Raw genomic sequence first — 72,089 nt, 5'->3', positions numbered from 1 at the left:
GAGGCACGCAACATACTACCTATTCATCAAGCAGGTTTCAGACCACGCTTCTCAATTAATGACCAATTGCTTCGCCTTAGCACTATAATCACAAACCAGTATAACAAAGCATTCCCATCATGCCTTATACTCATGGATTTAGAAAAGGCTTTTGATAAGGTTTGGCATTATGGACTAATTAAAAAACTTCAGTCACTCAACCTTCCCATGTGCTATTTGAGGCTCATTCATTCTTTCCTTACACATCGTATTGCTTACGTCACTGTTGGTAATGTGCTATCTTGGCCTATATTTCCATTTACTGGAGTTCCTCAGGGATCAGCTCTTAGCCCCTTACTTTATATACTTTATGCTTCCGACATACCTCCAACTCCACACAATGTATTTACTTTTCAATATGCAGACGATACGGCTTTCCTCGCTCTTGGCAAAACTGTACATCAACTTAATACTGCTCTTCAAACTACACTCAATAATTTCATCACCTGGTGTAAGAAGTGGCATCTAACTATCAACGAAGAAAAAACACAAGCAATAGTGTTCTTGCCACCTAAAAGACGTTCCAGAATTCACAGGAACCCAACTCTTTTCAGAGTCACTGTAGATGGATATCTTATACACCCAACATCGACTGTTACCTACTTAGGCGTGGTCTTCGATTCCAAGCTCACTTGGAACGCCCACTTGAAGAGGCTAACAGATAAGGCTAAAAATAGATTGAATCTCTTACGCCGACTCACTGGAACAACTTGGGGCCTGAAAGCGGATGTCTTGCTTCACACCTATAAGGCGTTCCTCCGCCCCGTTCTCACTTTTGGACATACGGCCTGGTGCAATGCTTCTGCTTGTTATTACGAAAAGCTCTGCATACTGGAGAGACACGTGATTCGTCTAGCCTATCGCCTAAAACTACCATATCCCACATGGCTCACCTATGAATACATCTCCTTTCCGAAAATTACGGAACATCTTGCAGAACTACGTATTAGATACGTCAACTCTCGCATACACACAGGTCATCCGCTCTTTTTAGACATCCTTCACTCCGACGCTCTCACCGACTCCACCTTTAGGTACAAACTTTCACCATTAAATATATTTATATCTCTATATATCAACAACACGCACCTGACACCGGACGAACGAGAAATTTACGACATATATTTCATTGACGATCACATTCCTCATCTTTTTCCATTATTGCACAGAGATCCTCACCATTAACAAGGGCTTCCCCCTGTGTTCATCAGTCCCGAGTCGCCCCGGGACAGAAGATATAACCCTGCATCTGTCTGATTAACACATTAATGTTTGTGACGTTCTCGCACTTCATCTCATTTCTCATCTTCATTACTTTACAATTACTCTGGCCACATGTTGCACCTATTCCTTATTTTTGATTCTCTTGCACTATATCATAAGTATGTTTTTTGCACTATATCATAATGCACTGTTACAGTTAATCTAGTTCTATATAATATGTTTATCAGCATAAATAAAAATAAGTGTAAAATGATGATATGAAATTAAATTATGATGAGTTCACAACCCTCATAATAGATGTTCCACTTCAACTGATAATAAAGAATATCCCATAGCCCATCCACTACTTTTTCCTGCGCCTATTTTGTATATCAGAATCACATGCCAAAGAGAGGGCGTAACCCTCTGAGAGGCAGGAGGATAAAATCTATTATCCATAGACCTGAATTCTATAAGAGAGAAATATGTCTCTTCCTCCTTAACTAAAAAAAAAAAATAAAAAAAAAAAAATAAAAAAAAAAAAAAAAAAATATTGATACCATACTTCGCTGGTTTCCAGCTTTCTCATTTGAGGCATTGTTTACAGTGTCAAGTCCTGACTGAGGATATTACGAGCTTGTGGACGCAAGCCCGGCAGTTCTCAGTGGCGGGCGAGAGGGTGAGAGAGACAGAGGGTTTCACTCGAGTGGAGACTGCACTACTGTACACGTTAGTGTGCATATTTTTGGAAGCTTAGCTTCATCATCCATTTCATCATCTCTTCATCTTTCGTTCAACATACTGATCTTCAATCATTGGTTTTCCATCCACCATCTTCATTGGCCACTATGGCCAGCGGACAACACCAGTCTCTTCCTGCGACAGCTCCTACACCATCAGGCCTCCCTGCGGCTGCTCATAAAGTAGAGAAACGAAAGAGCTATAAGGATGCGTTTGAAACACCAGTACTTGTGACACCACGACCAGATGAGAATACCAGGATTACGGACAACGGTAACATAGCATCTACATCTACATCTCCACCTCACAAGAAGCACCATGACGATAACATCAGTATTGCTAGTTCCGACGATAGCTCCCGACTCATGATAGTAGACGGCATCCAGCAACTCTCTCACAAACCTCAACCAGACGTTCATAACTTTCTTCTACAAAACTTTGATCCAAAACTCCGCAACACCAAACTGTTACTTCAACAAATTCTTAAATACCGACCACGCACAGAAATTTTACAAATTGTTCAAACACAAAACGGCTACATCATAAAGTCACCTCTGCCGCATTTTGCTACAACAATACGAGACAAGCACAGTTTCGAAATCTTTGGCAAGACAGCAAAACTTACAAAACTCCACGACCAACGTACCAAACTACCGCCGCCACCCAGACGATCTCCTACACTATCTGTGGTCATTCGCGGAGTGGATCCATCATACAGGGATGACGAAATTGAAGAGGAATTACGTCAAGAAGGGTACGTGTTCAAGAAATGTCTTCGCATCCGTAACAACCAAGGAGCTACTTACATGGTGCGGGTCTTGACCGAATCACAAGACACTATTGACGATCTATTGGAACACGGGGCATACATCTACAAGAAACGACACAGAGTTGAACCATCGAAAACTCCAGCCCCTCTACCAATACGTTGCGACCGTTGCCAGGAGTATACACATCCAACATCAAAATGTACTAATACTTTCAAATGTGGTTACTGTGGTGGTCCCCACCACACCCGAACCTGTCCAAACATGCAACAACCACCTGACTGCCCTACCTGTCACGAACGTCATCCTGCTTATAGTTACAAATGCAAATCGAAACCTGTTCCTCAAGAAGCACAGCCAGAATTAGTTGTTCCTCTCCGCATGCATGATGCACAAAATCAAACTTCTGACACTCATACTACCTCAGATCAACCTATAACAATCAAACAACTCCTAGCTTTCATCACGCTCACGCTTCAAAACATACATCCGTTCGCACGTCCTCTAGTTTTGCAACACGTTCAATTCGCTGCACAATCAGTCTTTCACCTTCAATTTCATGCAACTTACAATGGACCTACGGCCTACTTTCATACTTTTCCATCTCAGCAAGGCCTTTAAATTCCATCCTGTCATGAGCATTATGGGTTTAGTCTTTCTCTTTCTAAATATTCGTTCACTCTTCACTCACAAACTACTTTTCGAACAACTCCTTCTCGAAGAAAAAGCAAATGCTTTCCTACTGAACGAAACTCATCTTACTCCAAAATTGCAATGCAAAATTCCAGGCTACACATTAATCCGCAAAGACAGCACTCTACCAGCACGACGTGCAAATGGTGGCGTTGCTATCGGCTTCTCACCCCATATCCCATATCGCATACATACATGTCCAGCACAGAATCTACCAGAACATCTCATAATCACCCTTTACTACAAATCAGATTACATCACCATAGCAACAATCTATGTACGACCAGGCCACCCAATCCCTCTGGGATTCTTTCAGTATATTTCAAACTCGTTTCAGCGCTATATCATCTTAGCTGACATCAATATTCATAGTCGTTCTATCAGAGACAAAACGAATTTTGTGAACTTCATCACCACTGCTACAACAGGCACATATCACCAACTACCAAAACCGACACGCCCAGAATCAAATACGACCCCTGACGTAGCTATTACTTCAGCTACCTTAACACAGCGCACAACACTTGAAGTCTTAGACCCATTAGGAAGTGATCATGTACCGATCAAGCTATTCATTCAATGTCGCACTCCTCGACCTCTTGATGCAACCCCACCTCATATGATCTTAAGATATGATAAAGCAGACTGGGAGAAATATCGTTTATATCTTTCAACACACCTAGAAGGACTTGATCCACCTACTACCGAAGACGAACTATATCATCTATTGGATACTATTACACGCCATATCAATCACGCTTCAGCACAATATATACCACAATCCCAATATACGCCATATAAGCCTAAACTTCCGCCGCAATATCTTGCCATGGTGCAGCGATCGCGACACTTTTTTCGGGACTACATTCATACAGGAAGTCGAGAGGCTCTTCGCCATCACAGAGCTCTACAACGTACAGTCCAAAACTATGTTAAAGCCTATAAATTACGTCAGTGGGTAAAAACCTGCAACACTCTTGCAGAGACATCCCACCCGTCACGTTACTGGAAACGCCTCAACGCTCTTTCTGGCAAATCAAATAGAACGTCATATCCACTCATTCTTAACGACAAACCTCTTCACTCTGATCTCGATAAAGCAAATGCCTTTGCCACATATCTTCAGGATATCTTCACACCACTTACTCCTGACCGTCCTGTTCATAATCATCCGGTGGATCAATTTGATTTTTCATCTGCTCATCTTCAGCCAAACAGCAACCACCAGCTGAATATTCATAAAACACTAACAGCGGCCATCACTCCTGATGATATTACTTCAGCCATTCGAAGAAAACGTAATACAGCCCCAGGTATAGACGCAATCTCTTATCGCCATATTAAGGAATGTTCATATGCAGTTCTCTACCTTCTCTCACTAATCTATACTTTCATCTTACGTTCTGGATTCATACCATCACAATGGAAGCCGTCTAAAATTCTGATGTTTCTCAAACCTAATAAACCAGCTGACAGTATTTCTTCATATCGACCTATTCAATTAACGCCTGTGTTCAGTAAAATTCTCGAAAAAATCTTAGTTCAACGACTGCATATCCATCTTACTCATTATAATCTTTTACCACGGACGCAAGCTGGATTTCGCCCAAATTTTAGTATCAACGACCAATTACTCCGTCTTCTCAATCACATCACCAACCAATATAATACATCACGACCATCTTGCCTTACCTTATTTGATTTGGAGAAAGCATTTGATAAAGTATGGCACGCAGGACTTATGTACAAACTTTTGAGCTTCCGGCTTCCTCTTGCTTATATTCGATTCATCTATAACTTTCTGCATTGTCGCTTGGCATACGTATCTATTAACGACACATTCTCTCATCCTATATTCCTTTACTCTGGTGTACCACAAGGATCTTCACTCTCCCCTCTGCTTTATCTTCTTTATGTGGCTGACTTACCACCATTACCTCCGAACGTTCATGTTTTTCAATATGCAGACGATACAGCGTTCCTAGCACTTGGTAAAACTGTTCACCAACTTAATATTTCAATGCAGTCCGCTATAGATTCATTTATTAACTGGTGTGAAAAGTGGCGCCTCAAGATAAACGCTCTCAAGACCCAGACTATAGTTTTCTTGCCGCCCAAAAAACGCACAAAGGTCCACCGAAACCCCAATCTACTTCATCTCACAGTCGAAGATACACGTATTCAACTCAGTAAATCTGTCAAATACCTCGGCCTCACCTTAGACACACATCTCACTTGGAAACCACATTTACAGGACGTGATTACAAAAGCTTCAAACCGGCTCAATTTATTAAAACGTCTCACGGGCACTACCTGGGGTCTCAGTTCTACAACTGTGTTAAATACTTACAAGGTCTTTTTGCGTCCAGTTCTGACGTATGCTAATCTAGCTTGGATCGCTGCACCACCATCCTTCTATAACAAATTAAAGATCTTAGAACGCCATGCACTCCGCATTGCTTATAGGATAAAATTGCCAAGTCCAACATGCGAATTGTACGAAAGAATCCCTTTTCCACATATTCTCTTCCATCTCGAATCTCTCCGTCTCAAATATATCGATAAACACCTGCATGAACGCCACCCGCTTCTCATAGACACCATGAACGCCCACATAGACTTTCCTATTTCAACTCCCATTATACATACGCCGTTATCTCTTCTTTTCACGATTTACCATTACACTCTACCTCCAAACCACAGGTACCTCCACTTAGCAGAAGAATTAAAGACCGACGACCCACAGCCTCTCATCTGTCCATCATACGCACTGTAATACCTCTGTCACTAATCTGGGCTTTCCCTTGTCTTTCATCAATGCTTGGAGCAGCCCCCAAGCGAGAAGATTAACCAGCATCAGTCAACTAACATAACCCAGTGTTGTGTTTGTGATTCGCACTTCACCACATCATGCCATCTCATCTTCACCTCATGATTGTGATCTAAAGATCACAATGTTCAACCTACCAATGCTAAAGATCAACAAATAAAATAAAATAAAATAAAATAAAATCCTCTGTATAATAACGATAACACCTTCCTTCATTCCTATACCCCTTTTCTAACCCAGTAAGACAAACATCCCATAGACCAACCACCACAACTCTTATTTCTTCTCATTGTAATGTTACCCAATTCCCCATAGAGGGCGTAACCCTCGAGCGGGTAGCTAGCTCTGGCTAGCAAATAATAAAAAAAAAAAAAATATTGATACCACGAACTGGCCACCTGGAATCTCTAACCAGGTAAAAAAATAGGGTATTCGTTGCTGGCGAAGAAAAATAACCAAGTCACTTAGTGTGTCCATCCCCAATTGTTGATTTTATTCGCGATCTTCGTACATACGGTTGGAATACTTGCCTCTTTGGGGTTTAGGAAACAACCGTCGAATTGTATTTTCATACCTCCACGGAGGTTGACACTTTGATTTGACCTTAACTGTCGACAACCTTGCTATTTTCTAGGCTTACGATTTATTTTGATAATCTCTAGTGGGAGAGATTAAGGGTTTCACTCGAGTGGAGACTGCTTTCGTACACATTAGTGTACATATTTTTGGAAGCTTAGCTTCATCATTCATTCATTTCATCTTTTCATTTCGTCACACCTTTTCACTCATTACCTACACCGTGACTTATGGCGTCCCAACCTGTCATTGGACAACATTCTGGCTTACCACCTATAGCACCGGAACCTTCTTGCTCATCTGGGAAACCGCTTAGACGACGTTGCCATTCTCTGGAAAGGATTTCTAGCAGTCAGGGTTCATCAGCTCGTCAACGTTCTCCTGTTGCATCCACAAAACTACCACCCGCTAAACGTCAACATAAGCTAAGCGATGCCAGCTCTGAGGCATCCATGATCATTGACATTCAGGATGATCGTCAGTTTCCAAACCTGCCTCCTCCTAGTCGACCAGCCATCCATTCTTTCCTGCTTCAGAACTTTGATCCAAAATTTTCAAATCCAAAGCTACTTTTAGTACAGATCACAAAATACATGCCTCGGGCGAACATCACTCAAATAGTCAAGACTAGGAACGGCATGATTATTAAGACGCCTGACCCGGAGTTTCTCCGTACGACACGGAACAAGTGCAGCTTTGAGATTTTTGGCTCCAAATCAACCATGACCAAGCTTAGCGACCAACGCCCGAAACAGCCACCACCACCGAGGAAATCACCAACATTGTCTGTAGTTATACGAGGGGTAGATCCGAGCTATAGTGACGAGGAGGTCTTTGAAGAACTTAAACTGGAAGGGCACAATATCATAAAATGTATCCGAATCAAAAACGATCATGGGTTGACCTACATGGTGCGGGTTCTCACAAACTCTCAACAGACTATCGATGAGTTACTCACCCGTGGCGCCTATATCTATAAACAACGCCATCGTGTTGAACCATCACGCACCTCCGCTCCTTTACCCATTCGCTGTGAACGGTGTCAGGCCTACGGTCAGCACTCCACTTCCCAATGTAAAAATCCATTCAAATGTGGTTATTGTTCCGGCCCTCACCCTACAAGAAGCTGTACAAATTTACAATCACCTCCAACCTGCTCCAATGTCAAGATCATTCTCACCCTACATACAGTTACAAATGCCGATCCAAACCAGCTCCTGAACCAACAAAGCCAGAGACTGTGGCACCATTACGCATACCGGACCAAATCCAACCACCCGCCAATCCAGCTTTACAGCAACCTGTAACTGTCCATCAGCTTCTCACATTTCTTACCTTCTCGCTACAAAATATCCATCCATTCCTTCGAGATCACATCGCCCAACAAATTCAAATCGCGGCTAAGGCAATTTTCCACGCCAATATCTATCCAACATATTCCGGCAATGTCGTCTATTATCACTCAAATGTACTCGAAACGGAGGTTTAACAGCTATCCTGTCATCATTCTCTGCATTATGGCGCTCTCCTTTTTGTTCTTAAACATCCGTTCTTTACCACAGCATAAGCCGCTCTTCGAAGCACTTTTACTCGAAGAAAAAATCCATGCCTTTATCCTTAATGAGACACATCTCACACCCAGATTGTCATGCCGCATACCTCGCTTCCAACTGTTACGCCAAGATGGCACTTTCCCTGCTAGGCGAGCCAACGGGGGAGTAGCGATTGGGTTTTTACCTTCTATTCCATTTCGTAGTCACTCTCCGACTCTGCCTAATCTTCCTGAATACCTTATCACATCATTATATTATCAGGAATTGTATGTGACTGTAGCAACTATATACATCCGTCCTGGGCATGATATTCCGTTCAGCTTCTTTCAGTATATCTCCAATACCTTCCGTACCTACATCATTATGGCAGATGTGAATTTACATAGCCGGACACATACTCAACGGGATCGTTTCCTCAACTACATCACCAGTCATACTACTGGAGTGACTCTGCCACTTCCAAAACCGACTCGTCCCGCGAGTCAGACTACTCCAGATATAGTTATTGTTTCGAACAACATGTCACATCGTAGCTGTGTTAACGTTCTTGATCTCATTGGTAGCGATCATGCTCCAATCAAGCTAGACATTCAGACTCGTGTAACTACCACTTCTCAGTCTTCTTCTCCCCGTACTGTCTATCGTTACGATAAAGCAAATTGGACAGCTTACAGATCGTATCTTCAGGATCATCTTCATCATTTACAGCCACCAGCTACAGAATCAGAACTTTCTGAAACTTTGGATTCTCTAGTTAATGCTATCCATAACGCCACAGACAAACATATCCCTAAGTCAACAGTTTCGACTTTTCGACCCTCTTTACCTCCTCAATACTTACCATTGATCAAACGGTCCCGACAGTTTTATAGAGATTTTGCTGCCACTGGCAACCTTGACTCTCTTCATCATTACAGGCAGTTGCAACGAACGGTGCACAACTATCTTAAGGCTTACAAATTGCGATGCTGGGTCAAAGCTTGCAACAATCTCGGCTCACTTTCACATCCCACTCAGTTTTGGAAAAGATTCCGACAGCTTACAGGTCGAAATACTCGTACACCATATCCTCTTATCGACAATAATACTCCGCTGCACACTGATACAGACAAGGCCAATGCATTTGCAAGATATCTCCAGGACATCTTTACGCCTCTTGCACCTGAAATTCCACATCGTTCTCATCCAGTCGACAAACTCAATCTGGATTCTCCTCATCTACAGCCTAATGTTAATCACACTCTGCCTGAAAACAATCCTCTTACTACACCGATCTCTATATCTGACATCAATTCAGTTGTAGCTCACAGACGTAACACAGCCCCTGGCATGGATTCTATTACATATAGACACATTAAAGAAAGTCCGTACGTAGTATTATATCTACTTTGTCACATCTTTACTTTTATCCTTCGCACTGGCTTTGTACCTGCTGACTGGAAAACTTCGAAAACTCTTATGTTTCTCAAACCACATAAACCTGTTGCTTCTGTTAGCTCATACCGTCCTATTCAACTAACATCGACCTTCAGTAAAATACTGGAACGCATCATTGTCAAACGTCTTCATTCATACCTGGCACATCACCACGTCATTCCACTCGAGCAAGCTGGTTTCAGACCTTCTTTCAGCATTAATGACCAATTGCTCCGCCTCTCAAATTCCATCTATACTCACTTTAACACAGGCAACCCGTCCTGCTTGGTCCTGTTTGATCTCGAGAAGGCTTTCGACAAGGTCTGGCATCCCGCTCTCATCTATAAACTCAAACAGCTCCGCCTGCCTATTGCTTACCTTAGATTCATCTTTAATTTTCTTAGCTGTCGATTGGCTTATGTCTGTATCAACACTAGTTTTTCATTTCCTATTTTTCTTCATTCTGGAGTTCCCCAAGGATCGGCTTTGTCGCCCTTACTATATATTCTATTCGTTTCCGACTTCCCAGCAGTCCCAGATAATGTTAAGCTCTTTCAGTATGCCGATGACACTGCACTTTTTGCGACGGGCAAAACAATTCATCAGCTTAATCTGGCTCTCCAGGATGCTATCAATGTCTTTGTTGATTGGTGCTCCCACTGGAGACTGATAATAAACCCAGCAAAAACTCAATGTATTGTATTTCTTGCCCCGAAGCATCGTTCCCGTGTACACCGCAACCCAACACTCTTACACCTCTCTGTACAAGATGTACCTTTAAAACCTACTCGCAGTGTCAAATATCTAGGAGTAACCTTCGATCATCAACTAACCTGGACACCACATCTGAAAGATATCTCCAAGAAGGCGTACTCTCGCCTCAATCTTCTGAAAGGTCTTGCTGGAACTACCTGGGGACTCCATACTCATACACTTCTTAACACGTACAAAGTTTTCCTCCGCCCGATTTTGACGTACGGATTTACAGCTTGGATATCTGCTCCGACCTCATACTATGAGAAATTATGCATCTTGGAACATCATGCCTTGCGAATTGCTTATCGTATCAAATTACCAAGCCCCACTCAAGATCTCTATCATAGACTTACATTTCCGCATATCTTATATCATTTAGAAACATTACGCACTAAATATATTACCCAGCGCCTGCACAACAATCATCCACTTCTTCAGAAAACTTTTGACGATCATGCCCGAAGTACCTCTCCCGTTGCCGCTTTGTTCCCTCCGCTCTCATTACTATTCACTTTGTACCATTACACTCTACCTCCAGACCACCCAGACGCCGTCTACTACGAGCCATACACTACAGCCGCTCATCTACCTCACATATGGCCATCACATGCACAGTGACACCTTGTGTACTAACAGGGCTCCTCTGTCCTCATTGATGCCTAGCGCAGCCCCTAAAGATAACCAGCATTAGTTCAACTAACAAAACCTATGTGTTGTAGTGAGTTTCGCACTTCATTTCATCATTCCACATCATATCACTTACAGTTATGGTTTTCCCTCACTGCAGTTTATGTATTTACCTTTCCTCATGATTATGGTTAAAGGCCATAATGATTGTGAAAGTTTGAATAATAAAGTTTTCTGTACCTACCCATAGCCAAACCATTGCTTTCTGAATAGCAGAATATACTAAACATCTCTTCCCCTACAGAGGGCGTAACCCTCTTCGGGTAGTAGCTAGCGTAGGCTAGCTGGTAAAAAAAAAATAAATAAAAAAAAAAATATTGATACCTAAACCATTCTCACCAGCTGTGACGTACCATACGTCAAACCAGCTGATTTTTGAAATCCTTTCCACAATCCTGGGACTTGCTCGTCAGATATTCGCTGAGCAACAGCTATCAGACTTATCTCAGCCAAGGGTAGCTCGTTGCGACACGTATAAACTGGGGCATTTCCTCACCTAAGCCACTATCCGAATGGGTGGCTTCTACCTGCTTACCATACCTCATTAGTTGTTTTGTGTGCTCATTATCATGGCTACTGGGCCTCACGCTTCTAATCTTTCCTTGGGCCCCTCCGCTCCGTCTGCATCTGCCGACAAGCGAAGGGAGAGCTCTAAACGCACAACACGTAATGAAGTTCATCCGAATCATCCTCAGTCACCTAAACCAAAACGCCATCACACACTCAGCGAATCATCTACTGCATCTGATTCATCTCATCACATGGACGCTCAAACTTCTTTCACTTCTGTTAAATCAGCCATTTCTACATTTCTTCTTACCAACTATGATCCTCAGTATCTTGATCTCAAGAAGTTGTATCATCGAATTGTCAAATACATACCTCGCACGAACATCGCACAAATCATTTACACCCAGAAAGGCATAATTATTAAAACGCCAGACGACCAATTTGCATCTACCCTCCGCAATACTTATTCCTTTGAAATATTTGGTAAAAACGCTTCTATCTCTAAACTCAACACTCCATCAGCCAAGCAACCACCGCCACCACGCAAACAACCTGCTTTGTCAGTTGTCATCCGAGGCGTTGATCCGTCCTTTACAGATGAAGAAATCAGTCAGGAACTTCAGCTTGATGGACATTCTATCATTAAATGTATCCGTATCAAAAACGCACAAGGAAACACCTACATGGTCCGTGTCTTAACCAATTCTCACGACACCATAGACTCTCTTCTCTCGAATGGCGCCTTCATTTACCGCAAACGTCATCGTGTCGAGCCTTCTCGTTCTCCTGCTCCACTTCCTATGCGGTGTGAAAAGTGCCAAGTATATAACGATCATCCGACCGGCGCATGTCCAAACCAACTCAAATGTGGATTCTGCACTGGCCCTCATAGCACCCGCAATTGTTCTAACCTGAAAGAAACTCCTAAATGTTCCACCTGTAATGAAACTGGACATCCTACTTACAGTTACAAATGCAAGGCTAAACCTACTGCGGATCCATTCAAGCCCGAATTAACGGTACCATTAAAACCGCATATCACTCAATCAGCTTCTGTTCCTCAAGATATCTGTCAACCAATTACAATCACCCAATTCTTGTCTTTTCTTACTGTTACTCTCCAAAACATTCATCCGCTACTTCGCAACCATATTCTTTGCCAAGTCCAACAAACTGCCAAAGCCATACTTAACATCAACTTCACTGCTACTTACTCTGGCCAAACTGTTTACTTTCATTCAGATCCGTTGCAAACAGAAGTTTAAGTCACTCTCCGACAACATCTGGTTTCTTCACATCATTATGGACATTACTTTTCTGTTTTTGAACATTCGTTCTTTACCTCAACATAAAATCTTATTTGAACAGCTCCTCTTTGAAAAACATGTTGCGTGTTTCGTTTTGAACGAGACACATCTTAAGGCCCACACCCACGTACAGCTGCCAAATTATACTATGCTTCGACATGATAACTTGATACCAGCGAGGAGGGCAAGTGGTGGGGTCGCCATAGGATTTTCACCATCTCTTCCTTTTCGCCGCACTACTCTTCCCATAACTCCACCCCCCGAGCATCTAGTTACTACTTTATACTTCAAACAGCTCAACATCACTGTTGCGACCATCTACATCCGTCCTGGACATCCTCTTCCTTATCCGTTCATTCAGTACATTTCAGATAACTATCGTACTTACATCATTCTAGCGGATCTGAATTTTCACAGTCGCACTCCTCGCCAGCAACAGGATTTCCGCAATTACCTTCTAACGCATACTTCAGGACACTTTCTTCCGATACCTAAGCCTACAAGACCTTGTAGTAATACAACACCAGATGTTGTTATCACTTCTCTCAACCTACAGACTCGGTGCACCTTAGATGTCCTGGATCCTCTTGGCAGTGACCATGTGCCAATTCTTCTGACCATTACAAATCCACGTTCTGCTTCTCGCACTACTCCTCCACCCCCACGCTCTTATCTTCTGTTCGACAAAGCAAACTGGAACGGTTACCGCACCTTACTTCAAAACCAATTAGCAAATGTCCCGGATCCCGAAACAGAAGATGACCTTTATATCGCATTAGATACTATTACAGCTTCCATCCACACTGCCTCAGCCCAACATATTCCACATCGGACCGCACATGTTTATAAACCAGCTCTTCCTCCTCAGTATCTTACACTTATCAAACGTTCCCGGGCACATTATCGAGACTTCACTCACACTGGTAACCTTGAGTCCCTTCGTCTCCACCGTCAGTATCAACGCACTGTTCACAACTACCTCGTTGCTTATAAACGTCGTCGTTGGATCACTAGCTGCAATGATCTTTCCACCATCACCCATCCTACCAGGTACTGGAAGCGATTCCACCAACTCACTGGCCGATCATCTCGTACACCGTACCCTCTCTTAGCTGGAGACGAAGCTCTCGCTGACGATACTGCTAAAGCAAATGCTTTTGCCGATTATCTTCAAGGCATTTTCACTCCTCTTGCACCTGTCCCATCAATACGCCGTCATCCAGCAGAAAATCTCAATCTTTCTTCACCCGATCTCCAACCCAATTCCAACCACCATTTACCTGCAAATAATTATCTTACTGCCCCTATTACGGTCGAAGATATCCGCAGTTCAGTCGCCAGAAAACGTCAGTCGGCTCCAGGCGCTGATCGTATCTCTTACCGACATATCAAAGAGGCTCCCTATGTTCTTCTCCATTTACTTTCAGTTATTTACACATTTATTTTGCGTACGGCCTACATTCCGACTCACTGGAAATCATCGATCACTCTAATGTTTCCCAAACCAAACAAACCTCCACATGATGTCTCTTCTTACCGGCCTATTCAGCTCACTCTTGTATTCAGCAAAATTCTGGAACGCATCCTTGTCACACGTCTACATCGTCATCTTTCCGATCATAATCTTCTTCCTCTTCCACAAGCTGGCTTTCGACCTTCTTATAGTATCAATGATCAGCTTCTGCGCCTTACCACCCATATCACAATGCAGTTCAACACATCCAAACCTTCCTGCCTTGTCTTATTCGATTTGGAAAAAGCTTTTGATAAGGTGTGGCATCTTGGTCTTGTGTACAAACTCTTCTCTTACCGCCTTCCTCTGTGTTACATCCGTTTCATCTTCCACTTTCTTTCTTGCCGCCTTAGTTATATATCTATCAACAATCACCTCTCGCACCCTATATTTCTCCATTCTGGTGTTCCTCAAGGTTCCTCACTATCTCCGTTATTATATCTGTTATATGTGGCCGACTTTCCTATTTTGCCTAGAAATATCAGTTTATATCAATTTGCGGATGACACAGCCTTTCTCGCCATAGCCAATACTATCCAAGAGATAAACCGAACTCTGCAGATTGCTATTGACACATTTCTCTCATGGTGCAATCACTGGCGACTGACCCTAAATGCTGCTAAAACACAAACCATTATCTTTCTTCCTCCAAACAAACGCTCTCGCGTGTACCGCAACCCTGCTAACTTTCATGTTCATGTCGACAACGTTCCTCTTCAGCCTCAAAACACCGTCACTTATCTTGGTATAGTTTTTGACAGACATCTTAAATGGACTGCTCATCTCAGGTCCATCTGCGTCAAAGCCTATAATCGCCTCAACCTTTTACGCCGTATCACTGGTACTACCTGGGGATTGAACACACATACCTTATTAACCACCTACAAAGTTTTTCTCCGCCCAGTTCTCACCTTCGGTTTTACAGCCTGGATAGCCGCAGCTCCCTCATTTTATACCAGACTTCAAATTCTTGAACGGCACGCCCTCCGATTAGCTTTCCGTATCCGCCTTCCCAGCCCAACTCATGAACTCTATGATCGCACCCCATTTCCCCACATACTCTATCACCTTGAAACCCTACGCCTCCGCTACATTTCAACTCGCTTTCAAACTCATCATCCCCTCCTACTAGACACGATGCATCACTTTGCTTTACACCCGACCGATGTCCTTCTCCGTCATACCCCTCTTTCGCTCCTATTTACCTTGTACCACTTCTCCTTACCACCTGACAGTCCTGACCATCTTTTCATCACAGACTACATCACTGACACGGCATCACCTTGCATTATTCCATCTTATGCACAGTAGTCCTCTTGTTTAACTGGGCTTCCCCTGTCTCCATCAGATCCGGAGTTGCCCCCGGATCAGAAGATAACACACATCTGTCTTGCTAACAAAACCCGTTGCTGTGACGTCTTGTGCACCTCATTACCATTCATTCCCATCCACCTTCAACTATGATTATGGTTAACGGCCATAATGTCCAACCCTTCTCATACTATATGATATACTAGTCTGATCTGAAAATGCTCCAATATATTTATGATGATGTAAAATAAAATGTTGAAATAAAGTTTAATAAATCTACGAGTACCCATCCACAATTTTCCAATCCCCATCATTCCTTTACTCCACTTCCCGATATAAAGGGCGGTACCCTTTGGGCGGGAGCTAGTCGTCTACGACTAGCAAAAAAAAAAAAAAAGCGTTTTTAATTGCTATTGTAGCATTTTAATAGATAGATTATTTTCGTGTTTAAAAAAAAAAATATTGATACTTCGCTGGTTTCCAGCTTTCCCATTGGAGGCATTGTTTTCTCAGTGTCAAGTCCAGGCTGTGATTATCACGTATTAGTGGACGCAAGTACGGTAAGTCTCAGCAACGGGCGAGAGAGTGGGAGAGATCAAGGGTTTCACTCGAGTGGAGACTGCTTTACCATACACATTAGTGTACATATTTTTGGAAGCTTAGCTTCATCATTCATTCCTTTCTTCATTTCCTCTTTTTCCTTTCGTCATACTGTTTCACTCATTATATTCACCGTGACTTATGGCGTCCCAACCTATCATTGGCCAACATTCTGGCTTGCCGCCTATAGCACCGGAACCTTCTTGCTCCTCCGGGAAACCGATTAGACGGAGATGCCATTGTTTGGAACGCATTTCTACCAGCCAGGGTTCTACTTCTCGTCAACGTTCCCCTATCGCATCCACCAAGCTGCCGCCTGCTAAACGCCAACATAAGTTAAGCGATGCAAGCTCTGAAGCATCAATGATTATCGACCTACAGGATGATCGCCAGTTTCCGAACCTGCCTCCTCCGAATAGACCACCAATTTATTCTTTCTTGCTGCAGAATTTTGATCCTAAATTTTCCAATCCTAAGCTTCTTTTGGTACAGATTACGAAGTATATGCCTCGGGCTAATATTACTCAGATTGTCAGAACACGGAACGGCATGATTATTAAGACGCCGGATCCGGAATTTCTCCGTACGACCAGGAACAAATTCAGTTTTGAGATCTTTGGATCTAAATCAACTATGACCAAGCTCAGTGATCAACACATGAAACAGCCGCCGCCACCGAGAAAAACACCCACACTGTCTGTTGTGATACGAGGGGTAGATCCGAGTTACACTGACGAGGAAGTTTTTGAAGAACTAAAGCTAGAAGGTCATAATGTCATTAAAAGCCTCAGGATCAAAAACGATCATGGTCGGATCTACATGGTGCGGGTACTAACTAACTCTCAACAGACTATCGATGAGTTACTAACTCGTGGCGCATACATATACAAACAACGTCATCGCGTTGAACCATCACGCACCTCTGCTCCTTACCTCTTCGCTGCGAGCGGTGTCAGGTTTATGGCCAGCACTCTACTTCCCAGTGCAAAAACCCGTTTAAATGCGGTTACTGTTCTGGACCACATCCTACACGCAGCTCTACCAATCTCAAACTACCTCCGACCTGCTCCACATGTCAAGATCACTCTCATCCAACATACAGTTATAAATGTCGCTCCAAGCCAGCTCCAGAGCCATCGAAACCGGAGACAGTGGCACCATTACGTATACCAGAACAAATCACCCCCGACGAATCCTGCTTTACAACAACCTGTCACTGTTCATCAGTTACTGACGTTTCTAACTCTCTCGCTACAAAACATCCACCCCTTTCTACGAGATCACATCGCTCAACAAATTCAATCCGCGGCCAAGGCAATTTTCCATGCCAACATCTGTCCAACATATTCAGGCAATAGTGTATATTATCATTCAAATGTCCTTGAAACCGAAGTCTAAACGCTATCCAGTCACAATCCGTATTATTCAGCATTACATTATGGCGCTCTCTTTCTTGTTTCTAAGCATCCGCTCTTTATCACAGCATAAGCCGACTTTTGAAGCGCTTTTACTAGAAGAACACATAAATACCTTCATTCTTAATGAGACTCATCTCACCCATAGACTGCCCTGCCGCATATCTCGCTTCCAACTATTACGCCAAGATAGCACGATGCCAGCTAGACGAGCCAATGGGGGAGTAGCGATTGGATTTTCACCCTCTATTCCGTTTCGAAGCCATTCTCCAGTTCTCCGAAATCTTCCTGAATACCTTATTACATCACTATATTATCAAGCACTGTACGTGACTGTGGCAACAATTTACGTTCGTCCGGGTCACGATATTCCACTCAGCTTCTTTCAATATATCTCCAACAACTTCCGTACTTACATAATCATGGCAGATGTAAATTTACATAGCCGGACAGTTACGCAGCGGGATTCTTTCCTCAATTACATTATCAGTCATACCACCCGAGTGATTTTGCCACTACCCAAACCGACTCGTCCCACGAGTCAGACTACTCCCGATATAGTCATTGTTTCGAGCAACATATCACAACGTAGTTTTGTTAATGTTCTTGATCTCATTGGTAGTGATCATGCTCCAATCAAATTAGTTATTCAGACTCATAGCAATACCACTTCTCAAACGCCGCCGCCCCGTATTACCTACCACTATGATAAAGCAGATTGGAATGCCTACCGATCATACCTCGAGAATCATCTTAATCATCTTCCTTCACCGACCACTGAATCCGACCTATCTCATGCTCTGGATTCTATAGTCACTGTTATGCAAAACGCCACAGAAAAATACATCCCCAAATCAACAGTTTCAAATTTTCGACCCTCTTTACCGCCTCACTACTTACCGCTGATAAAACGATCTCGACAATTTTATAGAGATTATACTGCAACTGGCAACCTTGACTCTCTTCAGCATCACCGACAATTGCAACGAACAGTTCACAACTATCTTAAAGCTTACAAGTTGCGATGCTGGGTCAAAACATGCAATCATCTCGGCTCTCTTTCACATCCTACTCAGTATTGGAAACGTTTCCGGCAACTTACTGGTCTAAATACTCACACAACCTATCCTCTCATCGACAACAATACTCCGCTACATACTGATACAGATAAAGCCAATGCTTTTGCCAGGTATCTCCAGGACATCTTTACACCTCTAGCACCTGAATATCCCCATCGATCTCATCCGGTCGACAAACTCAATCTGGATTCACCTCATCTGCAGGCTAATGTTAATCACACTTTAGCCGAAAACAATCCTCTTACTGCACCGATCTCGATTTCTGACATAACCTCAGTGGTAGCTCATAGACGTAACACAGCCCCTGGCATGGACTCTATTACATATCGACACATTAAAGAAAGTCCGTACGTAGTCTTATATCTCCTTTGTCTCATCTATACCTTTATTCTTAGAACTGGCTTTATCCCTGCTGATTGGAAAACTTCAAAAACCCTAATGTTCCTGAAACCACATAAACCTGTTGCCTCTGTTAGCTCGTACCGCCCTATTCAACTAACGTCAACCTTTAGCAAAATACTGGAACGTATCATTGTTAAACGTCTTCATCCGTACCTGGCACTCCACAACGTCATTCCACTCGAACAAGCTGGTTTCAGACCTTCTTTCAGCATAAATGATCAGTTGCTTCGCCTTTCCAATTCCATCTATAATCACTTTAACACAGGCAATCCATCATGCTTGGTCCTGTTTGACCTCGAAAAGGCATTCGACAAGGTCTGGCATCCCGCTCTCATTTATAAACTCAAACAGCTCCGGTTGCCTATTGCCTGCATCAGATTCATTTTCAATTTTCTCTCTTGTCGACTAGCATACGTCTGTATCAACTCCAGTTTTTCATTTCCCATTTTTCTCCATTCCGGACTTCCCCAAGGATCGGCTTTGTCGCCGTTATTATATATTCTCTTTGTTTCCGACTTTCCACCTGTTCCCGCTACAGTTAAACTCTTCCAGTATGCCGATTACACTGCTTTCTTTGCGACAGGGAAAACCATTCACCAGCTCAACCTCGCTCTACAGAATTCTATCAATGCCTTTGTTGACTGGTGCTCTCACTGGAGACTAAAAATAAATGCTGGCAAAACTCAAGTAATTCTCTTTCTTGCTCCAAAGCATCGATCCCGTGTCCACCGAAATCTAAGACTTCTGCACCTCACAGTGCAAGATGTATTGCTCAACCCTACTCGCAGTGTTAAATATCTTGGAGTCACTTTCGATCAGCACCTAACCTGGACAGCACATCTAAAAGATATCTCCAAGAAGGCTTACTCTCGCCTCAATCTCCTGAAACGTCTTGCTGGAACTACCTGGGGACTCAATGCTCATACAATTCTCAACACATACAAGGTCTTTCTCCGTCCTATTCTCACGTACGGATTTACAGCTTGGATATCTGCTCCGATCCTCTACTATGAGAAATTACGCATCCTGGAACGTCATGCTTTGCGAATCGCTTTCAGTATCAAATTACCAAGTCCTACTCAAGATCTTTATGACAGACTTACGTTTCCACACATCTTGTATCATTTAGAAACACTCCGAAACAAATACATCACCCAGCGCCTGCACAACAATCATCCACTTCTTCAGAAAACTTTTGAAGACCACGCCCGAAGCATCTCCCCTACTGCTGCTCTTTTCCCTCCGCTCTCATTACTCTTTACTCTATACCGTTACACTCTACCTCCAGACCACCCTGACACCGCCTATTATGAACCATAGTCTACAGACGCTCATCTACCTCACGTATGGCCATCATATGCACAGTAATACCTTCTGTACTAACAGGGCTCCTCGTAAGGTAAAGAGAGAGGTAGGCGAGAAGATAACCTGCATTTGTTCAACTAACAGAACCTATGTGTTGTAGTGAGTTTCGCACTTCATTTCATCTTCTCATCTCATATCATTTTACAGTTATGCTTTTCCTTCACTGAAGCTTGTGTATTTCCTTTACCTCATGATTATGGTTAAAGGCCATAATGACCATCACAATTTGAATAATAAAGTTTATGTATCAACCCATATCCCAACCACTGCTTCCTGAACAGCATAATGTATTAAACATCTCTTCCCCTACAGAGGGCGTAACCCTCTTCGGGTAGTAGCTAGCGTCGGCTAGCTGGCAAAAAAAAAACGCTTGTATTCGGAACTGGCCACCTGGAATCTCTAACTAGGTAAAAAAAATAGGGTATCCGTAGCTGGCGGAGAAAAATAATCAAGTCACTTAGTGTGTCCATCCCCAATTGTTATTTTTATTCGCGATCTTCGTACATACGGTTGGATTACTTGCCTCTTTGGGGTTTAGGAAACAACCGTCGAATTGTATTTTCATACCTCCACGGAGGTTGACAACCTTATTTGATCTTAACTGTTGACAACCTTGCTATTCTCTAGGCTTACGATTTATTTTGGTACTCTCCTCTTCGGAGGTAGAGATAACTGAAGGAAGAAAATAGTTGACGACTTTGGCACTTATACCGGCGAACGATTAGTAGTGCTTCCTCTTCGGAGGAAAAGCACCTTGGCAAATTAAAACTTAGAGCACTGCTCTAAGATCATAAAATTTATTGGAAACGCCACTACCCTTCTAGTAAGCTGGCGCCATCCCCCACTCTCACAATAAAGATGGCTTCTCAGAAGACATCCACCAAATATGAGAAAAAATCTCAATCGACCAAGATTCCTGCTACCAGGGGTAAAATAATCCGGGCCACATCCGGGCCGATTTTTATATACGGCATTACAAATACATATACTTTTACAAAGACCTTGTCACGAGCATTGAAGGAGCCCCCTCTAGCTCAGCCCAATAAGGAGCGCATTCGTATTCAAGCAGCAAACAGAGATGATTATAATTCTATCAAAGCCTATTGCGAACAAACAAAAACTGAGTATGCTACCGGCGTGGCAAAAAATGAAAGGCCTATTAAGGTCGTTATCCGAAAACTGCCTTTAGACACCGACTTAGACGATCTGAAGGAAGAACTATTGCGTCTCGGTTACAAACCAATAAACGTCCACCAAATGTCTCGCAAAAGCAAGACAGAAGACAAGAAAATTATGATGCCACTGTTTTTGGTTGCATTGGAACGAACTGCAGCTGTTAAGGAGATATATGCTATTACCAACCTTCTTCATTACAAGGTCCACATCGAACCATACAAGCCTCCCTCAGTGCTGCAATGTTACAGATGTCAACGCTTGGGGCATTCACAAGACACTTGCCAAGCCCACCCGCGCTGTCTCAAATGTGGGCAATTTCATTTCACCCAATCCTGCAGTAAAGCAGACTCCTCCATACCCGCCACTTGCGCCAACTGTCAGGGAGATCACCCCGCAAATTACCGTGGCTGTCCAGTCTTTAAATCCTATTCTGAGGCTCTTAAATTGCCGGCCCAACAGCCGAGGAAACTTCCAGAAAAGACTAAGAAAACTTCCAACAAACCATCAGAAGAAACGACTTCCATGCCCACTGCTGTTAATATCCAACCTATGGCTACGGACAATGAAGACGCAGAAGCTTCCACTTCTCTCCACACCCAATCAGCTTCTGTCGAACAACAGGAGGGCCCGAAAGAAGACCTAGACTTAAAGTCCGTTCTTTCATTTCTCAAGGGTTTAGAATTACGCAAAATAATAACGCATATTAAACGTGGTATTACCCGTTTCCGCCAAGCAGCAGACTCAGCTTCCAAGGCTGCAGCAGTAATAGAAACAATAGCGGAAATGGTTGATGATGGCTGTTTCTAAATCCAGCGTATTGCATCACACACTTGTCCATGCTACATGGAATGCAGATGGTCTCGAGGGGCGGAAACAAATGCTTATTAGATTTCTCAAACACCATAGAGTTGATGTCATGTTTATTCAAGAAACACACTTCACTGCTCGTATCACAACTTGGCGACTACCCAATTACATTGTGTATCGACAGGATAGAGTGGGCAGACAGAAGGGAGGATTATTACTCATAATCAAAAAGGCATTCCCCGTCAGGTCAATTACAATACCACCCTTACTAACTTTGGAGGCACTTGGTGTTGAGCTTATAACTCCAGGCGTTCCATTAATATTGGTCACCGGGTACAGGTCCCCGGCTACATGCTAGAGCCCACAGACTTCGATGTCATTGCTAACTTAGGGCCCAAAGTCATCTTAGCTGGAGATCTTAACGCTAAACATGGAGAATGGAACTCCATTACTCCAAACACTGCTGGAGATACTTTACATCAATATCTACTCACGTCCAACTTCATCATCAGTGCTCCTCCAGACCCAACTCATTATCCAAAATTCGGCGGACAACCCCATGTGCTTGATGTAGCCCTTTGCAAAGACGTCTCCTTTACCGTCCATCCTTATGTCATTGCAGACTTAGATTCTGATCACGATCCAGTTATTTTTCACGTCTCCCACCGCAGCATCGCCCATTCTGCCCCCATCTTCAAGCAAATAGAAACAGACTGGGATGTATTTAAACAAGAAATAAACACCATGATCGATCTACGAAATAGACCTGCCACCATTGCGGACATCGATCAAGCGGTCTCTCACATCACGCTAGCACTTCGTACAGCAGAGGCAGCGAGCTCCACTACCATAATCTCTCCAAGGCAAACCAGTCAATGCGACAGTTTTCATTTACAACTTTATCTTCATCTGAAACGTTGGGCTAGACGTCGATGGCAGCACACACTCCATCCCGCATATAAGACTTTGTGGAATAAACTTTGTATGAAGCTCAAGATGCTCACTATGCGACAGAATCAACAATACTGGGAAGACACTTTTCGAAATGTCACACTCAATGACCGTAAAATTTGGACGTACTCCAAATCATTCCAACGTGCCACAAATGCTTCTAAAGCTAGAGTCATACAAGGACCTCAAGGACTGACTCAAGATCCTCAGTCGCAAGCGGACATTTTCGCTGACTCTCTGGAAGCACAGTTCCAGCCCAATAGAGCACGTCTCGATCCCTATCTGAAACAGCACATCCGAACCACATTATATAGCATAAGTACACAAAACCCTACACGTGGCATCAACCCAGTTACACCTCGGGAAATAGAAAAACACATCAAATGTCTACCGACAAAGACAGCATCTGGGCCTGATGGGATTCGATCTGAGGTTCTCAAAGATCCAACTAGAAAACTACTGGTCTTTTTAACTTACTTATTTAATGCCATCTTTCAGTTATGCTACTTTCCCAAAACCTGGAAGGAAGCTCGTGTCATCACAATCCCCAAACCCGGCAAGAATCCAATGCTCCCGGAAAACTACAGGCCGATAAGTCTTCTATCGCACTTGAGCAAACTCTTCGAACGGGTATTTCTCTGGAGGCTGAAACATCACGTAGATAATAGAGATCTTCTACCTTCCCATCAGTTTGGGTATCGTGCTCAACATAGCACTACAACGCAACTTGTACGAGTAGTGGATCATTTAACAACGGCTTTCAACAGGAAACAACACACCCTTGGAGTATACCTGGGTGTGTCAAAAGCCTTTGATAAAGTATGGTTAGCAGGACTATTATATAAGCTATACACCCAAGGTTTTTCAGATCGTCTTATACATTTACTACGTTCATACCTTACTGAGAGAAAATTTCAAGTGTCTCTTGACGGTGTCAAATCCACGTCTAGATCTATCAAAGCAGGGGTTCCACAGGGCGCTGTACTTTCACCGCTTTTATATAATCTGTACACGGCGGATCTCCCGACTTTACCACATTGCTTTTCCGCAACGTATGCTGACGATACTGCCTTTTTTACGACCAGCAGCTCTCTTGCACAGTGTTACATCTACATGCAACGTCAACTCAACGGCTTTCAGGAATGGGCAAGACGTTGGAGAATTAAAATCAATGCAGACAAAAGCTGTGCTGTCATCCACAGTCGACGACGCATCCGCGCCCCTCGAAATTTAACGTATAAGAATGCACACATTCCTCACACCACACATGCTAAATATCTGGGTGTAACTTTAAATCGTGGGTTAACGTTCGCCTCACACATCAGCGATATAAAGCAACGAGCATTACGGAAAATATCAGCATTGTATCACATATTTCGCTGCAGTTCAATTTCTCATGAGGTCCGCGTGCACATATTGAAGATGATTGTCCTATCAACTCTTTCTTATGCATGCCCTGCCTGGCAACATGCTTCTAACAGTCATCTTCAAACACTTGAAAGTGTGCAAACGAGAGCCGGTCGTATCATCACTGGTCACGATAGATATACACGCAACAACCAAATTCTGGAAGATTTAGATCTGCCTCCTGTTAAGGAAATTCTACGGCACCTCCACCATAAGTTCTGGCATACTTTACCAAGACACATAAATCCAGCTATAGCTACCATTGGAACCAAATGCGCTCTACGTAACGTTCATCGCACGCCACGCCTTTAATATCTTTCCTTAGATCGTAATGACTTCAACATCAGCTACTCTGCGTCAGTTGCAGATGTAGTCTCACAGACATAACAAAACAATAGTAATACCCAACAAGCCACCTGCACATCTGTATATATTCTTTCTGCCAACTTACTCATAGAATCAGGGGCTTCGGCCCGATACTCTTCACAAAAAATCAACATTACCGTGACCGTGACCGTGCTTGTATTCGGAACTGGCCACCTGGAATCTCTAACCAGGTAAAAAAATAGGGTATCCGTAGCTGGCGGAGAAAAATAAACAAGTCATTTAGGTTTTCTATCCCCCTTGGTTGAATTTTATTCGCGAACATCTTGCATACGGTTGGATTACTTACCTCATCGAGGTAAAGGAAACAACCGTCGAATTGTTTTGTGTTTCTACGGAGGCGGACACACTAAATTGATCTTATCTTTAGACGACCTTGCTATTCTTTAGGCTTAACGAATTATTTTGATACTCTCCTCTTCGGAGGCAGAGGTAGTTGAACAAACCAGTTGACGACTCAGGCATCTCTACCGGCTAACGATTACATTTTTTTTGTGCTTCCTCTTCGGAGGAAAAGCCATAATATTATTAAAATACAAACTTAGAGCAGCGCTCTAAGAACATATATTTTCGTAAGTACTCCACTACCCTCCTTAGTGGTAAGCTGGCGCCATCTCCCACTTTCGCTATCAAGATGGCTTCTCAGAAGCCCCCAGTCAAGACAGAGAAGAAGACACAATCATCCAAAAATCCTAGTATCAGGGGCAAAATACTATCAACGTATAAACCGGAAGATTTTCTTCTGCCTTTAGGCAAGAAGAAGCCATCAACCGCTCCTGCGAAGCAAAAAGTGAAAACGACAACTACACTTAACCAGTCAAGTGATTCGCAGCCATCAACGTCCCATAACACTGACGATATGGATTTCACAGTGGTGGGAACACTCAAGCGACGAAGGTCTTCTTTGGAGAACCTCAACAAGGCAGAAAAACTAATTAATAGCACCCAAGAATATCCACCTCTTCCCACCAGTAATAGGTTCGATATTTTGTCACCTGAACAAGCAGATAATACTAGTACCAGCAACAACAATGCACCGACTAACAAGCTCTCCAGTTTCAGGCCGCCTCCGATTTTCATATACGGAATAACGAACACATATACATTTATAAAGACCTTGTCGCGAGCATTGAAGGAGCCTCCCTTAGCTCAGCCCAATAAGGAGCCATCCGAATTCAAGCGGCTACCAAAGATGACTATAACGCTATCAAAGCTTATTGTGAGCAAACGAAAACTGAATATGCCACAGGAGTAGCAAAAAATGAAAGGCCCATAAAGGTAGTTGTCCGAAAACTGCCTATTGACACCGAATTAGATGACCTGAAGGAAGAACTTACACGATTAGGCTTCAAACCAATAAGTGTCCACCAAATGTCTCTCAAAAGCAATACTGATGATAAGAAAATAATGATGCCACTGTTCTTGGTAGCTTCGGAGAGAACTGCAGCTGTTAAAGAAATATATGCAATTAATAACTTGCTGTACTACAAGGTCCAGATCGAACCCTATAAGCCTCCTTCAGTGCTGCAATGTTACAGGTGCCAACGCTTGGGGCATTCTCAAGATACCTGCCAAGCTCACCCGAGGTGTCTCAAATGTGGACAACTGCATTTCACACAGTCTTGCAGTAAACCAGACACATCAACACCCGCCACTTGTGCAAATTGTCAGGTGGATCACCCGGCAAATTACCGTGGTTGCCTGGTATTTAAGTCTTACTCTGAAGCACTAAAATTACCGGCACAGCAGCCCAAGAAACACCCAGAAGCACCCAAGAAAAATTTACAAGAACCAACGACAGAGAAAACCTTCATTCCCACTTCTGTTAATAACCAGCCAATGACTACAGAAAATGATCCTGAAGCTCCCATTTCTTCCAACATCGAGTCAACTTCTGCACTCAATCAAGGGAACTCTAAAGAAGATCTGGACTTAAAGTCCGTTCTTTCCTTCCTCAAGGAGTTACCTTTCCGTAAAATAATAACTCATATTAAACGTGGGATTACACGATTCCGACAAGCAGTCGATTCAGCTTCTAAGGCTGCAGTTGTAATAGAAACTATAGCGGAAATGGTTGACGATGGCTGCTTCTAAATCCAAGGTTCTCCATCACTCCCTTATTATTGCTACGTGGAATGCAGATGGTCTTGAAGGGCAGAAACACCTACTTATTAGATTTCTCATCCAACATAAAGTTGATATTATGTTTGTACAAGAAACGCATTTTACTGGTCGAATCACTAGCTGGCGTTTACCTAACTACATTGTGTACAGACAGGATAGAGTGGGTAGACAGAAAGGAGGATTGTTACTTATCATCAAAAAGTCATTCCCAGTGAGGTTGATTACAATACCACCCCTACTTACTTTGGAGGCCCTTGCTGTTGAGCTAATAACTCCAGGCATTCCACTAATATTGGTCACTGGGTACAGGTCCCCAGCCACGCAACTAGAGCCCACAGACTTTGATATCATAGCTAGCTTAGGACCAAAAGTCATATTGGCTGGAGATCTTAATGCTAAGAAGCGAATGGCACTCAATTAAACCTAACAACGCAGGGGACGCCTTACACCAATATATCCTAACGTCTAATTTCATTATCAGTTCTCCACGAGACCCGACTTATCATCCAAAATTCGGTGGTCAACCCGATGTTCATGATGTTGCTATTTGCAAAGATGTATCCTTTACTGTACATCCCTATGTCATCTCGGATTTAGACTCTGATCATGATCCTGTCATTTTCCACGTTTCACACCGCAGCCTCGCACATACCAGCCCTCTCATCAAAACAACAGAAACTAATTGGGATGTATTTAAACAGGAATTAAACAATATGATCGATCTACGAGATAGACCAGCCACTATTGAGGACATCGAACAAGCAGTTTCTCACGTCACTTTCGCACTTCGTACTGCAGAGGCAGCGAGCACCACCATCAAAATATCTTCAACCCAAACCGGTCAATGCGACAGTTTTCATCTACAACTGTATATCCATCTAAAACGCTGGGCTAGGCGTCGATGGCAGCACACACTACTTCCAGCATATAAGACACTATGGAACAAACTGCGTGCAAAGCTCAAGATACTGACTATGCGACAAAACCAACAATACTGGGAAGACACTTTTCGAAATGTTACAGTAAATGATCGCAAAATCTGGACGTACTCCAAAGCATTCCAACGTACTACAAACGCTTCAAAAACTAGAGTCATACAAGGATCCCAAGGACTGACTCAAGACCCTCAGTCGCAAGCGGAAATTTTCGCCGACTCTTTGGAAAAGCAGTTCCAGCCCAACAGAGCTATTCTCGATCCTTATTTCCAACAGCACATTCGAACCAGCTTATATGCCATAAGTAAACAAAACCTCACAGATGATATCACTTTAGTAACACCTCGAGAAATAGAAAGACACATCTAACGTCTGCCGGCAAGGACAGCATCTGGGCCTGATGGGATTCGAACTGAGATACTGAAACACCCAACAAGGAAATTACTGGTCTTCTTAACTTATTTATTTAATGCCATCCTTCAACTATGCTACTTCCCAAAGACCTGGAAGGAAGCTCGAATCATTACCATACCCAAACCTGGAAAAAATCCGCTGCTCCCGGAAAACTATAGGCCGATCAGTCTTTTGTCACACTTAAGTAAATTATTTGAGCGTGTGTTACTCTGGAGGCTAAGACAGCATGTAGTCAATAACGATCTCATACCATCCCATCAGTTCGGGTTTCGTGCACAACATAGTACTACTACGCAACTCGTACGCGTAGTAGATCACTTAACAGTGGCTTTCAACAGAAAACAACACACCCTTGGAGTATATCTGGATGTCTCCAAAGCATTTGATAAAGTCTGGTTAGCAGGGCTATTATATAAACTATACACCCAGGGTCTTCCAGATCGTCTTCTGCATTTACTTCGTTCTTACCTCATTGGCAGAGAATTTCATGTGTCTGTTGACGGTGTCAAATCCTCCTCTAGGACTATCAAAGCAGGTGTTCCACAGGGCGCTGTACTTTCACCTCTTTTATATACTCTGTATACAGTAGATCTTCCGACCCTACCACATTGCTTTCTCGCAACGTATGCCGATGATACTGCCTTTTTTACGACCAGTAGCTCTCTTGCACAATGTTACATCTATATGCAAAGACAACTAACAAGTTTTCAGGAATGGGCAAGACGTTGGAGGATTAAAGTAAATACAGACAAAAGTTGTGCTGTCATCCACAGCCGACGACGCATCCGCGTCCCTCGATACCTTATCTATGAGAATGCACATATTCCTCACGCCACCGACGCCAAATACTTGGGAGTGACCTTAGACCGTGGGCTAACTTTCGCCGCATATATCAGCAACATCAAGCAAAGAGCTTTACGAAAAATTTCAGCGTTATATCCCATCTTCCGCTGCAGTTCCATTTCTCATGAGGTCCGCGTTCACATACTTAAGATGATAGTTCTGTCCACCCTCACATATGTATGCCCTGCTTGGCAACATGCTTCATACAGTCTCCTTCGAACACTTGAAAGTGTGCAAACTAGAGCTGGTCGAATAATCACTGGTCACGACAGATATACCCGAAACAGACAAATTCTGGAAGATTTGGAACTTCCTACAGTTAGAGAACTACTGCGACATTTTCACAGTAAGTTCTGGCGTACTTTACCCCGACACATTAATCCAGCAATAGCTAACATCGGCACCGAATTCGCTCTACGAAATGTCTATCGCACGCCACGCATTTAATATCTTTCCAGCGATCGCACTGATATCATCATCTGCTACTCTGCGACAGTTGCCGATGTAGTCTACCACGCCTAACACAACAACAGTACTACCCAACAAACCACCTGCACATGTTGCATATATCTTTTATACCATCTAACTCATGGAGTCAGGGGCTTCGGCCCGATACTCTACTCAAAACTTGAAAATTACCGTGACCGTGACCGTGCTTGTATTCATACTCTCGATCGATATTTCATTCGATCCAAACAGCTGTGACGTACCAGACGTCAGAACAGCTGCATTTTGATATCCTTCCTGTTCCTCGTCCCGGGCTTTTTTCTGCGTCATTCCTTTGAGCACTACTCTCCAGACTAATCAAGCCAAGGGTGTGTAGTGCTACGGGTATGTCCAGAGAACTTTTCCAACCTTGGTGACTATCCCAACGGGTCACCTCACCTGCATTACATCTCATCTCATTACGTCACATCTCATTGGTTTGGGCTTCGGCCCACCATCTACACTCCATGGCGGATCCTGCTTCAGGCGTAGGCTCTCAGATAGATGGTCATCATGGAGGATTACCACCAGTTTTTCTTGTCCCTCCCGTTTCTTCCACGAAGGTGGAAAAGCGGAAGGATGGTCATAGGCACCGCCGAGCTTTGGAGCGCTCCACAGCCTCCACTATCTCTAATGCCTCCAGCAGATCTAGATCACCACACCATCCAGAAAGCTATGCTGAGCGAGTCATGAACTCACCGCCAGCAAAGAAACAACATTTGAGCCAAACCGATACTTCCGTTGCCATGGATACCACCCTTTCTCATCCATCATCGTCGCATCAATCCCATCCGCAATCAGGCATTTCATCCACTTCAGCTCCACAGATTCATTCATTTCTGCTCCAAAACTTCGATCCTAAGTACGATAACATTAAGTACGTGGTTCTTCAACTGCGCAAGTACTTACCGAGCATCGCTCTTTCTCAAGTAGTGAAGTCCCGTAATGGAATAATCTTGAAATCTCCAGATCCCAACTTTGCTATCACCATCTGGAACAAAGCTCCCTTTGAAATCTTTGGGAAAACTGCGAAAATCGAAACACTCAGTTCATCGAGACGTAAGCAACCACCACCTCCTAGGAAACGTCCTCTTCTTTCTGTTGTTATTAGGGGAGTCGACCCCTCATACACAGATGAGGAAGTACACGAAGAATTGCAGCTAGAAGGTTACAACATAACAAAAGTTCTTCGTATTCGCAACGATCAGGGGCCCACATACATGATGCGAATCTTAACCCCATCACAGGAGACGATTGATTCCTTGCTTACTCATGGCGCACTGATCTATAAAAAGAGGCACCGTGTAGAACTATCTCGCTCATCACCACCACTTCCTCTACGTTGCGAAAAGTGCCAAGCTTACAATCAGCATACCACTGCTAATTGTCGCAACACAGTTGTTTGTGGTTACTGTACTGGTAGTCACTCAAGCCGCACATGTTCGGATTTACAACTTCCGCCTCGCTGTGCTACATGCAATGAACAGCATCCAACTTATAGCTATAAGTGCAAAGGAAAGCCTCAACCGAAAACCTCTCGTCCTGGGCTAGTAGCTCCACTCCGGACTCACGACTCCTCCACAAACACTGACTTTCCCGTCGACTCCACTCCTGTCACTATCGACAAACTTCTTGCTTTCACTACATTAGCATTACAAAATATCCACCCCTTCATTAGTCCTCATATCCTGCAGCAAATCACTCACGCTGCTCGCATTATCTTTCATGTTTCATTCAACGCAACTTACTCTAATATAGATGCTCATTTTCACACAACAAATCTCCCACCCACTTCTTAACTGCCTTCACCTATTGTACTTCATTATGGCTCTTGTTGTCTTATTCCTCAATATTCGATCCTTTTCTAAAAACAAATTACTATTCGAAACGCTACTGCTCGAAGAAAAAGCAAACGCCTTTCTCCTAAACGAAACCTTCCTTAAAAGATCGGACGTTATCCACCTCGCTCGTTATAGCATCCAATGCCACGACAACCATCTTCCCGCTCAGAGAGCCAATGGTGGGGCAGCCATAGGGTTTTACCATACCCTCCCCTCTCGGCGCCATACTTGTCCATTACCAAATCTTCCCGAGCATGTTATCACGACTCTATATTTCCCTCAAATTGCCATCACTGTCGTCACCATTTATATAAGACCAGGACATCCGATACCTCTTACTTTTCTCCAACATATTTCCAACACATACAAGCACTATATTATCATGGCAGATATCAATCTCCATAGCCGTACCGATAATGAACGTACCACCTTCACTCAATTTGTTACTTCCAATACCACAGGCATTCTTCATGATCTACCGGCACCATCTCGTCCTGTCTCTCAGACGACACCCGACATAGTCATCACTTCTAATACTCTTGCCTCCTACTGTACAGTTGATGTGCTTCCACTTCTTGGCAGCGATCACGCACCTATTCGGCTGAGGTACCGCCATACTCAGGCCTCTCACTCTACCAATCCGCCACATCTTCGGCCAACTCTTCGCTTCGACAAAGCCAATTGGGACAAGTACCGTGACCATATCTCTGAGTCATTACATCATCTGCAACCTCCAGAGACAGAAGACCAGTTATATGACAGCATTAATACCATTAACTCAACTATCACTCATGCATCAGAAATTTACATTCCATCCACTTTCTCCACACCGTATAAACCTCGTCTTCCCCCACAATACTTACCTATGATTAGCCATTCCCGCCAATTGTACCGAGAATACATCCGTACTAGAAATCCTGATACCCTTCATCATCATACCCAACTACAGCGTACTGTTTGAAACAATATCAAGGCTTATAAACTGAGACATTGGGTCAGAACGTGTAATGCTCTTAATGAAACCAGACATCCCACAAAATTTTGGAAAAGGTTTAATGCCCTGTGTGGCAAATATACCAAGCCGCATTACCCACTTCTTCGCAATAACGCTCCGCTCCAAACTGACAAAGAGAAACCAAACGCTTTTGCTGATTACTTACAGGACATCTTTACACCTGCACCATCTACCAATTTCACCAATGCACACCCTGTTAACCGCATCAGTCTTGCATCTCCTGCCTTACAGCCTAACGTCTGTCATACGTTACCAAATCATCCACTCACAACATCCATCGCTACCGATGAAATCATTACTGTTGTTAACCGTAAGCGAAATTCAGCCCCTGGCTTTGACAACATTACATATAGGCATATCAAAGAGGGTCCTCCATTATTATTGAATCTGCTCGCCATTATCTACACATTCATTCTTCGCACAGGCTTCTTTCCAACAGACTGGAAAACTTCTACAACTCTGATGTTTCTAAAGCCCAATAAGCCTCCAACTGACACATCCTCCTACCGTCCGATCCAGTTAACATCTACTTTCAGTAAAATTCTAGAACGTATCATTGTTAAGCGACTCCATCCGTATCTCGAAACTAAAGGTATACTTCCTATTCACCAAGCAGGTTTCCGACCTTCCTACTCCATCAACGATCAACTCCTTCGCCTCACCAGTCTAATCACAACCCACTACAATTCTATCAAACCCTCTTGCCTTCTACTATTTGACTTGGAGAAAGCCTTTGACAAGGTATGGCATCTTGCACTTCTTTACAAACTTATTCACCTTAAATTTCCCACTGCTTACGTTCGTTTTATTTATCACTTTCTGGTCTGTCGTCTTTCTTACGTCTCCATCAACAATCAGCTCTCTCATCCTATATTTCTTCTGTCTGGAGTACCTCAGGGTTCTGCTTTATCACCTCTATTATACATCATTTTTGTGGCCGATTTTCCTTCGCTTCCTCCTGACATTTATTTATTTCAATATGCGGACGATACTGCCTTTCTAGCCTTGGGTAACACTATTCGGCAAATTAATCAACATCTGCAAGAGGCCATTAATCGCTTCACTCGTTGGTTCACCACGTGGAACCTCTCTATTAATGCAGCGAAAACTCAAGCTATCACTTTCATTCCACCTCGCAAACGTTCTAAGGTCCATCGAAACCCGTCGTTACTCTCACTTCGGGTTCACGATACTCCCATCATTCCAGCCAGAACAGTCACCTACCTAGGCATAATTTATGACACTCACCTAACCTGGAAAGCTCACCTACAACACATCGCTGCCGAAGCCTACCAACGCCTAAATCTCCTGAAGCGCCTCACTGGTACGACCTGGGGACTCCAACCGACCATAGTCCTTAATACACACAAAGCATTCATGCGTCCAGTTCTCAGCTTCGGCTTCCCCGCCTGGATTTCTGCACCAGCTTCCTTTTACGAAAAGCTGCGAATTCTCTAACGGCACGCATTCCGCATAGCCCACCGTATCCAGCTACCCAGCCCCACCAGAGAACTTTATGAACTCATCAAATTCCCCAGCATCACATATCATCTTGAGTCTCTCCGACAGAAATTCATCTCAGCTCGTTACAGCTCTCAACATCCATTACTCATGGCCAGTATGCATTTTCATGAACTTCATCCTGCCCGTCCTCGGTACGTTTACTCTCCACTTTGTCTCCTCTTCACCCTTTACTGCTACACTCTGCCTCCCGATCATCCAGATCGAGTCCTGTTACAAGACTATCAACTTCATGCCCATCTACCTCACATTTTCCCTTCATTTACTGCACAGTGATACCTCTTGTACCTAACAGGGCTCCCATCGTCCTCATCAGCCTAGAGATGCCCCTAGGCAGAAGATAACACTCATTCGTCTTCCTAACATAACCATGTGTTGTCCCGTGCATTGCACTTCATCACATTCTTCGCCCTCATTATTGTCTGATTAATACTTTACATGTTAATTATTTTGTATGTGTTCATATCAACTAATAAACATTTACTGTATCCCATTATGTCACGTTCCCCTCATAGTTATTGTTATTGTATATATTTTATCATAGTCATTGTTATTATATATTTTCTATGTGTAACACCTAATCTACATTGCAAGTTCTGTCTAATAAATGTAGAATACCTTTCCTAATGCTATGATTATGGTCGCAAAGATCATAATGTCCTGGTGGAGATAATGAAAATAATAAAGGATTCCTAAAAAAAAATCACTTAGCACAACCAATGCTCCTCTGAACCTAAACTATCCTCGCACATCTTATACCTAAAAGAGGGTGTGGCCCTCTAAAAAGATGCTAGCCTCCGGCTAGCCTAAAAAAAACGCTTGTATTCGAACTGGCCACCTGGAATCTCTAACCAGGTAAAAAAAATAGGGTATCCGTAGCTGGCGGAGAAAAATAAACAAGTCATTTAGGTTTTCCATACCCCTTGGTTGAATTTTATTCGCGAACATCTTGCATACGGTTGGATTACTTACTTCATCGAGGTAAAGGAAACAACCGTCGAATTGTTTTGTGCCTCTACGGAGGCGGACACACCAAATTGATCTTATCTTTAGACGACCTTGCTATTCTTTAGGCTTAATGAATTATTTTGATACTGTCCTCTTCGGAGGCAGAGGTAGTTCAACTAACCAGTTGACGACTCAGACATCTCTACCGGCTAACGATTACATTTTTTTTGTGCTTCCTCTTCGGAGGAAAAGCCATAATATTATTAAAGTACAACCTTAGAGCAGCGCTCTAAGAACATATCTTTTCGTAAGTACTCCACTACCCTCCTTAGTGGTAAGCTGGCGCCATCTCCCACTTTCGCTATCAAGATGGCTTCTCAGAAGCCCCCAGTCAAGACAGAGAAGAAGACACAATTATCCAAAAATCCTAGTATCAGGGGCAAAATAATATCAACGTATAAACCGGAAGATTTTCTTCTGCCTTTAGGCAAGAAGTAGCAATCAACAACTCCAGCGAAGGAAAAAGTGAAAACGACAACTACACTTAAACAGTCAAGTGTTTCGTAGCCATCAACGTCCCATAACACGGACGATATGGATTTCACAGTGGTGGGAACACTCAAACGACGAAAGTCTTCTTTGGAGAACCTCAACAAGGCAGAAAAACTAATTAATAGCACCCAAGAATATCCACCTCTTCCCACCAGTAATAGGTTCGATATTTTGTCACCTGAACAAGTAGATAATACTAGTACCAGCAATAACAATGCACCGACTAACAAGCTCTCCAGTTTCAGGCCGCCTCCGATTTTCATATACGGAATAACGAACACATATACATTTATAAAGACCTTGTCGCGAGCATTGAAGGAGCCTCCCTTAGCTCAGCCCAATAAGGAGCGCATCCGAATTCAAGCGGCTACCAAAGATGACTATAACGCTATCAAAGCTTATTGTGAGCAAACGAAAACTGAATATGCCACAGGAGTAGCAAAAAATGAAAGGCCCATAAAGGTAGTTGTCCGTAAACTGCCTATTGACACCGAATTAGATGACCTGAAGGAAGAACTTACACGATTAGGCTTCAAACCAACAAGTGTCCACCAAATGTCTCGCAAAAGCAAGACTGATGATAAAAAAATAATGATGCCACTGTTCTTGGTAGCTTTGGAGAGAACTGTAGCTGTTAAAGAAATATATGCAATTAATAACTTGCTGTACTACAAGGTCCAGATCGAACCCTATAAGCCTCCTTCAGTGCTGCAATGTTACAGGTGCCAACGCTTGGGGCATTCTCAAGATACCTGCCAAGCTCACCCGAGGTGTCTCAAATGTGGACAACTGCATTTCACACAGTCTTGCAGTAAACCAGACACTTCAACACCCGCCACTTGTGCAAATTGCCAGGGGGATCACCCGGCAAATTACCGAGGTTGCCCGGTATTTAAGTCTTACTCTGAAGCACTAAAATTACCGGCACAGCAGCCGAAGAAACACCCAGAAGCACCCAAGAAAAATTTACAAGAACCAACGACAGAGAAAACCTCCATTCCCACTTCTGTTAATAACCAGCCAATGACTACAGATAATGATCCTGAAGCTCCCATTTCTTCCAACATCGAGACAACTTCTGCACTCAATCAAGGGAACTCTAAAGAAGATCTGGACTTAAAGTCCGTTCTTTCCTTCCTCAAGGAATTACCTTTCCGTAAAATAATAACTCATATTAAACGTGGGATTACACGATTCCGACAAGCAGTCGATTCAGCTTCTAAGGCTGCAGTTGTAATAGAAACTGTAGCGGAAATGGTTGACGATGGCTGCTTCTAAATCCAAGGTTCTCCATCACTCCCTTATTCTTGCTACGTGGAATGCAGATGGCCTCGAAGGGCAGAAACACCTACTTATTAAATTTCTCATCCAACATAAAGTTGATATTATGTTTGTACAAGAAACGCATTTTACTGCTCGAATCACTAGCTGGCGCTTACCTAACTACATTGTGTACAGACAGGATAGAGTGGGTAGACAGAAAGGAGGATCATCAAAATGTCATTACCAGTTAGGTTGATTACAATACCACCCCTACTTACTTTGGAGGTCCTTGCTGTTGAGCTAATAACTCCAGGCATTCCACTAATATTGGTCACTGGGTACAGGTCCCCACCCACGCAACTAGAGCCCACAGACTTTGATATCATAGCTAGCTTAGGACCAAAAGTCATCTTGGCTGGAGATCTTAATGCTAAGCATGGCGAATGGCACTCAATTAAACCTAACCACGCAGGGGACGCCTTACACCAATATATCCTAACGTCTAATTTCATTATCAGTTCTCCACGAGACCCGACTTATCATCCAAAATTCGGTGGTCAACCCGATGTTCTTGATGTCCCTATTTGCAAAAATGTATCCTTTACTGTACATCCCTACGTCATCTCGGATTTAGACTCTGATCATGATCCTGTCATTTTCCACGTTTCACACCGCAGCCTCGCACATACCAGCCCTCTCATCAAAACAACAGAAACTGATTGGGATGTATTTAAACATGAATTAAACAATATGATCGATCTACGAGATAGACCAGCCACTATTGAGGACATCGAACAAGCAGTTTCTCACGTCACCTTCGCACTTCGTACTGCAGAGGTAGCGAGCACCACCATCAAAATCTCTTCAACCCAAACCGGCCAATGCGACAGTTTTCATCTACAACTGTATATCCATCTAAAACGCTGGGCTAGGCGTCGATGGCAGCACATACTACTTCCAGCATATAAGACAGTATGGAACAAACTGCGTGCAAAGCTCAAGATACTGACTATGCGACAAAACCAACTATACTGGGAAGACACTTTTCGAAATGTTACAAAATCTGGACGTACTCGAAAGCATTCCAACGTACTACAAACGCTTCAAAAGCTAGAGTCATACAAGGATCCCAAGGACTGACTCAAGACCCTCAGTCGCAAGCGGAAATTTTCGCCGACTCTTTGGAAAAACAGTTCCAGCCCAACAGAGCTATTCTCGATCCTTATTTCCAACAGCACATTCGAACCACCTTATATACTATAAGTAAACAAAACCTTACAGATGATATCACTTTAGTAACACCTCGGGAAATAGAAAGACACATCAAACGTCTGCCGGCAAGGACAGCATCTGGGCCTGATGGGATTCGAACTGAGATACTGAAACACCCAACAAGGAAATTACTGGTCTTCTTAACTTATTTATTTAATGCCATCCTTCAACTATGCTACTTCCCAAAGACCTGAAAGGAAGCTCGTATCATTACCATACCCAAACCTGGAAAAAATCCGCTGCTCCCGGAAAACTATAGGCCGATCAGTCTTTTGTCACACTTAAGTAAATTATTTGAGCGTGTGTTACTCTGGAGGCTAAGACAGCATGTAGTCAATAACAATCTCATACCATGCCATCAGTTTGGGTTTCGTGCACAACATAGTACTACTACGCAACTCGTACGCGTAATAGATTACTTAACAGTGGCTTTCAACAGAAAACAACACACCCTTGGAGTATATCTGGATGTCTGAAAAGCATTTGATAAAGTCTGGTTAGCAGGGCTATTATATAAACTATACACCCAGGGTCTTCCAGATCGTCTTCTGCATTTACTTCGTTCTTACCACATTGGCAGAGAATTTCATGTGTCTGTTGACGGTGTCAAATCCTCCTCTAGGACTATCAAAGCAGGTGTTCCACAGGGCGCTGTACTTTCATCTCTTTTATATACTCTGTATACAGTAGATCTTCCGACCCTACCACATTGCTTTCTCGCAACATATGCCGATGATACTGCCTTTTTTTACGACCAGTAGCTCTCTTGCACAATGCTACATCTATAAGCAAAGACAACTAACAAGTTTTCAGGAATGGGCAAGACGTTGGAGGATTAAAGTAAATACAGACAAAAGTTGTGCTGTCATCCACAGCCGACGACGCATACGCGTCCCTCGATACCTTATCTATGAGAACGCACATATTCCTCACGCCACCCACGTCAAATACTTGGGAGTGACTTTAGACCGTGGGCTAACTTTCGCAGCACATATCAGCAACATCAAGCAAAGAGCTTTACGAAAAATCTCAGCATTATATCCCATCTTCCGCTGCAGTTCCATTTCTCATGAGGTCCGCGTTCACATACTTAAGATGATAGTTCTGTCCACCCTCAGATATGCATGCCCTGCTTGGCAACACGCTTCATACACTCTCCTTCGAACACTTGAAAGCGTGCAAACTAGAGCTGGTCGTATAATCACTGGTCACGACAGATATACCCGAAACAGACAAATTCTGGAAGATTTGGAACTTCCTACTATTAGAGAACTACTGCGACATCTTCACAGTAAGTTCTGGCGTACTTTACCCCGACACATTAATCCAGCAATAGCTAACATCGGCACCGTATTCGCTCTACGAAATGTCTATCGCACGCCACGCATTTAATATCTTTCCAGCGATCGCACTGATATCATCATCTGCTACTCTGCGACAGTTGCCGATGTAGTCTACCACGCCTAACAAAACAATAGTACTACCCAACAAACCACCTGCACATGTTGCATATATCTTTTACACCATCTAACTCATGGAGTCAGGGGCTTCGGCCCGATACTCTGCTCAAAACTTGAAAATTACCGTGACCGTGACCGTGACCGTGCTTGTATTCGAGATACTTACTACGAACCTAACTCCTCTTGCAGTTAGTTACTGTGCTAAGCAGTGATCAAGTATTGCAAACGTACTTGTGAGATCAGCGCAGGTACCCTACATAGGAGATTGACAGAGGATCTCCATGTTCTGGAGGGTTTATCTTAAATTTTGAAGGTCATTGCTTGTAATCACAGTTTGACCAACATTTTTGTCGCTTTGTTAGGGCTACCTGTAGTACTATCTGTGCGGGGTTTGTTTACGTCACTTTATGCATATTTTTATCGCACCATGCATAAGCTACCGGGATTAGTTCAAGGTCCCACACCTAAAGCAGTGGCTGATGCCAAACGCGATCCTCGAACGAATCGACGTACCCGTCAGCTCTCGGAGGGTAGTTTAGAATCGGCTGATAAGCGTTCCAGATCTCGCTCTCCTACCTATATTCGTAAGTCGGAAGAATCGGAACCAATGCAGACGGCCGCTGGGGATCCTAGCACATCTACTGTTGGATTACAACCGTCATATGCAGCCACCCTTGCTCGTCCTAAATTGCATTCTTTTCTTCTAACTAACTTTGACCCAAAGGACAGTAACACCCGCCTTATCTTTAATCAGATTATCAAGTATCTTCCAAGGGCCAGTATCCAACAGATAGTTTTCACCAGGGGCGGTGTTATTATTAAATCTCAGGACGAAAATTTTGGCATTACTCTCCGTAATAAGGCCAGCTACGAGATTTTTGGCAAAGCTGCACAACTGTCTAAGCTTCCTGACAAAATCAAGCAAACTCCTCCACCTTCGAGAACACCAGTGATGTCCGTAGTTATTCGCGGAGTTTTACCTGAAATAACAGATGATGAGGTGCTTGAGGAGCTAAAAGCAGAGGGAATTGAAGTGACCAAATGTATACGTATAAAAAATAATAACGGTCCAACATATATGGTGAGAGTTCTGACTACTTCTCAATCCTCCATCGATGTCTTGTTACAAGATGGCGCATACATATTTAAGAAACGTCATAGGGTGGAACCTTCCCGAACAAGCCTCCCTCTTCCAATTAGATGTGAAAGGTGCCAGGTGTACAACCAACATATAACGGCTAAGTGTCCAAATGTCGTAAAATGCGGCTACTGTGCTGGCAACCATGATACTAAAGAGTGTCCTAATACGGGAAAACCACCTCTATGCTCGACATGTTCCAGTAACTATAAGCATCCAACTTATAGTTATAAATGTAAAGGGAAACCGAGTCCAACTCCTGACCACCCGGAGATGACGGTACCGCTACGTACCATAGATTCTAACGTGCCTTTGTCACAGTCTATCACCTCTCCTCTTATTGTGGAAAACTTCCTCCGCTACATAACACTCATATTACAAAATATTTTCCCATTCCAACTTCAACTTATATTAGATCATGTTATTGCAGCAGCCTCCGCTATATTTCAAGTTAACTTGTATGCTACATATTCTGGACCGTACGTTCACTTCCATATTGCTCCCCAAGACACTGCAGTTTAAGTCCGTAATTTTGTGTATGAATATGGCTGTGACACTTCTTTTTCTGAACATTCGTTCTTTAGCGCAACACCGAATACTATTTGAGCAGTTACTGCTTGAGGAAAATATCGATTTATTTGTACTAAATGAGACTGCACTCAAACCTGCTACTTATGTCAGATTTCCTCGATATCAATTTCTTCGCTGCGATTATGCAGACAATAACGCACGAGCCCAAGGTGGCGCTGCAATTGGAGTTCGTAATAAACTTAATTATAGATGCAACTCTGTTCCGCAGCATATGCAGTTACCGGAACACCTAGTGACAACAGTTTATCTTCCTCACCTTATGTTAACGGTAGCTACAATATACGTTCGACCAGGTCATATCATTCCTCTTGCCTTCTTCACCTATTTGTTTCACCACTTCAAACATCTTGTCATACTAGCCGACGTTAATATTCACAGTCGCTCTGCCTGTGATAAAGCTAAGTTTTTCGATCATATAACTCTTAATTTAAATGGGCATGTCCATCAATTGCCCAAACATACGCGACCAAGCAGTCAGACTACACCCGATGTTGTTATTAGCACTGCCTCTATGGTCGATAAATGTAATATACATATACTAGATTGTATCGGCAGCGACCATCTTCCGGTGAAAGTCGTTATCAACCATCAGAGACGACAAGTATCTGAATCAACTATGAGAACCATCATGTTATACGACAAGGCGAACTGGGATCAGTTTCGTACTGATATAGATGTTGCTCTTGCCTCCTTTGTATCACCGACATCAGAGACCGACCTTAATAATACCGTCGATAGCATTAGCACAGCTATCACCAGTAGCGCCAACAAAAAACATACCTACATATCGAGGCAAAACATACCAACCTATGCTACCTCCGCAGTACTTGACTCTCGTCAAAAAGTCTCGCACTTACTTTCGAAAATACGAACAAACACGGAATCCAGAGTATTTGACTCAAGCAAGACGATGGCAAAGGACAGTTCATAACTATATTGTTGCTCATAAACGGCTTACCTGGAGCAAAGCATGCAATCAATTGAATACAGAGTCACATCCCACGAAATACTGGAAAAAATTTCATCTTCTAACTGGACAGACAGTTAGTTCATCTTATCCTCTCATACAGGATAATCAATCTCTAGATACAGATCAAGATAAAGCAGACGCTTTAGCCACACATCTTCAGTCAGTATTTACACCTCCGCCTTGCACACATCAATTCAGCCCTAGAGCTTCTGAAGAGGCAATTGCACAATTACTTCAACCTTCCATCCAGCATACTTTAGAAGCGGATAATCCTTTGACTCGTGAAATCACTTCCGCGGAGATACAGTCCATCATCAAGCGGAAACGTAGTACTGCCCCAGGCTTTGACCAAATAACTTACAGATTACTTAAGAAATGTTCGGTCAATTTTTTCATATTTCTAGCATCGATATATACATTTATGCTTAGAACTGGTTTCTATCCTCTTGAGTGGAAGGTATCTAAAGTCTGTATGTTTCTGAAACCCAACAAACCCCCGCATTCCGTTCAGTCCTATCGTCCAATCCAGTTAACTTCCACGTTAGGTAAAGTCTTTGAAAAAATACTCGTATCTCGTTTACACCCATACATTATGGATCTACAACTTCTACCTCTCCATCAAACTGGATTTCGACCTCATTATAGCATAAATGATCAACTTCTTCGTCTAACTACCATTATTACCAATCATTATAATAAGTCTCTTCCGTCCTGTCTCGTTTTAATGGATCTGGAAAAAGCTTTTGATCGGATTTGGCATTATGGATTATTTTATAAACTTCTTAAACTGGGTCTTCCTGTTACATACCTCCGAGTCATATTTTCTTTTATACTCAACCGAATAGCCTACGTCAGCATAAACAACTCATTATCACATCCAGTCTTTCCATACACAGGAGTACCGCAAGGTTCTAGTCTATCTCCTCTTTTATACATACTCTATGCTTCCGATTTACCGTCTCCATCGCCTAACACTCATCTCTTTCAATATGCTGATGATACAGCTTTTCTTACACTGGGAAACACGATACAGCAGATTAATACAAATTTACAGACTACAATTACTAGCTTTCTGAATTGGTGTAGTAAATGGAGACTTTCAGTTAATGAAGACAAAACACAAACACTTGTTATTTTACCTCCTAAATGCCGCAGCAAAGTTAGACGAAATCCAAATCTACTACAGATACGTGTGGGAGATCACTTTCTTCAACCAGCTAAAACAGTAACATACTTAGGAATCATTTTTGACGATAAGTTGCGATGGACACCCCAGCTTCAGAAACTTGTTATCAAAGCAAAGAACCGCTTACAACTTCTTCGTCGACTGGTTGGCCAGACCTGGGGTTTAAATTCCAAATTATTGGTTAACACATACAAAGCATTTATGCGGAGTATACTTACATTTGGACACACAGCCTGGTGTTCAGCGCCTCCGAAATTTTACAATAGACTTGAAATTCTTGAGAGATATGCCATTCGTCTTGCATTTAGGATAAAACTTCCGTATCATAATGCTGACTTGTATGACAAAATTACCTTTCCTTCGCTTGTTCAACACATAGCACAATTGCGTCAGAAGTTCATAACTACCAGTCTCCATGATCGTAAGGATATCTTTCTTGACACCATATTTACAGATTTACAACAAGAATCTCAATCTAAGTACTGCTATACACCACTCAGAGTTTTGCTTTCCATATACATCCGCACTCTTCCAGCAGATCACCACCATGCCACCTTCTTCCGTCACCAACTCACCCGTCAACATCTTCCACATGTTTTTCCATCATAGCACTTGTCTCACTACAACACTAATCTGGGCTTACCCCATGTTTCTCATCAGTCCTGAGCCGCCCCAGGACAGAAGATTAATCTGCATTTGTCTGTACTAACATCTATATGTTGTGTTGTGGCGTTACGAGCACCTCACTCATAATCATTTTTCCATTTTTTTGCATTTTCTACGTTATTTATTAGTTTCAGATTTTTTCCCGCACCTTTTGTTATCTTTTGTATGTGCACATTTCCTTACTAGTTTGTTATTATTCATATATTATTAATGTTATTGTTGTTTAATATGTTTATTTTTTGATTTTTGTTAGTGTATAATATAATAACAATAATTGTTTCACAGCTCTTTGACCAGCTATGAGTTTAATAAAGAATAATTGATGCTCCCACACCCCTGGCCAAGAGAGAGGGCGAAACCCTCTAGTGGCCGTTCCTTTATACCCATTCATTCCAAGTTCTTCAGCAATCAACCAATGTTATACTTAAATTGATGCCCAACACCCTCCAACTCAATAAATAAAGTACTGTCACTACCCACCACTCTAAAAAAAAACAAAAAAAACGCTTGTATTCGAAGTGGCCACCTGGAGCTCTAACCAGCTTAAAAAATTGGGTATCCGTAGCTGGTGGAGAAGAATAAGCGACTCACCTAGGATTTCCATCCCAATTGGTTTTAAGCGCGAACATCATATATAGGGTTGGAGCACCTTCCTCTCTGAGGTTGAAGGAAACAACCGTCGAATAATTGTTTTTGATCCTCTACGGAGGCTGACACACCAACTTGATCTCAACTTAGACGACTTTGCTATTCTTTAGGTTTAACGATTTATCTTGATACTCTCCTCTTCGGAGGCAGAGATACTTGAAACAAGTTGACGACTTAGGCATTTCTATCGGCTAACGATTACTTTCTGTGCTTCCTCTTCGGAGGAAAACCACATTATTAAAGTACAAACTTAGAGAATTGCTGTAAGAACACACCTTTCAGAACACACACTTGTTGTAAGAAGTAGTATTTCAAATAGTTTACGTCGTTTGGCAATTCTTAATTATATATTCCTAACTATATATAAAACTACTTTATCCTTAACAATTATTATTTGATTAAATCATAATGAATAATCTTCAGTTATGCATTGATCAACAAATAACTAAGTTTCATGTGCACAATGTGCGTGGAGATGGGGCTTGTTTCTTCCGGACATTTAGTTTGGCATTGTTTGGTACTGAAGAGTATGCGATGAACGTACGTAAAGATATGGTCCAATACATAGTTGAACACTACGCTTTCTATGGTCCCTTTATCTTACACCATGGTACCGGTGAACTAATGACAGTAGATGCGTATCAGACACACACGCTTTCGCCTTACACGTTTGCTACTTATGTGGAGTTCATGGCTGCTGCTCTTCTCTTTGAGCGATGTTTCATTATCATAGAGGGTCAGAAAGTACTGTGTGATGAGGGCAACCGTGAGTGGGATATGATTATCGCATTGCTCACTGGACCGCGCGAGAGTGGCCACTTCAGTCTATTGAGGCCAATTACTACACCACTTCCTTCACCAGCTCTTCCATATGTTTCACCACTTCAAACTAGGTTTGTTGCTGAATCCCCTCTACGTATTGAAGTGTGGGAGACCAAAAAAGAGGAAGTTGGGTCGTCCACCAAAAGCCACTTCAATTCCACCTGAACTTCCTATTGATGAGAGTGATTGTAATTATTCTGTGATATTACCTTCACCTTTGACTTCTAATGTGCGTAAAAGATCTGGTCGTCCAAGAAAGAAAGCAATAGGTTGCCCAAAGAATAAGAATTCTAATATACTAAAACAGGTTACTATGGAACTTGAAAATCCTTATTCCCAAAACAATGTAGTTTTCAATTCTGTAAACTGCGAAGAATTTGCAACTTGGCCTACCTTGAGTGCTATTGACATCAAAAGCAGTACCCTTGGTCGTTCTAAAAAGAAAATTGGCGTGGGTCGACCTAAGCAGTCGCCTTTTAGTCCAGAGGAACAGCAAGGGATGCAGTTCGACGTTATGTCGAAACACATGAAAATTTTAAAAATGATCAAAATCGGTCCCGCCATCTTCCAGGAACAATAAGGAAAGGAAGTCTCATTGGCCATTACAGTGGTGCTCAACTTAATAATATCCTCAAGTACCAACTGAAAGTTATTTCACTTCTAAACTCTGGCTGTTTCAAATGTCAATATTGTAAAACTCCATTATTTCATGAAAAAAAAACTCGTAAAAAGTGGTGTTGCGGTGAAAATGCTTACATTGTACCTGATTTTCCACAACTTGACAGCGATTTCTATACTATGCCACCGTTTTTAAAACAACCTATACCGTACAACAATATCTTTACATTTAGTGCGCTGGGAGTATCTCATGGTTTTAAGCATCCGAGTACAGGTGTTTCATTTTAAAAAATACAAGGCCGTACTTACCATAGAGTATTTGATTTAGCATACACTGCATCGAATAATCCATGTGGCATGTACATTGATGACGGAGAAGAGCGTATGAGACTTGCCAAGGGAATGGCTTTAAATGAAGTCGTTGTTGAAGCAATCACAAAGTATTTATATGCTGTTAACCCTTTCATTGGTCTGCTGAAACAACTGAGCCAAGAACCTTCATACTATGCTCATTTGATTTTCGAACCTACATGTAGACGCACCCATGGACCTATTTTAGGAGATGTTCCTAGAGGAACAGAAATAGCTGCCATCTTGCGTACGGAAAAAGAACAATACAATTCCCGTCAAATTGTTATTTGGAAAATAGGCGCTAGAAAACCACACACAGTTGACATCTTTCATCCGTTGTACGAATCTTTGCAGTACCCTCTCCTTTATCCACATGGTACACCTGGCTGGTATATCGGACTGTTGGATAAAAAGGGGAAAAAGCTATCCCAAGTTAAATACTACCGATGCCTGTTGTTATCAGAACCAAAATTTTCTACGCTGGGACGATTGTCGGAGGAGTGGCTCGTAGATATGTACAGTCGTGTGGAAGAGGAGAGGCTACGATTTATTTCTGGTATGCAAAATAAATACAACTCTATGAGTATACGATCTGCTCCTTTGCACGAACTACAGACTTCAATGTTGACAAAGAAACAGGGAGACACTATGCGGGCTCTAGCGACTGACGAAACTATTCAAGGGGAGGGTGGTATTTTTCATGGCCATATTTATCTTCCAAATACGTTGACAGGTGGGCCAAGATATATGAAGACTAAATATATGGATGGAATGTGTATCGCAGCGAGATTAGGAAGACCGTCATATTTCCTTACCATGACATGTAATCCGAAATGGGATGAAATTGTGGAGTCCACTCCTCCCGGCATCAAAGCTTCACCCAGTTTGGTATGCCGAGTGTTCCAGTTAAAACTATTGGAATTGCTACGTGATCTGCGCAGTGGGACGTTTTTTTTTTAAAAAAAAGTTTATTTACTATATGTGGTGGAGTACCAGAAGCGTGGTTTACCTCACTCACATGTGTGTTTTAGAGTTGAGGGGGGGGGGGCGAGACAAAACACTGAAATTGATCAAGTTGGCCAACATCCCTTCACCGGACGAGGCAGGCGGGAGATTGAGGGAGCTTGTATTGAGACACATGATGCACGGCCCTTGTGGATCTCCTAATCGCATATATCTTCCATGCAGGGACTGTAAGGAGAAAAAGTGTACGAAACGCTTCCCTAAGCCTCATATTGAAGTGACGCATGTAGATGAGAGAGGGTTTGTGCACTACAGGAGGGATAGTTTCTAACACTGCTAAAATTACCTCTGGTGGGAAGTACGTACAGGTTAATGACTCTTGGGTTGTGCCTTATAATGCTCCTCTTCTACTCAAGTAAGACTGCCACATAAACCTTGAAATTGCTACAACTCGTAAGATCGTGAAGTATTTATTCAAATACATAACTAAGGGACCGGATGAGGCTCGCGTTGCAGTTGTTCCGGAAGAACAGTTGAACGATGAAGTAGAACTTTATGCTACAAAACGATACATTGGGGCCTGTGAAGCTGCGTGACATACATTGGAATTTGAGATGACTGGCCGTGAACCTAATGTCATCCAGCTTCCTGTGCATCTGGAGGGCTACCAGTCTGTTGTTTTCCGACCGGGCCATGAAATCGATGCTGTTAGCAGAGCATGTTCTAATCTTACTTTGTACTTTTCTCGACCAACATTACCTGAATTTGACAATCTAACTTATTTGGACTCTTTCGAACGGTATATCGTGCATTCAAAACGACCAGGGTCGTGTAGTGTTCGAGTGATTTCCCACCCTGATGGAGTACATTTCATCATCAAGAGGCAGCGTGGAGAGATGGTGGCGAGAATGATTTGGGTAGCCCCTAGCAGAGGAGAACAGTTCTACTTACGAATGCTCTTGAACAACTTTCCATGTAGAGGCTACAGCGACCTTATATCTCTAGGCGGTGAAGGTTGTACTACCTTACAAGGTGCTGCACGAGCTCTGGGGTTGGTTAATGATGAGCAGGAGTACGAAAGAGCATTGGAGGAGGCTTCACAGTTTATGACTGGCGCCCGACTTAGGATGTTCTTCTTGTTGCTGGGGCAAGGGGCGCAGACTTGTGGAACAACTTTAAAAATCTGTTGGCAGAAGATATGTTAGAAAAGTATTTAAATAATCCAGAGCGAGCCTACACAGTAGCACTATGTGAAATCGACAGAAGCCTTCGACGACATGTACTGCAAGTTCTGGAATCGCTGCTCAGAACTATGAAGGTGGCACGACAGCGCACAGCATGTTTAAGTTGCCCTTAAACTTAAGTAATGACATGGAATTTTGGGGAATTACGGGAGGGAGTCAGCGAGCAGAATTAATCATGGAAGCATCTGTTATAATCTACGATGAGGCACCAATGGCACATAAAGCATTAATCCATATTCTCGAGAGATCATTGCGAGACCTAATGAGAACAAATTTGCCATTTGGTGGGAAACTTGTGATTTTTGCCGGGGATTTTCGACAGATCCCTCCTGTTGTTACAACTGCTCGTACCAATCTTGAAGTAATTCAAGCTTCTTTTTGCTTCTCTCCTATATGGTCGTCAGTGAAACAGTTCAGTCTTAAACAAAATCTAAGAATACAGAATGATTCCTCATTTACAACTTTCTCTTGCATATTGGTGACGGTATACTACCTCCTATCAATTTCGGTGAAGGTCAAGATGCAGCTCAACTCGTACCATTGCCGAAGATTCAATACCTCACTAATGTTTCTTTGTTTATTGAAAAAAATTCCCTCAAAATGTATTGTATGAACCTGACACTTGCGCAAGGAGAGCAATTCTTTGTGTAAACAATGAAAATGTTGACTGTAAACGCAACAATCTTAAAAAGCTTACCTGGGGATTCATCTCACTTGCTGAGCGTGAATTACGTGGAAGAAAGCTGCGTCGATGACTTTTTCTTACTGCAGAGGCCCTCGCTAACGTCCATGCGAAAGGAGTACCAGATCACAACCTGGAACTTAAAAAAAAGGCGCAGTTTGCATGATAATGAGGAATTTGCACTTCGATGATGGGCTTCTAAACGGCACTAAAGTAATAATTGTTGATATATCACCGCGGCTCATAACAGTGAGAAAACCTCATAGTTCTGTGGTGTATTCAAATCCACGGATTACTTTTCAAGCGCCTATTGAGCCCAACAGTCCTTTGACTATGTATCGTAGGCAGTTTCCTCTTAGACTTGCTTACGCTATTACGATCAACAAGAGTCAGGGTAAAACAATTGATTTTGTTGGAGTTGACTTGCGCAGTGACGTATTCGCTCACGGCCAACTGTACGTCGCACTTGGACGTGTCCGATCAAGGAATTCAGTTGTGTTACTGGTTCAGTCTGAAAGAATAATTGAAGGAACCGCTTTTGTAAAGAGTGTTGTATACCCACAACTTCTACGATAGTTCCTTTTAGTGAGTGATAGCTATGGAATTACCCAGGGAACAACACCATTGGACTTTCATTTCGGAGTATGATTCATGTCTGCTGCAAAAATTCCTTTTCACTTATACTTGATAGTAACATAAGAGTCTACGCAAAAAGAAATCTTTTCAAGCTCCTTTATGGAGAATGCTTGGTGCCTGTCCAAATACAAATCATATTGAACTTCATTTTCCTACTATGATACGAACCTTCCCAGACACAAATACCACTTACGTTCCAGTTTTTTTTTTTTTTTTTTTTTTTTTTGTACACGAAAGACATGACGAAGCAAAAACTTTCATTCAAAGGAGTATGCGTGTAGCAGGATACCACAGGGGTGGTGTGGAAATACTACAAAGTTACAAGAAAAAGAATCGACCTTTGTCTTATAAATATGCAAGAGTTATGGCCGAACAAAAATCCCAGATTTCTTTTTTGAAAATTATAAATAAGAAAAAAAAAACCTCTGAAAATGAGAATCCAACATCATCATTCATTATATAATAAGTCGATAAATTGAGGTTGACAAAACAAAGGTTGCTATGAAAAAATAAACTGTGAGGTATTAAGCAGAGTATTAAGGAGCAAATGATGAAAAATATGAGATCTGGGGATGTTGGGCCGATTTAAGGAAACATTAAGAGTAAATGCACGAACATATGACATGCGAGGCCGTAGGCCGAGCAAAAACGGGGGTCTGGGGGCGAAGCCCCCAGCTGTCCAAAGGCTAGTTCTTGGATATAAAGAGCAACCAGGCAAATCAGATCTTGGAGATTTTTGCTGTTCTTGAGTTGCCATTTTTGTGGGACATACTAAACTATTAGAATGTGGTTCCTATGTCGGTACTAGAAAATACATAATTTTCTTTACAGATATCGATAATTCGTACTAAGTACTGACACCGGTACCGTAAGTCCAACCTCAATATTTGTAGACTGCATGCAGTTTTGTGTAGGAAGTGAAATGTATAAATAGAGGAGAGAAAACATTGCACAGAAACATTATGTTCGTATGTTGAAAATACATTTTTGTATGTGTTGCAAAGTATCTTCAGCTATCAGGTTACTTTGCAACAAAGATTATATGAAATGAAATGAAATGAAATCTTTGAGTTTTACGTTACACGATTATGCCGGGTATGCTAAATGAGACGATGATGATGAGAATGAATGGAATTTTAGAATGAAAAATGTGTAAGAAAACGGGAAAACCCCGAGAAAAACCACACACAGTGTTTCTCCAACACAAAGCCCATTTAGCACGTGCTGGGATCGATCCAGGAACTTCACGCAGGAGAGGTGAATGCTCCACAACTGAGCTACCGCGTACCCCAAAACACAACCTCAGAATATATTTCATATAGAGTAGAAATAACAATATGTTGCAAAAAAAATGGCCGGTCTGAAAGGCATGTAAGCTAAAAAAATACAATTGCTACTCGATTTATTTACTAGCATTGTTTAATTAACTACGGTACTTAACATCGCAACACCAATATCATTATGTTATGTCACATCCTATTCAAAACTATGCCAACAGCAAAGTACCTGCTTTGCTTCGTGATGTCCGAAGAGTAGACCACTGAAGGCGAAAGCAGACAAGTAGCATACAAATTTATGATGTTGAAAGCATTATTTTTCACAGTTATGGAGAAAAGAGATAGAAACAAAAAATAACAGGAAATCTCTGTTTTACGTCCTGCGAACATGCTATGTAGGCTGACGGTCACAAACCAGTAATGAAAATTGATGATTTTGGAATACGATTTGGTGGAATAATGAGGGAGAAAAATAATCATTGATTAAATATTAAATTGAAAAGAAATAAGAGTCTGACGCTCAAATACTTATCTATCAGACACCCATCTTGATCCCCCTAAAATATCATGAAGTGCTTGATTGATTCTAAACCCAATAATAGTAATAGTAATTTAACAATATACACATAATATATAATTTACGCACCTTGAAATGTAGAAATTAATGATTGTAATCCCCAGCTTTCCAATAGACCTTTGGTTCCTCCAAATGAAGATTCGGATATATTGTTTCTTCTCAAGCAACAATGGGTTACAATAATCAATTGCAGTCCAAAGCCAAGTCACTAAGTTAAGCATGAATATAAAAGAATTCATTAGTTAGATGCATACAAAATCCTACGCATGTAAATCCGAATCTACTTGTATTAAATTGTAAATTTAAACAAACTAAATTATACTACAGTTATAGTGACATCAAACATACATTATATAAGATATACAGGGTATCTCAAAAGTCCCCTGACATAGGGTAACTCTGTTATTATCCGAGTTACAACAAAATGTCGGAGGAGAAAGCACCTCCAAATATGACGTTTCCAATCTAAAGTGAAGAAATTTTTAAAATCGGATGACCCGTTTGCGATGTACACTCTCTATGCGCCCAATGTGAAATGAAAATTCAACGTTGTCATTTACCTGCACCCCTGCTAAGTGAGTGAAGTTACTGTCTTTTACGCTAACATGTCGATGGCCAGCCCCGTTTCAAACAGTAACTTCATTCACTTATGTTGTGGGTCCAGGTAAATGACAACGTTGCATTTTCATTTAAAATTGGGTGCATAAAGAGTATACAGTACAAACATCTTGTCCGATTTTTTAAAAACGTGTTCACTTTAGATTGAAAGCGTCATATTTCGAGATGTTTTTTCCTCTTACATTTTGTTGTAACTCTGATAATAACAGAGTTACCCTATGCCAGAGAACTTTTGAGACATCATGTATACATCATAGGAAGTTCCTTTCTAAATTCTACACGGATGTGGTTTCATTGAATGTGAGGTGGGTGATACACATTAGGCCTTTTGGGAGTACGTCACACGGACGACCGTAATTTTGTGTTCAAAATTTTTATTATGAACTGGTGGGATATGTGATACATATGGCCACGGGCTAGAATTTTCTCAGTATATCAAATATGCAATCAGATTTCATGCAGCTTAATTTGGTGAAAAGGTATTGCCAATTGAACGTTACATTTACCTCGTTCTGCAAGATGTTGAACAATGCCGTTAGCACGTGAGGAATGGATCGAAATAATCAAACTGTGGGGCGGGAGGAGTATATGTGCAGTGGTTGCCGATTGCAGAGTCATCCACAATGTGACTCTGTGTCACATGTTTCAGTGTCACAGTAATTAACTAAATTTGAGAAGACGGGCACATTCGTAGACATACGGCGTAGCGGTTCAAACTCGCGGGCCCCTTTTTCCTTCCCCATTTTGAACCGGTACATGAAAATGCGATTTTCTTCATGCTTGTCTGCACCGATTTTGAAAATTCTTTCAGTAATCGATTTCTGTCGTCGAGTACTACAAGAATCGGTTAAAATCTCGCGGGCCCTTTTCTCTTCCCCAACCCAATATTTTTATATATTTTGTATGTATTCAAGTATGGAACAAAAGTATTTAATTAATTCCCTTAGTAGGCTTCTCAACTTAATATTTTTCAACTTAAATTTTATTTATTTTAATTATTTTTTTTGTGACTCAATATTTAATTGCAATCGTTCATAGGGGAGAAGGGTGGCCATACAACCTACTGCTAAAACGTCTGCTGTCTTTCGAGCAGTACTGCGAACTATAGAGCAGTGTTGGGCAAAATCAATTGAAATCAATTGCAATTGATCAATCAATTGAAAATAATTGCTCTGAAAATCAATTGCAATTGATTTCAATTGCAATTGATTTCAATCATAGAATTTGCAATTAATTTTTCGTCAATTGTTAATTGTTAATTGGTCACCAGGCAATTGAAACTTTTAATTATTAATTGTCAATTGCAAAGAGTGCAATTGAAACATTCAATTGTTAATTGCAATTGACAATTGAAACTTTTAATTGTTAATTGTAATTGTTAATTGCAATTGAAATCAGCAATTAAAACTGAAGATAAGAAGATGTGTGTATATTGTATTGTCCACTTGTTACTGTTTTACATATTTCAAATAAGGTACTTATAAGGAATGCTGGATACCTACCATCCCTTCCCCCCCCCTGGGAAGAAAGCCGTGAAACTAACTATTTTTTTTAAATATATTATGTTTATGGTTCTATCCCCCTCGAAAAACTCTATATGCCCGTCATGCATACAATAGGAATGAGCACGAGCGAGTTCGAGCGAGTTTTCTTTAAAACTCGACTCGAGATTTCGGCTCGAAAAATTTTCCCCAACTCGACTCGAATTCGGATCGAGTTTCCAGTCGAGTCGAGCCAATTCGAGCTAAATCGTTTGTGTAGTTCCAAGTACTACTATCTTCAAGTATCCTACATAGAATATATTATTATCCATGATACTACTAATACTACTATAACTAATTATTATTATAACACCGTGTACCTGTATAAACATGGAATATAGGCGGTTTGTATCGGAATACTAAAAATTATTTGACTGTCGATCTCGGTCGTTAAGAAATCTTCAGGAGGCAAGGACATCGGTCATGAGATACTAAGTTTGAGTTGAGGAGGAGCAAGTATTCGGGCTCGAGCCAAACATTGTTAAAAGTTATAGGACTCCAGCCAAACATGTTCAAACCTGCTCGACCCGGGTTTAGGGTTGTTAACGACTCAAGCGGCTCTCTCACAGCTCATTAACTTATGGAGCCGAATAGAGAAGTGAGCCGAGCCAACAGCTCATCCAACCGACTCAGCTCGAGCCGGTGGCTTACACGAGATGAACCGAACCGAGCTGATTGCTTACCCCAACCGAGCCGGTTCGAGCCATCGGCTCAGTTGAACTGACTCGAACCCAGCCTATGGACTCGTTTCAACGGAGCTGGTTCGAGCCATTGGCTCCAATCGAGCCGAGTCGATGACTCGTCCTTACCGAGCCGGTTCAAGCCATAGGCTCAATTGACCCCAGTCGATGGGTCATCCCAACCAAGCCAGCTCAAGCTGTCCACTCAGTTGAACCGAGCTGAGCCGGTTGACATCACTATCCCGGTTGGGCTTCTACTTTGGCTAAAAAAAAATTAGAAAGTGCAGTTCTCAGCCTTGATGGTAAGAACTACAGTATATACTTATATTGGTGCTCACGGCGTCATTAACTTGCTCCGCCACTAAAGAATTTCAAGGTACTTTGTTTTGCATCTTTTGTGCGTGTTTTGTGTCGCTTTGTGAACCAATTCCCACATTTTATGCATCACCGGAAATGGGTCAAAATGGGCCTACCAATATGGCGGAACAAGTTATTGCTGTACCGCCACCAATGAATTTCGATGTTGTTGCCTCCACATCGTTTTGTGCCGTTTTGTGTGTCTACTTTCACGTTTTGTGCGTCATCGGAAGTGGGTTAAAATGAGTCCCCAAGGTGGGACGAAAATGAATCACTGTTCCATCACCATCGAATTTCGAGTTCGCTTCTTTCGCATCGTTTAGTGCAGTTTCTTGCCGTTTTGGGCGCGTATTTTCACGTTTTGTGCGTCACCAGAAGTGGGTCAAAAGGGGGTCCAAGATGGCACGAAAATGACCAAGAGTTCCGCCACTATCGAATTCCGAGGCCGTTAATTTCACATCGCGTACCCTTTTGTGCGCCTATTTCGACGTTTTGTGTGTCACTGGATGAGGGTCAAAATGGGCTTCGAAGGTGGGACGAAAATGACCCACTGCTTCGCCACTACCGAATTTCGAGTTCGCTTCTTTCGCATCTTTTAGTGTCAGTTTCTTGCCGTTTTGAGCGCGTATTTTCACGTTTTGTGCGTCACCAGAAGTGGGTCAAAATGGGCCTCCAAAGTGTGACGAAAATGACCCACTGTTTCCACTATCGAATTTCTAGGTCGTTTGTTTCGCATCGTTTAATGACTATTTTTAAAGAAGTTTTCTGTGCCTACTTCCTCGTCTTGTAAGTCACGCGAAGTGAGTTAAACGGTCCTTCTTTCGCATTGACTAATGCCTGTTTTATGCCGTTTTGTGCCCCATATCCACGTTTTGTGCGTCACTAGAAGTGTGTCAGGATTATCCTCCAAGGTGTGACGTAAATGACCTACTGTTCCGACACTATCGACTTTCTAGATCGTTTCTTTCGTATCACTTAGTACCTTTTTTTTTAATGTTTTCTGCATCTATTTCTCGTCTTCTGCATCACCCGAGGTGAGTTGAATGGGCCTTTAAAGTGGGAGTTAAATGGCTCACTGTTCCGCCACTATCGAATTTCGGGATCGTTTCTTTCGCATCGATCAGTGCCTGTTTTGTACGTTTTGTGCGTCACCGGAAATGGGTCAAAATGGACCTATGAATATAACGAAATAAGTTAATGCTGTTCCGCCACCAACGAATTTGGAGGACAATTCCTTCATATCGTTTAGTGTGTATTTTGTACCGTTTTGTTCGCCTACTTCCACGTTTTGAGCATCACCAGAAATGCGTCAAAATTGTCCATCAAGGTGTGAGGAAAAAAAAGCCATTGTTCCGCCAGTATCGAATTTGGAGGTCGTTTCTTTTGCATCGTATAGTGCCTGTTCTGTAACGTTTTGTGCTCGTATTTCCACTTTAGTGCGACAACAAAAATGGGTCAAAATGGCCTACAAGTATACGTAGCGGAATAAATTAATGCTGTCCCGCCACCATCGAATGTCGATGTCGTTTCCTTCACATTTTTATGCATGATTTGTGTCGCTTTGCGCATCAGTGGAAGTGGGTCAAAATGATCCTTGAATTTGGGATGAATATGTATTTTTCTGTCATACTTTTAGGTCCTCTTTGACCCACTTTCGGTGGCGCACAAAACGTGAAAATATGCGCAGAAACGGTACAAAACATGCACTAAACAATGATAAAAAAAAGCGACCTCGAAATTCGATACTGGTGGGAGAGTGGGTCATTTTTCTTCCCACATTGAATGCCCATTTTGACCCACTACCATTGATTCACAAAACGTGGAAATAGGCTCAGAAAACGGTAGAAAACACGACAAGACGATGTGAAGGAAACGACCTCGAAATCGTTCCTGACTGAACAGCATTAACTTGTTCCGCCATATTTGTAGGATAACATTGACCCATTTCCGGTGACGCACAAAACGTGGAAATAAGCTCACAAAACGACACAAAAATGGAAATTTAGCTTAATTACATGGAAATTTTGTTTGTACGGTACGCTTAATTATATGGAAAATTGTATACATTTTTCCTTTACGTTGGTCTGCTTTACGTTGATTTGGGACTTTCAAATTTTATTCTTTTTTCAACTGAAAAGTATATATAATTCAAAAAGGAAATAATTATCAATGATAATTATAATAATTATCTATATAATTGAATTCATTATAATTTGGTCCATGACAAACACTTCACCATTTGGTACTAGTTATTATGCGCGTTCTTCGCACGGATCAGATAAAATATCAATGTAAACAAACTGAACAACGGGAAAACAATTAAGAAACATTTCTAAAATTTGATATATTTTGTGTAAATATATATCCAACAACGTACAGTACATGCGTTTTCATTGGGAAGGCCGATGGGGGCTGAAAATGAAAAAAATGAAATCTTTAAGTTTTACGTCCCACGGTTATGCCGGTTAGGCTAAAGGAGACGGTGATGATGAGTAATGAATGAAATGGTAGAATAAAGAAAGTGGGAGGAAACGAGAGAACCCCGAGAAAACCCACGCACACGGTGTTTGTCCACCACAAAGTTCACTTGGCGGGGGTGGGATCGAACCCGGGACCCCAACCACCAGAGGTGAACGCTCTACCACTGAGCCACCGCGGCCGATGGGGACTGAATTTGAACATAAACACTATCGGGGGTGTCACTATACATGTGAGCAACCCTGATAAATATGGATTCGACACAAATATTGTTCATTTTCTACTACTTTTACATGTCCCGGTGAACGCCCCCTCAGAACCCCTTGGTTCGAATTGTGAAAAAAATCTCCTCTGTCCCCCAGCCGATACACAGTGGGGCGAAAACGCAAAAAGCTGGCCAAAAATTAAAAAACGAATGTTAGTAATATAGGAATTTTTTTTTATGTAGTTGGCTAGAGTGATGTTAGAAGGGCCCAAATCCATAAATAGAATAGGGTTTTTACTTTATTTCGACTACCTGAGCCACTCTTCAGTAGACCCTTCAGCAGGTCAAATGCGTAAAGAACAATAGAAGAATTATGGCGCGTCCGTTGAAGCGGTTGTAACTTTCGAACGTGTTCATAGTTTTTAAATCTGTAAAGTTTTCCTATATCGTACTGGTAAGTAGAATAAGTGTATGGTGTGAAAAATTAATAATAATGATGTAATAATTTATAATTTGAATTGCAAATCAGGCAAAATTTTCACATTGTTTATATAGGGTATCTTCGGTGGAATAGGGCCACCGGATGAATAGGGCCACTTGTTACGTTATTCACCTTACTTGCTTATAGAACAGAAGCAGCGAAGCGAATGCCACGCCGTGTCTTCACTATGAGTCTCTAAAAGTTTACTGTGCAGTTAGATTGAGTGAATGCTGGACGCTGATTGTATTACAGAGCAACTTTGATCATCAATTGAATGCAAGTGTTAAGAAAAATAGCATATTTTTAATACTTCTGTCATGTATTTTTTTCTTGTTACGCTATGTAGTTTTGTTGGAAAAGCAGAAGTTTGATTTTCTTGTCTTCAACAAGGTTAACTCAAGTTATTATGACTAACATGATAATCGTGAAGGAACTTAAACAGGGTTGCCAACTTATTTTTCTATATATTACCAATTAGGGTGAATAGGACCATATCTAGTTAGGGTGAACAGGGCCATACTTTTTGATTAGGGAGCTACGATGGCTCAGTGGCAGAACATTTACCTCCGGTGAGTGGGGTCCCTGGTTGGATCCCAGCTCGCGCCAAGTGGTGGACAAACATCGTGTAGATAGATTTTATCGGAGTTCTCCCGTTTACTCCCACTTTTTCATTCCACCATTACATTCATTCTCATCATCACCGTCTCCTTTAGCCTACCCTGCATAACCTTGGGAAGTAAAACGCAAAGATTTTCTTCCCACTTTAATTTTGTTCGAATGCATGCATCAACCACACCCCACCCATTCATCCTATCTATCGTCTTATAGATAGTGGTGATATAGGAATTCGATATTTTTTGTCTCTCTTTCTTATTTCAGATGGAAAAATATGAGCGTTAAACACAGATGACGTACAAGAAGCAGTACAAGATTTTGTCCTGTTGCACAATTGAAATATCTAATAAGGAAGCAGAAATTAACGCTAACAACTCAAGGTCTGCAGAGTAAGAAACGTCAGCAACTACATCTGTGAAAAAATGAGTTAAGTGTATGCCTATGTCCAAGAAGGCATGCATTTCTTTCCATGATTTAATATCAACTCCCCAAAAGGATTGTTAAAAATATATCCAGTAAATCTAGACCTAAGCAGCGTGCTGAGCTACTAACATCTCCAGAATCTGTTCGAAAAGCATTATTTAAAAGGGGTCGGGAACGTAGAACGTCAGTAGTAAGTTCAGAAGACCTGACGGAAGAAAAAAAATATGATGAAGATGAAGCAACAAAAAATACAAATAAAAATGAAATGATCATATGTTGGTTTTGCAACATTTCCTATTACTACCCTTTGTTTTCATCGTTTGGGTACTGGATATGTTGCTACAAATGCAAAGCGTGGTATCATACGCGATGTATCGAAGGAGAACAAAAGAAAATGTTTACTTGTGGACGTTGTCTCAGCAATCCAACAACACAACGAAATAAAAGTTAAAAATGAAAAGTTTACTGTTTTTTGCAATGTAAACTGAAGTTTTGTTTTTGTGTAATTTTTTCGTATACAATAGGCTAGACCTATAGACACGGGTTAATTAACGATTTTTTGCTGATTAGTAAAAAAGAGATCATTTTCTTATTATTAACAGACTGTTCAAGAATTTTTAGTTGTAATGTGATTATTGCGACACAAAAAGAAGGTATTAGAGACTATTTATTAATGCTGAGTTTTCTTAAAATACATTGGAGAGAAAATTGTTCCAACCCAAATATAAATATATGACTTTATGAGCACGTAAATCTACCGCTTACACCTTCTATTATTCTAAAACATTATGTATACGAATTCTACTCTATGTTTTAGTACGACTTTACAATTGTGTGTGATTTCAATCCACTTAATATGTGTGGCCCTATTCACCTTATGAACGGCCCTATTCACCCAGATATGTTAGGATGAATAGGGACATTCGAGGCGAGTATATATATACATTTTTATAGTATTATACAATTTTTGAAGAAAATGATTTTTTGTGAACTTTATAGTAGAGATATGGTATATTATAATTCTGTAAAGAGTTCTCTAATAAAGCACTAATTATAGCAGTAAAGGGTAATTTTCTTGAAAGTGGCCCTATTCACCACAATCTACTATATTTTATTAACTTAAAGCGTTGAAAACATCATGTGCACCCTCGTGCACCACGTTCATATTTTGTAGAATGGTAGTCTGAATATTAATTAATGCTGTCGACAAAAACGTAGCTGCCAAAACGTGCCAATTATGAAGCGTGTTGATGTTAATTATTGTTCATTTAATGTTGCATTGACAAACCGTTGCAGTTATCATAACCGAATGAAATACCAATAATTTGTGTCATTTAAGTAACAATAAGTTTCTAATAAATAAGAACGTAAGTAACAAGTAACTGTTCATCAAAATATGTGAAAAAAGTGAATGTTGTTAGATATATATTGTAAAAATTACGAAGTATGTTGACATTCTTTTTCTTCGCCATTTTGGATCCGCTATTTTTGTTTTCAACTTTAGTTGCAGAATCGTAATCAGCAACCTCAATAACCCCTTTATCGCCACTTTTGAGAACATTTCTACGACTTTTCCGAGTTTTGCAAGTTTTATCCCGCCATTTTGGATCCGCCATTTTGTTTTCTCAACTTTAGTGTCAGAATCGTAATCAGCAACCTCAATAACCCCTTAACAATAAATTTCATTCAATTTGAATATAGTTATATTTTGGCCAGCTTTTTGCGTTTTCGCCCCACTGTGCGAAACCGCGAAAACTATGAATGTGACACTAACATCTGCCATTTTCTACTACTTTTTACATATTCCGGTAAAAGCCCCTATGATCCTCTGGTTCCAATTTTCATAAAACAATGCATCTGGCCCGCAGCCGATGGAGGCTGTATTTAGAAGTCAACGCCTGTGGAAGTATCACCATTCATCTCAGCGACAGCGAAAACTATGGATTTGACACTAATATCGGTCATTTTCCATTATTTTTACATGTTTCGCAATTCTCCACCCGTGGTGACTCCCGGCCCGCATACAATGGTGGCTAAATTTGAAAATCATCGCTAAGGAAAGTATCACCATTGATCTCAGCGACCGCGAAAACTACGGATTTGACACTAATAACGGTCATTTTGGATTACTTTTACGTTTCGGTATCCCACCCCTTCCCCGTTGACCCCCGGCCCGCAGCCGAATAGGGTGAATTTTGGACGTTAATGCGATCGGAGTTTCACCATTGAGCTCAGCGACCGCGAAAACTATGAAATCGACACTAATATCGGTCATTTTCTACTACTTTTACATGGCTCGGTAAACGCCCCTCTGAGACCCCCTGGTTCGAGTTTTGTCAGAAACGCTTTTCCTTGGTTTGGGACCTGGACCAAGCTACCCGTGACCAAAATTTGGTTACTCTCGGTCAACTTGTCTGGTTCCTAGGCCGGTCCCGGAAAACGTCCCCCTGAGACCGACCCCCTTTGTTCAAAATTTGAAAAGATAACTCTTCGTCTTGATCTGGGGCCTAGACCAAGCTACCCGTGATCAAATTTTGAAAACTTTCGGTCCACTCGTCTGGTCCACAAGCCGCACAAAGATAGACAGACAGACACAAATGAACTCTTTATTTTATTTATATTAGAAAGGTCAGATCCGCCGTTATTGTAATAGAGCGGTGCTTGAGCGATTGATCGTAGAAATTCAAACTCCAATAAGTGATAATGGTATAGGCTTGTTTTATTACAAGTTTAAACTCTTTAGTCAGTAAAGAAGAGGGCGTGAATCATGGGTCAGAGTTGATGACAATTCAATTGCAATTACTTTCCACTGCAATTACTTTCAATCAATTAATTAATTGTAATTGATTCTCCGTTATTAATGGCCAACTGCAATTAACAATTAACCATTACTTACTTCAATTGTTAACTGCAATTAACAATTAAATTTACAGATTAATTGTTAATTGTTAATTCAATTGAAATTTGCCCAACACTGCTGTAGAGTATGTTTAATATAGGGGATATCAGTACAATAGCGACAAACAATAATTTTTCCGATTGGAGAATTTTTTCGGTTATTTTTAAATGACGATTTAGCTACTTACACAATTAGCGACTTTTTGCTGCAAACAAAATGTTCATCTGTAAAGAAGCATTATTAGTTCAAAACAGTTTTTACGTTCTTTTTTTCTGTTTGTTTGTTTTAATCGGCGCAAGTGATGAAGAGTTTGGAAATACAGCTTACCCACTGCCCCACAATCCTGCATTGTTATGTTAGCCTTGCCCTCTAATGAAAAACAACAAAAAACTTGATGTCCTTTAGTTCGCAGAGTTTCCGTTGAGAGACACACGTAATACATCATTACCGATAGCAAAAAGATCAGCTATAGATGCGTGAATAAAGGCGAAGTGGGTGTTTGTTATATTTGTCCTTTGGGGTCTTTTAATTATTCTGCACTTTTCTTTTACAAAAAATTGCTTAACGTAAGTACTGTAGCTTTAATTATTTCGGAACTATTTTGACTCCACAATATGAACAAAAGTACCCGAAACAATCTGAAATTATCCCTGAATTCAAGGATTTGTTGCGCCCTGTTTACAAAGATGTGAGTAGAATCAGCGGCGCAAATCTGTCTTCAACATTGGGGGGACGGGTAAGACCGTTATCATACTTTTTTTTGCGATGTTCAAAATACTTATGAAGTTGAAAAACAATGTTGTGGAGGATCAGAGTTGTCTTCAGTGTTGGGAGGCTGCAGATTTGAAGCTTATTCTGGGGGACGTCTATTTTATCTCACGTTCCTTTGTAGCAATCGGACAAAAAACATCAAATTCCTCCCAAAAAACACATTTCAAATCGGATTATTGGGGAGAAGTCCCCCTCAATTTCAAGATTGGAAGGGACATGTATCCGTCATCTCCCCCGGGATTTGCGCCAGTGAGTAGAACATATTGTTTAGTTTGCATCTACAACTTCAAAACAATGCTTATAGACAATGAATTTCTCGATTATTTTTTATAGCGAATTTTCACCCAAAATTGGAGTCGTCACCTCTCGTTTCGCAAACTTATTGTCAACATTTTGGCAACACTGGTTGCGGGGAGAGCTACAATGGATGAGTCAAGTTATTTCGTCGCTTCCGCTGTGAACCTAAGTACAAGATTCCAAAAGTCACTTTTTTTTTGGTTCCAAACAATATGTCTGCTAGGTGAAAGCATAGACTGGAATGTGTTTCACTTCATTTGCATACATATGTGTCGCCCTTCCAACCTTATCTTTAATCCCATAGGAGCTTCTTTCCGAAAGTTAAAAAAATGCAATTTTTTCTTTCTTAATAGTATTTATAACTCAAAGTATTACGTAAGCATTGTATGCTACTTATATAGCTCACAGAGCCGCAGCTATGAGCGAGCAAGCAAAGCACGTGCCCCGGTCGCATTGTTTAGTGCATGTTTTTACCGTTTCTGCGCATATTTTCATTTTTTGTAGCCCAACGAAAGTGGGTCAAAGACGAGCTACAAATATGGCAGAAAAAGACATATTCATTCCACTTTCAAGGTCCATTTTGACCCTCTCCCACTGATGCACAAAGCGACACAAATCATGCATAAAAAATGTCAAGGAAACGACCTCGACATTCGATGGTGACGGAACAACATTAAGTTCTTCCGCTATACTTGTAGGCCATTTTGACCCATTTTCGTTGTCGCACTAAAGTGGAAACAGGAGCACAAAACAGTACAAAGCAGGCACTATACGATGCGAAAGAAACGCTTTCCAAATTCGATAGTGGCGGAACAGTGGCTGTATTTCCTCACACATTGATAGACCATTTTGACGCAATTCTGGTGATGCTCAAAACGTGGAAGTAGGCGAACAGAACGGTACAAAATACACACTAAACGATACGAAAGAATCAACCCCGAAATTCGATAGTGGCGGAACAGTGAGCCATTTAACTCCCACTTTAAAGCCCCGTTTAACTCACCTCGGGTGATGCACAAAACGAGAAATAGGTGCGGAAAACTTTTTAAAAAAAGCACTAAACGATGCGAAACTAACGATCTAGAAATTCAATTGTGTCGGAACAGTGGGTCATTTCCGTCACACCTTGGAGGCTCATCTTGACACACTTCTGGTGACGAACAAAACGTGGAAATAGGGGCACAAAGCGTAACAAAACAGGCGCTAGTCAATAAGAAAGGAAAGACCTCGAAATTCGGTAGTGGCGGAGGAGTGAGTCATTTTCGTCACACTTTGGAGACCCATTTTGACACACTTCTGGTGAGGCGCAAAACGTGGAAATAAGGGCACGAAACGGCACGAAACATTCACTAGTCGATGCGAAAGGAAGGACCACGAAATTCGGTAGTGACGGAGAAGTGGGTCATTTTCGTCACACTTTGGAAGCCCATTTTGACCCATTTCTGGTGACGCACAAAACGTACAAAACAGGCACTAAACGATGCGAAAGAACCGAACCGAAATTCGATAGTGGCGGAACAGTGAGCCATTTAACTCCCACTTTAAAGGCCTGTTTAATTCACTTTCGTTGACGCACAAGACGAGGAAGTAGGTACAGAAAACTTTTTTTAAAAAAATAGGCACTAAACGATGCGAAAGAAACGACCTAAAATTCGATAGTGTCGGAACAATGGGTCATTTTGGTCACACTTTGGAGGCCCATTTTGACACACTTCTGGTGATGCGCAAAACGTGGAAATAAGGGCACGAAACGGCACGAAACATTCACTAGTCGATGCGAAAGGAAGGACCACGAAATTTGGTAGTGGCGGAGCAGTGGGTCATTTTCGTCCCACATTCGAGACACATTTTGACCGTCTTCCAGTGACGCACAAAACGTCGAAATAGGCGCACAAAAGGGTACACGATGTGAAATTAACGACCTCGAAATTCGATAGTGGCGGAACTCTTTGTCATTTTCGTCCCATCTTGGAAGTCCATTTTGACCCACTTCCCATGACGCACAAAACGGAAGTAGACGCACAAAACGGCACAAAACGATGTGAAGGAAACGGCCTCGAAATTCATTGGTGGCGGAAGAGCAATGATTTTTTCCGCCATATTTGTAGGCCCATTTTGACCCACTTCAGGTGATGCACAAAATGAGGGAATAGGCGCACAAAGCAACACAAAACACGCACAAAAGATACAAAACAAAGTACCTCAAAATTCGTTGGTGGTGGAACAAGTTAATGACGCCGTGAGCACCAATATAAGTATATACTGTAGTTCTGAAACGTATCTCATTAAATTTTGGGAATTACAAATTATCACCTTACTTGTCGTTGTATTCCTATTCGTTTTCACGTTCGAGCGACGAAAGAAGGAATTGTAGTAATAGTGATAAAAATCGAATTCGAGATTTCAATAAATTCAAGTTTCCCGCCCCCACATGTCGAAAGAGTGATTTTGATGTCTGTCCATCTGTTCGTCTGTCAATTCGTCACGCTTTTACGTGCATTCAAATGGAGGCCATATTGTTCGACGTATCTGGACCGAATTCTAGACATGAAGTTTTTATAACACTTTATCGTTTCGAATTCTATATCCTCCGACACCTAAAAATAAGGGCAGTTTACTGAAGGATGGACATTTAAAATAATTAAATTGTCTCAAAAACAGCTGTAAAGATTTTGCTTATTTTTTTTTTTTTTTTTTTTTTTTACAAATATAGTATGAATCATTGCTCTGGAAAAATACATAAGGTGTAATTTACTGTATGGGATGCGTTTTTTCGAACAATTTTCTCAATCACATTTCATAAATAAATGTATCATTAATAACCTAACAATGTGACACAATTCGTTCATCCTGCAAACATTCAGAAGGGGTAGTTTACGACGATTTTTTTTATTAACGCCTGACGCAATTTTGTTCATATTTCATAAATAAATGTTATATAAATAACCTAACGATATGGTATAATTCCATCACGCTAAAAAGCTAGAAGTGGTATATACTTTTCGGAGTAAGTTTTACCCTACGATTTTGTCGAGAACGACTCAGGCAATTTTGTTTGTATTTCATAAATAGCATAACTCGTTTGTCCTGAGAAGATATACATGGGATATTTTATCCTTGGGGATGACTTTTTTGACGGTTTTCTCAGAAAGTACTCAGACGCTTTTCCTCATAGTTCACATACAATTATTTCCTTAATAATTCTAATGTATGGCATAAGTTATTTCTAACAGAAATATGACCAATCGGTACTTTACTTTTGGACATAAGTTGCTTCGAACAAAGTTTTCCAAAACACATTATTTTATTCGTATTTCCCAAATAAATGCTTCAGTAATAGCTGCAGCCTAACACGAGTCAGTTTAAGAAATTCGAGCGAGGAAACTCAGTGCGTTTCATCTGTACCCATTCTTAAATATATTTTTAAATGTTACACCTAATCACAATTTTCCTAACAAAATCGAAACTTCTTTTTAAATGTGCCTTGTGTGGCCAGATGGTTCAATTTCATTGGCTCTGGATTTGATTCCTGGGGAGAGCTAGTGTATTTTTATCCAACGTTAAGGTATAGGTAATAAGTAGGTGCAAAAAGAAAAGTGTTTAAACAAGCCTAACCAAGCTAATGAATAATACAAAGAAATAATACAATATTACGAAATTATAGAAGAAATTGTTAATATTAGATATTTGCGTGTGAAATGTCCAACCGATGACTGTCAACTCCAAAGGTAAGAAAGTGAAACATTCAATACCAGGTTAATCAGTGGTCTCTAGGTAAAGCTATGCTACTAGGAAGTGATTGAGATACCTAAAAATGTTGTAATCGCTGGGAGATATGTTAGGAGAATACAGTGGGTGAGAGAGTTTAATACTGCAACTCATGTATAGTCTGCATCTTCGTTCAGTATTGAAGTGCGTACGTCTATATAGGTTTGCATTGAAATGAGCATTAATACACAATATCTGCTGAACATTACGGGGGGCTTGCGGACTTATGTAGCTTACAGAGCTGCAACTATGAGCGAGCAAGCAAGGCACGTGCCCCGGGTGCGTGGTTGGAGGGGTGTCTAAAAGAGAGGTTATATATTAGTACTTTTTTGGCGGTATTTAATACTTTTCATCAGTGCGAAATCATAAAATCGAAGTGGGAGGAGGCTAGAGGAGTACAAAGAGAGAGAGAGAGAGAGAGAGGGAGAGAGAAAAGAGAGAGAGAGAGAGAAAAGAGAGAGAGAGAGAGAGACAGACAGACAGACAGACAGAGAGAAGCTCTGCGCACTTTTACACTTCAAAGAATGCAGTGAAATGAGAAGGTCAGAATTCAAGATGACATTCGGATGCTTGGCAAGAAGAAAAATATCGCAAGGAAGTTTAAAAAAAGACTTAAATAATGTGATATATTTTGCAGGCTTTGGACAGATATGTTTAGGTGGCATCATCAATTATTGATTTGTTTTTTTCTCAATTGAGAGGTTCAGAGAGATACTAGACTAACTGACAATTTTACCTTTCTGAGAAAAACATGAAAAAATGAAACCAACACTTTACACTTTACACTTTCACAATACGACTCGTCTTCATACTTTGGCTTAGTATGCAACAGGGGCAGATCCAGGACGGCCAGCGATGTAGCGAGCATTACAAGATTGGGGGAGATGAAACTTGAAAATGCCAAGTCTTGATTTTAAAAAATGCCAAGTCTTCATAAAAAATTACCAAGTGTTTCGAAAATCTTAGTCTCACTTTTACCAACCCTGCGGAAAACTTTACAGCAATCTTATTTTCATATTCGTCCCATTCCGTGCCCCGTCTGAGATACGAATACAAACAGCCCTCGGTTTCGAGTAAACTTTCACACCTCAACTCAGAATAATCATCATCTCCCACTATGCATAACTGTTAATTTGACAACTTATGGCTAGTTTAGGTAATCCCCGCCAGCCAATTCTCACCAGAAGTGCGCAGTTTTTTTTTTCTCTTCTGTCCTCCAGATTCCTCCCACTTCAATTTCATAATTTCACACTTTGATGAAAAGTACTAAATACCGGCAAGAAAATTACTAATATATAACCTCCCTTTTAGGCACCTCTCCAACCACAAGCCGGGGGCACGTGCCTCGCTTGCTCCCACACGAGCTACATAAGTAACATACAATTCTTACACTGAGAAAAACGATTGGGTTGAAATTGACCCTATTGGTGCATATTTTAACCCAACCACGTGGCTAAAACTGCTCCGACCCAAATAGGGTCAAAGCGTTTAGTTAAATTGGGTTGAAATAAATTCAACCCAACGTGTAGTTAAATATAGGAGTCCAACCCAACGACCCAATTGGTTTAAAATCGCTTAACCGGTTAATACATTTAACCCAACTTGGTGTACAATATGACCCAACAAAGTGTAAATTCCATTAACCCGATAATGCGTTTCACCAAACGTGTAATTAAAAGTAAATAAACATGGGGTAAGAAATGACCACATTGTGGGGTCGCTTGGAGAAGGGGAGTGTAAATAACCCACCAATGAGATAAAATTGACCATGGTTGAGTTAAAACATGACGAAATAATGGGTTAAAAGAGTAAATATCACATTAACCGTTACGGTATTTAACAAACCATACGTTGGTTACATAGGTGACCCAACACTACACAATATAAAATGATTACCACTTTATCGTGTTACTTGGAATTTTATTCAACACAAACGATTTTTTTTGTCCGTCGTCCCGCTAAAGGGTTTTGCCCTTTCTTCGGGTAAGTGCTTTGTATAAAATGTAGTTTGCAGTTTAATGTGGTCGGTCTAAGAGGTGCACAAGTATATAATATTTATTTATTTATTAAATACATATACACAGAGAGGGGTGGAAGGGTGACAATAACATCTAATGAAGTACAAGCATACTATAAGCATGAGACAGCAATATTGTAGAAAATAATAAGTTTATTACCATGTAGTGCGGAGTTAAGACGAGTGCAAAACTGGAATGAATATGGTACAGGAGGCAATATGGAGAGAAGTAGATGAAGACGAAATGAAGTGCTCTGAACGCCACATCACAAGGTATTTGTTAGTACAGACGAATGCAAGTTATCTTCTGTTCCTGGGGCGATTCAGGAACTGATGGAGACAGAGGTAGTCCATGTTAATAGGTGGTTACGGTGCGTGTGATGGATATATGAATGATGAAAGCTCACGTGGTTCGTAGATGTGAAAGATTTCGGGATCCACTACACCATCATCGAGTTGCAAATGATAAAGAGTCATGAAGTGCTGTAGGAGTGTATCAACGTAAGCTGAGGGTGCGTCGTGATCCCGATCGTACCGTAGGATATCAAGTAACATGGGATGCTGCTGGTCAATTCGCTTGCAAACGTACCGTGTACGAAGCTGTTCGAGATGATGCAATAAACACAAACGATTTTTTTTTGTCCGTCGTCCCGCTAAAGGGTTTTGCCCTTTCTTCGGGAAAGTGCTTTATATAAAATGTAGTTTGCAGTTTAATGTGGTCAGTCTAAGAGGTGCACAAGTATATAATATTTATTTATTAAATACATATACACAGAGAGGGGATGGAAGGGTGACAATAACATCTAATGAAGTACGAGCATACTATAAGCATGATACAGCAATATTGTAGAAAATAATAAGTTTATTATCATGTAGTGCGGAGTTAAGACGAGTGAAAAACTGGAATGAATATGGTACAGGAGGCAATATGGAGAGAAGTATATGGAAATGAAATGAAGTGCTCTGACGCCACATCACAAGGTATTTGTTAGTACAGACGAATGCAAGTTATCTTCTGTTCCTGGGGCGATTCAGGAACTGATGGAGACAGAGGAAGCCCATGTTAATAGGTGGTTACGGTGCGTATGATGGATATATGAATGATGAAAACTCACGTGGTTCGTAGATGTGAAAGATTTCGGGATCCACTACACCATTATCGAGTTCCAAATGATAAAGAGTCATGAAGTGCTGTAGGGGAGTATCAACGTAAGCTGAGGGTGCATCGTGATCCCGATCGTACCGTAGGATATCAAGTAACATGGGATGCTGCTGGTCAATTCGCTTGCAAACGTACCGAGTACGAAGCTTTTCAAGATGGTACAATAAAGGTGGAAAGTCAATCAGCTCGTAAAGTAACCGTGTCGGATGTGGTAAGCTGATGCGATGTGCTAGGCGTAGAGCATGGCGCTCTAGGATAGCCAACTTCTGATAGAATTTGGGCGGTGCAAATGTCCAGGCAGTGTGACCGTATGTTAATGTACTGCGCATAAAGGCTTTATATGTATTAAGGACTGTTAGTGGTGTGAGCCCCCACGTTGTACCAACTAGGCGCTTGAGGAGGTTGAGCCGATTTTGCGCTTGGCGTATGATCTTGGTGAGGTGTGGGGTCCAAGTAAGTTTGGAGTCAAATATGACACCAAGATAAGTAAGAGTATTTGACGGCACGACAGGTGTATGGTCTACTTGGAGGCTTAATCGACTTGGATTCCTGCAGATACGTGAACGGCGTCTACGTGGCAGGAAAACAATAGCCTGAGTTTTGGTAGAATTAATACTTAATCGCCATACATTACACCAGTCAACGAATGCATCAATTGCCGTTTGCATAGTTTTACTAATGGATTGTACTGTGCGGGCTGTCGTAAAAAAGGCGGTGTCGTCAGCAAATTGAAATATGTTGATGTTGTTTGGAACCACAAGGTCGGCAACATACAGTAGGTATAATAAAGGAGACAGTGACGAGCCTTGAGGAACGCCAGATTGGATGAAGATCGGATGAGAAAGTGTTCCGTTAATAGAGATATATGCTAGTCGCCCTAGTAAGAAAGAATGGATGAATCTGATGTAAGAGGATGGTAAAAAATAGTTATGGAGTTTGTATAGTAAACCAGGGTGCCAAACTTTGTCGAAAGCTTTTTCTAGATCAAAGGCTACCAGACAAGAAGGAAAACCTGTGTTGTATTGATCATAAACAGCCGTAGATAGTCGTAATAACTGAATCCATTGTACTAAAATGAGGTCGAAAACCGGCTTGATGAATAGGAAGTAGATTATGAATTGCAAGATGAGCGTGCAAGCGGCGGACTAGAATGCGTTCTAATATTTTGCAAAGGCAACTGGTGAGATGAATAGGGCGATAGGACTGTACGTCAGTTGAAGGTTTGTTAGGTTTGGGAAATAGAAGA

General features: G+C 41.6%; 2 protein-coding genes across 2 annotated transcripts; both read left to right on the top strand.

The window, feature by feature from the left end:
- The first annotated feature begins 8,294 nt into the window (after nucleotides 1–8,294).
- LOC145674088 (uncharacterized) lies at nucleotides 8,295–11,265 on the top strand. The gene is made up of 2 exons (XM_081743909.1): nucleotides 8,295–9,769; nucleotides 11,211–11,265. The coding sequence occupies exons 1-2, from the start codon at nucleotides 8,295–8,297 to the stop codon at nucleotides 11,263–11,265; spliced, it is 1,530 nt and encodes a 509-aa protein (XP_081600035.1).
- Nucleotides 11,266–50,209: 38,944 nt separating this feature from the next.
- On the top strand, nucleotides 50,210–50,617 carry LOC145674087 (ATP-dependent DNA helicase PIF1-like). The gene has a single exon (XM_081743907.1). It carries the CDS (start codon nucleotides 50,210–50,212, stop codon nucleotides 50,615–50,617), a length of 408 nt encoding a protein of 135 aa, XP_081600033.1.
- Nucleotides 50,618–72,089: the final 21,472 nt, after the last annotated feature.

This window comes from Thermobia domestica, chromosome 17 (genome assembly GCF_964235325.1).
Source record: "Thermobia domestica chromosome 17, izTheDome1.hap1.1, whole genome shotgun sequence".
Taxonomy (NCBI): domain Eukaryota; kingdom Metazoa; phylum Arthropoda; class Insecta; order Zygentoma; family Lepismatidae; genus Thermobia; species Thermobia domestica.
This window is presented reverse-complemented; position numbering and strand designations above follow the sequence as displayed.

Excerpts from the sequence above, each read along its gene's own strand:
- LOC145674088 (XM_081743909.1), top strand. The coding sequence starts at position 8,295 with ATGTCGTCTATTATCACTCAAATGTACTCGAAACGGAGGTTTAACAGC. Across the intron at positions 9,770-11,210 it reads AGACACATTAAAGAAAGTCC|GGCTCCTCTGTCCTCATTGA; the intron begins GTACGTAGTATT and ends GTGTACTAACAG.
- LOC145674087 (XM_081743907.1), top strand. The coding sequence starts at position 50,210 with ATGAGGAATTTGCACTTCGATGATGGGCTTCTAAACGGCACTAAAGTA.